Source organism: Cinclus cinclus, chromosome 26 (genome assembly GCF_963662255.1).
Source record: "Cinclus cinclus chromosome 26, bCinCin1.1, whole genome shotgun sequence".
Taxonomy (NCBI): domain Eukaryota; kingdom Metazoa; phylum Chordata; class Aves; order Passeriformes; family Cinclidae; genus Cinclus; species Cinclus cinclus.
The window spans coordinates 843036-905000 of NC_085071.1; the positions used below are offsets into that span (position 1 = coordinate 843036).

Consider the following 61965-nt stretch of genomic DNA (forward strand, 5'->3'; position numbering starts at 1 on the left):
AAACCCAGCACTGCCATCCCCTCCTGCACCCCACAGCTGCCAACACTCCTGTGAATGGATTAATCCATTACACAGTTCTATCAATTCCCACGTTAGAGCAGCGGGGTCAGACACAGTGCAGGAATGGGGCTCCTGGGGTGCTGCCAGGGCACGCGGACAGCCTGGTCCCGTGCTGGGGACAGGCAGTGCCTTGCCATTCCTGGCCACCCCTGGCTAGCCCAGAGGCATTTGTGGCTCACCATGACCATCTCTGAGGTTTTGATTCTCGTGGGAAGGAATGACACTATAGAGTGACAGTATGGAACTGTAAATGTCGTTCTGGAGCGGGATGAGTGCTGCTCTGCTGCCAGGTTAAGCTCCCAATCCCTGCAATAAGCCTGACATTAAAATAAACCCAAATATTTCTCTAATCCCCCCCATCACGAAGGCACATTGCTGGCTCCACCCTCCCACCTCAATCCTCTCCCGCCGCCTTCGCAGACTGATGCTCCTAAAATTTGACACTAAATCCCAATGTATCCGACAGCAGCAGAGCTCGGTGGTGGTAAAGCAGAACTGTGAATCTCACATCCCCTGGGTGTCCCTGGGATGCTCTGCCCCTGCCATGACCACACTGCCAGCTTGAATTTGCAGCATCAAAGACTATCAAAAAGCAGAAATGGCCTCCAAATCTCCCTCTGGATGAGGGGCTGTACCGGTGTCTGGAAGTGCCACTCCAGTCTTGTGCCACAGGAGGTGCCACCCAGCTCAGAGATGGGCTGGAGATGCAGAAATGCCATATGGAAAAGGGCCAAGTTCAGGCAGCTCTGAAGGCCTTCCCCTCACAGGTTTAACCCTCTTGCCTGTTATCCTTGCAGGAGCTTTTTATTTTCCTTGGCTCACACCTGGAAAGGGTTTCACTGCAGGACAGTGTCGTCCACACAGAAGGGAATTAAAACCCAGCATCTCCCTAGGGAGAGTGTTCCCGTTGCTGTTATGCCCCATCCCAGGCTGTACTGCCCAAGTGCAGGGCTTCATCCCATTCTGCACCCAGGATACTACCCTGGATGCAGGAACCCATCCTGTGGGTGCTGTGCAGGGCATCACTGGGAGCTGGCACAGGAGTAGCCCCAGACGTTATGAGCACCCAAGAAATGCCCAACAAACAGAAGACACCTCTGTTTTCCTTTTTCTAAAGTACTGTGACTTTAAAGATGCTCTCCTGATTTTGGAAGTAAACTGGTTTTGCAATTTGCTGCTGAATCAGCCAGCAAAGCCTGCAGTGTGTCTAAAGGCCACAGTGATGGGCAAGACCCCAAACCAGCAAGCACAGCCCAGCCCCCTCTGCCTCATCCAAGCCCTGGGGAGCCTGTGATATCCAAGCTTGTGGTGACTGAGCTGCCCTAAATCTCTCTCTACAAAGAAAGGGGACCATCAGGCATCCAAGATCTTCCAGGTATGAGGCTGCATCAAGCTGCTGGAGCCCCCCCAGCCCTCCCACCCACTGGGAAGGTACGGAGAATGGGAATGACAGTCTGCGTTGAGATGTGATGCTTAAAAATAACTCCTTTTCAGCCCAGCCTCCAACGCCACCCCCGGCACGGGGCAGGAGGGGACCACAGGAGCAGTACCTAGGCACCAACTCCCTTCCCATTCCACCTCCCATCCTGTCTTCAGGAGACCAAAGCCAAGGCCAGCAGGGGAACAGCAGTGATTCCAGTGCACAGTGCATCCCTCATCCTGGATTTTAAGGGTGATCTGAGCCCTCATATCCCCATCCTGTGCAGTGCCTCCTCCTTCCCTAGTTTTCTGAGTTCACTTCAAGTTCCCTCCATGGCTACACATAAAGGTCTCCAGAGAGAGAGAACAAGAGAAAAATCTTCCAGACATTTCTGGGGGTCTCCCAGCTGGAGCAAACCCTGCCATCACCCCAGCACCCACTGGCAGCTCCCAGTCCATTCCTAAGGAATAAAACCTCCCTGTGTGAAACTCACACAAGCATATTCCCAATGGGGTGACAAATCCATGGCTCTGGCTCCAGCTGGGGACACCCAATAATCAACCATAATGAATTAAGTTCCCTCATAGAAACTTCCACATAAACTCAGGAATGCTAATTACCACAGCATGTGAAGGATTATCCCCTTTCCAGCAGGTCCTGGACTGGGAGTCTCACTGGGATTGTGACACATTTTCACTTTTGCTGCAGCACAGAAGATGCCAGGAGTGACAACCCGAAGTTCAGAAGTGCCCTTTATTCCTCTCTCTGCAGCAGCGGAGACCTCGGTTTTCCCAAGGTGAAGGATGTGATGGAGGAAGGGTTAACACAAAACCACCTCCACCAAGCTTCTATCAACAGGGGCAACACCCCCACACCTGGCCCAGGTGTGGAGAAGTGTCTGCCAGCTTCTCATTATCAGTTAACACATCCCAGACAGCAGCCAGGAGCCTTGGTAAGGCCACTACCGTCACTTGGAATACGATCCAGGGAAAGATGGTGCTGGGGTGATTTTGGGACACATGCATCTCTCCCTTTGCTTTCCACCCTGTGCTTGAGGCGAGAGGATCCTGATAGGCAAATGGGACATGAGGAGTGAAAGCTACCAGTGCCACCAGTAGTTCCAGCTCCATTCACCTTGACATCTCCAAACTCCTCCCTGCTCCTAAAAAATGCAGCCATGCTCTAAACCTCCCTACCCCTCAGGCAAAAAAGAAAGTGTGTGGAAACATCCCACTGATTACTAATTATCAGAGCTAGCCTTACCCAGATTTGCTCTACTAATTAGACTAATCTCCATGGCTGGGAAATGAGCCACAGTCACCCATGGTGAGAAGCTCATGCAACTTGGATGATGCTTAACTCTGATATGTCAGACCCCTGCAATGGGATCGGGATTGTAATTCCCGGCTGCTTCTGACAGGCCATTGTTTAAGGAGACAATGAAAATTCACAAATTTGGTGTTTCTCCCCCAAGCCAATGCCGAAATCAGGACGTCTGCATTACTCAACTTTTTTGATAGGAACCAGATGCAAATAATTAATAAATCCAAATTCAACATAATGAAGACATCTAAATTTAAATGGAGAGCAGATCTCAAACAGCAGCTCTTTTCTCACTTGGAGGAATGAGAGGAGTGAGGGGTGTGAGGGAGATTTCTTGGGAGAATTCCTGCCTCTGGGAAGTGGTGTGGGGTGGCAGGGCACCCAAGAATGCAGGCTGCAGCCAAGCACCTTGCAAATCCTTGTGGCCAAGAGAAAAGGAAGCAGAGTAAAAGAAAAATCCACAGGCTGGGATTTCCAGGGAATTAGAACCAAACACATTCTGAATTTGGCACCTTCCCTGCTGCTCCTTTGAAAAATCCCTGCCAGCATGGAGGGAGGGAAAGGGAGGGAGGGAGGGAAAGGGAGGGAGGGAGGGAGGGAGGGATGGAGTCCAGGGGCTGCCTCCCTGCTCCCAGGCATGGCCCAAGTTATCCAGGGGGTACAGACACACAGATCCCATCTCTTGTTCCACAGGCCCACATCCCACTCGGCCTGCAAGCAAGGAAGTTCCCAGCTGTATTCCCAGCTGGCATCACTCTTACCTCCAGCTTTTTAACCCCCATCTCCCCTGCTCAGCAAGACAGAGTTTGCTGATTTCATGAGCAATGATCCAAACCCACCTAGGGCTAAAACAGAGCCATGGGTCTGGCTGCTGTCACTGACCCCTCTGTGCCATAAAGCTGAGCCTGTTGTGCACACAGGTCCTCCTGATCCCAAACTTCAGGATCTACTGAGATAATTTCCACCCACTTGTCTCTCCAGAGTCTACATCAAACTCTGAGTGGAGATGAGCTGTGGGGCTACTGCTTGCCCCAGTCCTCTGCCATGAGCCTCGGGAATTGCAAAAAGTGCTGGGATTGGGCAGTTTTGCCCAGCCCCCGGGTTTTGGCTGTGTGAAGACGCGTGTGCCTCTGTACGGGCTTGCATAGGAGTATGTGTGCAGATCTGTGCACAGCTGGGTGTGCACGTGAGTGTATGTGTGGTGTGTGTCCGTGAGCGTGTCCAGGTGTCCCTGTATGTGTTCGGTGTCTGCGGGAGCAGATTTTTATCTGTGGGTACACCGCGTCCGCGTGTGCCTGATGCCCCTCAGTGCACAGTGCCTGTGGGTGCCCGGGGTCCATAGATGCCCGGGGGTGCTCAGTGCCTGCCCATGGGTGTCCGATGTCTGTCCGTGGGTGCCCGGGGGTGCCCGGTGTCTGTCCGTGAGTGCCCGGGGGTGCTCAGCGCCCGGCGCACGTCCCGCCCGGGGTCTGTGTGCCCGCCCTGGATGTGTTCCCCCCCGCCGTCCCCCCGTCCCCGCACTCACCGGCGGCCGCCGAGCCGTGCACCTCCCGCCGGGGCCGATGCCCCGGGGGCGGCGGGCGCTGGGCTCCGCCGCCGCGGCCGGGGCCATGGAGCGGCAGGAGGCGAGGGGGGCGGGATCCCGGATCCCCGCTGCCGGCTCCCCGCTCGCCGCCGCCGGGACGTCTGGGCGCAGGCGGGGGGGGCGGCGGGTTCCGCCCGGCCCCGGGTCCCGCCCCGGCCCCGCGGGGGGCGGAGCGCGGCGGGGTCGGGTGGGGGGCATGCGGACCGGGCGGGACGGGACTCCCGTGTGTCGCTCCCGGGCCGGGCTCCGGCGGGGCCGACGGCCGCTTCCCGGGCGTGGGAAAGTTGTGATCGCGGTGCAAGATCGATGGCGTTTGGGATTTCCCTGGCTCCGAGCGGGGACGGCAGCGGCGGGAAGGGGCCGGGCTGGGATCCTTCCTCCGCCCCGCTCCCGGGTCCCCTCGCCCAGCAGCGACCCCAGCCCTCCCGCAGCATGGCAGGATGGGCCCTGTCGCGCATGGGGATGCTCCAGAGCACGGTGTCCGTGCCCGCGCCGGGGGAGGGATGAAACTGAATGGTCTTTAAGGAGCCTTCGTAGCCAAACTATCCCATCATTTTCTGATCCTATGAAATACTCAGAGCGCAGAGACCCTTCTCCACCCCTCCAGAAAAGTCCGTCGTTGTCGTCGTCCCCCCCGCCCCCCGGCAGCCTGCAGTGCACCGGAAGATCTCAGTTCTCCAAGCCCTGCCGGCCTGCACTCGGACTGGGGCTGCAGTGGATCCCCCATTTCAGCACAGGGAGTTCAGCAGTTGGGATGAAGCATTATTCCACGTCAGTCCTGGCAGTTGGAGGCGTTCGCTACAGCCCCTCTAGACGGTGCTAACACAGGTTCCAGAGGCACTTTCTCCTCCAGACAAATATCCTCTGCAAGGACCTGCTCAGAGTGCAGGGCTTTGTTTCCCCTCCTCTGACAAACTTGTCAAAGACACAACAGATCTCTCTATCAACCTCAGGGATTGTGGCACAGCACCCCCATTCCTGCATCCTCATCCCTCACCTCCATCCCCATGTGCTCCAGTTTCCTCCTCCCTGTGCCCACATCTCCATCCCCACTGGGCAATGAGCAGAATCCCACAGCTGTAACCAGGGGCACATCCCTACACACTGAAACTGCCAATCCAAGCCTTCACCAGCATATTTCCTCCCCAGCACCACACCCCAACGCTCCAGTAAGTGATAAGGGGACTCCATCTCATCCAGAGCCCCAGATGTTCTGCAGGCAGAGGCTCTTTCTCAGCCTTTAATTAAAAACGTGCCAAGGTCACATTCCACAGATACCCACTCTCCCCTAAGAAGCCACAGCAATTCCCTGTGTGACTTTGCCACTGACATCCCACAATCCAGAAGCAGATCCAGGATCCAGCTGTATGTCTCTATAGCAGGGAGCACTTCCTGGGAAAGGTTTTTAGGGATAAAAATGAGGTGCAGGACACCAAGTTCCTCACCTGTCTCTGGTGGGGAGCATCACTCAGAGGGTTGATGATGAGGGAAATAAGTCCCCAGTTCTAGGGGAATTCTGCACAGGGTCAGTTCTTTGCTTCCTTGATGGGCTCAATTAAAGCAACTTCTGTGAATCTTTGGAGTTTCTTGAGGGAAGGGACCTGTGGATCGAAGGTGCCAGCTGCATTTCTGGAGTGGAGCAGTGCCTCACTCATCCAAGCCTTCCAGACGAGGAACACCACTGCAAAGGGAGGAATGGTACTTGATTTTGGTTTTTCATGCTGTTCAAGCAACACATTCAAGGTCTCCCTTTGCCACCACTGGAACCCATCTGGGCATGATCTAGAAAAAATTAATGCTTTTGAGCAAAAATTGATTTCTATTCAGAGGATGTACCTGTACCAGGCAGTGCTGGCCAAAGAGCCAGAGAGGGAAGTGGTGGGAGCTCAGTGCTGGCAGCTTTTGGAGCAGGGGTTGGTGGTTTGGCAGCATGGGCAGGGCAGGACAGGGCTGGCAGAGGCCACCATGCCCCTCCCTGCACGGCTCTGTCTCCACAGCAGTTTTACAGTCACAGATCGACAGTGATGAGCTGAGTGGGCTGGTCTTCCCCAGGGGTCAATTGTTAATGTGGGGACAGATGCTGGAGACAGGACTGGTGGAGAGGGAAGCTGCCTGTGGTTCCCCGGGGTTAAAGTCAGACTCTGCAGGGCAGGAAGAGTTTAGCCTGGATTTCCCACCCTTCCTGAGATGGAAGCTGCTGGGATGGGGATGTGGGTTCCTCCTGTGTCCTTGCAGAAAGTGGGACCACCTGTCCCCAGAGGAGCAGAGGGGTGAAAAGAAGGAAAGAACCCACTGGGGACAAAAGTGACAGCAGGGAGAGAAGATGGGGCTCAGGGAGGAGGTTTTGAAGAAGAGCCTGTGGCAGGGCAGGAGACACGCAAGACCAAAAGCTCAGAGCATTTTCCCTATGCCCCGGGAGAGGGTGGCAGTGGTGGCTCTTACAGACACATCTGGGATGGGGAAGAACAACAAAAAATAATATGAAAAAGAACCAACATCACTGTCTCTCTTTAAAGAGAAAAAAAATGTGTCTCATAATAACTGGGCACCTCCTTTTGATTTTAGGGGAGGGAGGGAACCTGAATCCTTGTTCAAAGCTCTGGTAATCCTGGCAAAGCCTCCTCTGCTCTCTGCTGCTTCAGCTGGGCACTGAGTCTGGGCAGCAGGGACCATGTGGATGGAGGAAGGAGGACTAAGCAGGGAGTGATCACAGCCAGGATCTGAGATCAGAGAAAAGGAATGTTGTTATGGAGAAGCTGAAAGCTCGGGTGGGATGACTCATGCTGGAGAACATACAGCTGTTGGAGCGGGATTTGGCACTGGCCCGCAGGGCTGAGGAGCCTCCCCCATTACCAGAGAAGGGAAAGAGGAGCCTCCATGATGGCTCCCACCTGGCAGAGGCAGCTGTCGACCTGTGCTGGAGGTGATGGGCAGAGAATGCTGCCTGCTAAAGCAGGGTTATGGCCTGCAGAGGTATCTTGGGCAGCAGAGAGGGCTCAGTAGGGAGAGCTGCTCTGGCTGAGGGATGTGTATCCTGAGTGCTGGGGCTCCTCTGCTTTCCATGATGCTGCCCTGGGGAAGGAGAATCAGAGCAGTGGGGCTGGGATGGGGCTGGACAGGTCAGCTGTGAAGGACAAGACATGAAGCAGACATTTCCCCTTACCAAGTGAGAGGAGAACCAGGGCATGGAGCAGAGATATGCTCACTGTGGGCTCCTTGGCCCATGGTCACACTCTCCTCATGCTGGAAGAGGTGGGTTGGACCTGGAAGTGACTTTTGCCTTAGGAGTCAGACCACCATCCCTCCTGAGCTGCTGGCAGCTGATGCTTGTAGGGCACCAGAATTTCCATCCAGCTTCCATCCAGTGGAGGATGCTGCAGTAGCTTCCCCAGAATTCACAAGGCTGCCATGGGGAGAAGGGGGGAAAACAGTTCCCCACATCCAGTGGAGCCAGGGCAAGCAGTGTAGGAGATTTGGGCAAGGCATTAGGAACAGAAGGGTGAGCCAGCACCTTCCCAAAGTAGCTTTCAGAGGGATGGTTTTTGTAATGCCTGGAAATAACCACAGCACCAGATTCCCAGTGCTGTGGGCTAAAAGCTCCATAGGCTGCTTTGGAAGTGGCCCCATTACAGGGGTAAGTGAAATGACTGTAAATACAAACAGACTTGTAATTAATCATGCTCTGTAAATGTGAAGTTATCTGTACATCCCTGGAAAAGTAATTATCTCCAGCTTTTCAATAAGAACTTGGAAAAGCCTAAAGAGTTCAGTTCTGGAAATGTCATCCATCTCCATGTAGAAGAAAAGCTGCATATTTTCACATATTAATGCAAGTTAATCGAATGTACAAAATGAGTCAGTTCTAATATGTCTCCAAAGCTGTAAGTTAAACGCCTCTTCCCAGGAATTTATGAAAGTGTTTTGCAAACTTTTCCAATATTGGACACATCCTGTGGTGCTGTGTTTTATTTTCTAGCCAGTAGACATAAGATGGGATCTGATTTACAAATCTGTCCTCCACTGCCATGTAAAGCAATCACTCCTTGCCTGACTGGGCTCACGAGTGCAGAGCTTCGTGTAACGGATTCTTCTTTCCAAACAGCAAAACCCAAACAAAACCCAACTGAAGGCAACATCAAGTCAGCCACCTCTAGCCAAAGCACACCTCTGTGAAGTTTTATGCAACCGAAAGTCCACAGAAACACATCCATGCTCAACCGAAAATATCTGGGAAGATGACATTGCCTGCTGCGTTTACATTCCTGATGCTCTGGCTGCCACCTGGGGAGAGGAAGAGCAAGAGGAGGAGGAGCAGGAAGCAAGAGACTGCAGACCTGGGGGCAGCACTTGCCAGAAACTATTGGGCCATCACATTTCCAGCTTGGACAGTGCAGTGTTAGCACAGGCCGGGCAGGAGATCTGCACTAAAGTGGGTTTAATGTCACCCCATGTCTGTAACACACACTGTAAGCAGAGAGCTGCAGGGAAAGTGATTTATCTCGTCTACATGTACCCAGCACTCAGTGGGTGGCTCAGGCTGGGGTCAGTGCAGCCAGAATGAATTTTAAGCAGCCAGAAGCATTCAGGAGAGGGGCTTGTTGCTCTGGAGCAGCTGCATCTGGTCATCACTTGCTTTTCTTGGTTACAAAAAAGATCAAGATCCAGCTCCCGATGGGAAGAGTGGACTGCCTTTAAGGATTATCTCAAAATGCACCAAAAGGCTCATCCTTCTATCTCTTCCCCAGCTTTCAGAGAGTTCCTTGCATCAAAGTGTTTTGGTTTGTCATTTCAGTTATATCCTAAATTACTAAGCATTAATGCTTGCTAATGTTGAAGTAACAGAAATAAAAGCTGAAGTACTGAGGGGATGAGGTATTTTACAGAAATGCAATATTCTGAGATTGCCTTTTCATTTCAAAAGGAGCCATAATATTTCCAGCTCCGCATGTCTCTTGCAGGGAGAGGTAATTTGGATTTTCAACTCTTCTTGCCTTGCCAGAGGAGGCAGGGAAATATTTGAGACAGGCTGGGCTCTTACTGGCAGCAGCTGTGTGAAACCCTGGTGACTTGAGGCAGAGTTTGAGGGATCTTCCTGATGTCTCATCCTACCAGAGAAATCCCATGTGAATCCAATGAACCCATCAGGGCCAAATTTGAACACTCACCAAGGGAAATAATTTTAAACCCTATTTAACTGAATTTCTGAACTTGTCATTGCAGGAGTTCAGGAACAAGCTCAGAAGGGGCAAACTCCAGTTGAGGGGACGAATGTGGTCAGTGGGATGATGGGATGACATCTGCACTGTAGAAGCCCTCAAGGCATTGTCTTTCTGAAGGGATGGAGCACCTCAGGGAAGCACTGTACTCCATCCATCCCTGACACATTCCAGAATCCACATCCCAAAACCCTCCTGTTCCTTGTTCCCTCCCTCCTTAAATCACACCCTCATTAGCACCAGGTCTTCATTAGCAGCTTGCAGTGGGAAGGTGTTGTCCCCTGCTCCAAGCCTGAGGGAGGTGAAACCACAGGGTCTGGCAGTGTCTCTGCTCCTCATTCCCACAGTGGTATGTGGATCCACCCTGTACAAAAGCCCCTTCCCAAAATATTTCAGTTTCCACTTTGGTGATGCAGGAGCTGAGCATCCCCAGTCCATCACACAAGGAAAACTGCACGAGTCAGGTGCTTGGGCACCCATAAGACAAAAATGTCTTTCATCTGCCTCAATTCACAGGCTGAGGACACATCTTGGGTCAGAATATTAAATGGCCATTATTGGCGATTCAGATACCTGAGCCGTGTTGCCAGAATACAGTGAATATCCTCACTGAAATGGTGTCTCTTGCTGTGCCTGAGCACCAGCTCTACCAGCAGCCCCAGAGAAGGCTCTGGTTCTGCTACCAAGCTGTCAAAGGACTAGTAAAAACCAAAAACCAAACCAGAATACAAACATTACCCAGTGCAACAACCACAGCCTTTTCGTGTGCTTTAAAGTTGGCTACTGACATCAGACAGGAGCAGGAGGAGCCATGCAGTGCCTCAGCACAAACACATTTATCTGCTCCTCGGCCCATCAGCTGCATCTCAGCATCTCTGGAATGTTATTGCATTTATCCATGTCCCTGTTTCAAATAACATCCAGAGAGCTGAGACCTCAGGAGTGGGGAGGACTTGGGCAAGATCCCCTGGAAAGGGAGATCAGCCCAATCTCAGCCACAAAGCTTTCTTGTTTGGAATATTCTTTCATCCCAGGATACAAACTCATCCTCTGCAGCCCTTTCCTTGACAGATTTGGATCCTCTCACCCACATCACCTCGCAGACATGGAGCCAATGCACACAAGAACTTCTCCCACTTTCTGCGAGCATGGGAGGATGCAGAAAGCTCCCCCACACCTCCTAGCAGGGCAGCCCCCGAGGCTTTTGGGGGATCTCAGCCCTACAGCACCAGAACCCCAGCATGACCCCCACAGATCCTTTCCCCTCTGCTTCTCAGGGATACCTGTCCAGAAGCAGGGCTGGAGGTGCACCCTGGTCATGGTTAAGGTGATGCTGGCAAAACTAACCTTTTGGGTGGGGTGGTGGGTTTGGAGATGTGGGACCCAAAAGGCAGGAACACCCAGGTATTAAACAGCAACTTTCAGGGAACTCATTTCCCTCAGGTCAGCTGAGACCCAGGGGTTTATCTTGGACAAATGGTCTTCTCTCCTCGGGAAGGTCCTGGAAACCTCCTGGCTGCACAGTGGATGTGGTGACATCATCGAAAGACATGGGGCTTATATAGGACTGAGATTCATCCAAAGGACACATTTCCACCCAAAGGGTATTTCCTACCCAAAGCAAGCTGGAGCCAAGCCTGTTTGCCATATGGTGCAGCCAGGAGAAGCTGGGAGGAAGGCTGTGGAGAGGTTCTACAATTTCATCTTTGCAATTTCTTCTCAAAAGTGAGAAGATCAAGATAAAGAAGAAATGGGGAGGGGACATTTGCATGCATCCTCCTTCCCTGCTGGAAAGATGGATGTTGAGGATGGAAACTCACCACACCAGTTATTTCCAGGAAATTATTTCCAGCACCTCACTGTGCTTGACCTTCCCAGGTCACTGAGAGGTTCCATAGACAGAGAGCAAGAAGAGCTATTAACGCTAATGGGTGGGAAGTGGCCATGAATAAATCAGCAGCATCTTTCCAGCCATCAAAGCCTGAAACTCTCCTGTATGGAGCAAAGAGCAGGTGGGAGGCAGGGTGATGCATGTTTGGTTTATGACAGGGGTATCCAATGTTGTTCCCTACCAACCCAAGAGATTTGGCCTCAGAGATCCTCACCCTGCTGCCACGGGGGGATTTTGGACCTCATCCCCCAGCCTTGAATAGAAATCCCCTCCCAAAGCCACTACTGAGCCTCATGGAGTGAAGCCTTTCCCTTTGGAACAGCTCTGGGCTGGATCTGTGCAGGGGTTTCACACTTCCCTGCCCTTTCGATGCCACAGATGAGAGACAAGATGTGGAGAAGCACCACCAGCCCAATTACCTCCTTAACCAGACACATGCTTCTACCTCCTGCCATCCAGCCTGGCCCCGGTAATCCCAAAACTCAGGCATTAGACATTTAATCTTACATTTTATCATTTCTCCTCTTACCAGAGGGTCTGAAATTAAAAGGGAAGGAGAGAAGAGCTGAGCTCCTGTGAGTTTAATTGGTTCTGGATGGTGGATAAGAAGAAAGGAGGGAAACACAGCAGTTTCTTCTGCTGGCTTTCCCTGGTGTTTCCTGAGCAACTGTAACTATTCCAGAAGAGGGGAAGAGATGCAGGATTGGGGAGGGAGGGAGGGGACAAATGCCCCCTCCCAGGACAGAAGAGGAGTTCGTGTTTGCATCTCAATTGGCCCCGGGCATGTGGAGCTGAGCCAGTGGCCTTGGCTGCACCCTACAGACATCATTTTCCATGATGCAAACTGGGAGGGGGGAGAGAGGCTGAGGCAGGGCACAGATGAGGCAGCGGTTTGGTGCTTTTGATGTCCTCTCTGCCATGCAGAGAAGTTGGAGGCATCTCCCCTGCCCTGAGTTAGTGCTGGGGAGGGTCCCACTCGGGCTGTGAGTGGGGCTGGATGCTGAGCACTGGAACTAGGAGTGGGAGGGACTGGGGACAGAGCCAGAGGGGATGGGGAACAATGAGCTGGGGGCCAGGGATACCCATTTCCTAACACCAGGAGCTGACAGCAGACTGGATTTGGCTGTGGCTCCCAGAGGGTACATGGTGCAGGTCACAGCTCCATTTTTAATGCCCTATGTGTTCTGGGATATAAAAAAATCCAGTTTCCATTCCCTCCCCTCAGCCTGTAATGCATCTTTGGGACATCTCAGTTTTTTATCCCAGAAGTTCCAGAGCAGGATACTGAGCCATTAATGCAGGATACTGCAACATCTTGCTTGTCATCCCTGGATCCTGCTGATGCTAATCAAAAAGTGTGTTGCCCTGGTTAATAAAAGGACATTTAATTATTATTGGCAGAACAGATAATTTTTAATTGCACTTCTCATTCGCCAGATGAAATGAGCGACTGTACTTTGATTTCAACTGAAATAACTACAGGTATATGTTATATATATATATACACATATATGGATATATTATATATCTCAATTGATTGTGTTCTAAATTAAAATAAGCAGATCCTCAGCTGACTGGAAATGAGAAATAAGCCCAAATGGTTAAGCTATAGCCCCACTTTCCCATACTTACCAGGAAAAAGCAGGAGGTAGGAGTTCCAGCATCCCACAACAGTGACTATTGGCTGGGTAAGGTCAGTGGGAACCACGGGCTGGGATGTTGCAAGATTTCCCCACTACCAGCCTGTGGGAACTACTGGGAGAAGATGAGTTTTGGAAAAGCCTCACGTACTTAAAGAATAATGCAAGCTGCCAGGCACTTAATGCAGCCAGATAAATGGAACAGCCAGCTGGAGCTCAGCCAGGAGAAACTGCCCGAGGCAGAGGCTCTGGGTACAGGGATGAACTTTGGGATAAGGCAGGACACTTCTGGAGCTGACACTGTGAGGTCTTTCCTCGTGTGGGCATGCAGAGGCTTTGGAAACTGGGCAAGATGGGGAGGTGGGATCTCTCTGTGGTGCTGGGCGGGATCCCCAGCCAGGCTGGGAGAGCTGAGGGTGTCCAGCCTGAAGAAGGGAAGGCTCCAGGAGACTTGAGAGTTCCTTCCTGGGCCAAAAGGGGCTCCAGGATAGTTGAAGAGGGACTTTGGACAAGGGCCTGGAGGCACAAGACAAGGGAGAATTACTTCTTACTGCCAGAGAGCAGGCATAGGTGGAACACTGGGAAGGAATCCTTCCCTCTGAGGGTAGTGATACCCTGGCACAGGTTGTCCAGAGAAGTTGTGGCTGTCCCATCCCTGGAAGGGTTCAAGGCCAGGTTGAATGAGGCTCGGTCTAGTGGAAGCTCCCTGCCCATTGCACAGGGCAGGAATGAGAGGGGCTTTTATAGTCTAATCATTCTGGGATTCTGAGATCTGGGGAGATGGTTTAAATCAGGGGAATCACAGAATTGTTCAGGTTGGATAAACCCTCTGAGACCATCAAGTCCTACCCCTAACCACTCCCCAGCACTGCCAAGGCCAACATTGACCATGTCCCCAAGTGGGACATTTGCATATGTCTTAAGTAATTTCAGGGATGAAGAATCCACCATTGCCCTGGGCAGCCTGTGCCAGGGCTGGATCACCCTTCCCATGAATAAATATTTTCTAATATCCACCCTGAACCTCCCCTGGCCCAGGCTAAGGCTGTTCCCTCCCTCCAGCCCGACCCCCCCCCCCCCCCGGCTGTCCCTTCCTTGTGCAGAGCCACAAGGGCCCCCCTGAGCCTCCTTTTCTCCAGGCTGAGCCCCTTTCCTGGCTCTCTCAGCCGCTCCTCAGCAGACTTGTGCTACAAATACTCCACAAGTTGCTCAAGAGACATCCTGGTGTCCCCAGCACCACCCTGGGTATTGGGGATGGGACACAGCGGTGTCAGGAGGTTTCATTTCCTGACACCGGCAACACCCCCAGTGTGTGAATATCTCCCAGACGGCCCTGTGCAGGGAAAAGGGGCTCACAAAGAACATTCTGCTGCTTAAACTGATCGGGAGAACTAGGCTGTGCCTGCTGCTGGCCGAGCATCCTCCGCACCGTGCTACATATGGCAGCGATTACAGCTGGCAAGGGGAGCTCTTTGTACCATGAACACACACAGATACAGAGACAGAGACACAGACAGACACACAGACACAGACACACAGACACAGACACACAGACACAGACACACAGACACAGACACACAGAGACAGACACACACACAGACATGCACACGCACACACAGACACATGCACACACACACAGACACACACAGAACTCCTCCCAAAGCCCCAGGCCCCTCCTGGTGTTTAACCAACCCCACATTTGAACCAGCTCCCAAGTGAAGCCAGCACGCCTCCCCTGCAGCCCTGCCTGGGTGGGTTTTGTGCCCAGCTCGCCCAAAGGAGCCCGGCATGGACATGGGGTGGCTCAGCCTTTCCCTGGCCCATCCTGTGCTTCGGCTCCTGGGGAGAAACATCCAAAAGCTGTCACTGCAGGCCCTGGGAGCAGGTGCTGTGAGCTCCCGCTGGCTTGGCACAGGTTTGGAGATGGTGGCTGAGCACACTGGCATTTACACGCAAAGCCAAGAATGCTGCTTGCAATTGAACAGCCCAGCCCTTTCCAGAGCCCGACTGCTTCTCGGCCCTGAACCTCAGCAAGCTTCAAAGCCCTCGGCTGGAGTTCCTTGGCATGGGGTGAATTTTCACACTTCCTCTCCAACAGGTCTCTGGGAAGGACTCGCTGATGGCTCAGAGCAGAGCTGAGGAGGCTGGATGCTGGATGGAATTCCGGAGGGGGAACCACACCATTTACCACATTGCGCTCATAAGTTTTACCTCGGGAGCACTAAGCCTCCCACAGGCCATTCCTACCCACACTCTGCAACCATAGTCGCAGTGAGTCGCTGCCCCAGTGCCAGTCCCAGGATGGTCACAGCTGCAAAGGCAGCAACAACCATGAAAAATGCTCTTCATAATCCCTCTGGAGAGGATTAGGCCATGCTGAATGCAGAAATGGAGACATTTTATGGCCACCTAAGGACCGAGCAAAGGAGGAGACACCAGCAAAGGGACCAATGAGGGAATGAATGGAAGTAACAAGAAACTGGGGGGGGCGGGGGGGATTTGGGAGTAAAAGGGATAACTTTCATTTAGGGAACATGACAAACTGTTTGTCCCAGTAAGTTTTCAATTACAAACTGGGTAATGGAAAATCCTGTAATAATTATGTCCATGTTGTAGTATTATGGAAAATGCTGTAATGAGACTGGAGCTGTGCTGGGCTCCTCTGGAGAGCAGAGGGGCAACATGCACAACCTGCCCCATGTGCCCACTCCCCTCCATCCTTTTCTGCACCCCACAGAGATTCCAGGGTGTGGGAACCCTCCTGATGTGCAAAACACCATCATGTGGTGGGGAAAGACTGTGGGTTTCTCCCACTCTAAGCACGACCTGAAGGGAGTCTGTGAAGGTGTCAAGACATGGTGGCTCTGGCTGAGGCTTTCCAGCCCTCTGATCCTTTTCAGCTTCATCTCCATCAGGGAGATTTTTCCTGGGGGTATTTCTGATTCCTTCTGTGTTGCTTTCCATGTCCCACTGAATATTGCATGTGCTATTGTTCCCCAAGGACCGATAGTCTGAAGAAAGCTGTTTTGTTTTTTTTTCCTAGAGCTTCTAAATGGCACCTCACCCCTTCCCTGGCACAATTAGATCTGTGCATTTGCCACTGGTTATATTTGCAGGCACTTTTGGGTGTGATTAGCAGCCAAAGACTGTCAAGGAGTCAAGCTCAGGAGTTAAAGCCTCTCTGGGGGCTGCAGAGGAAACAGAAGCAGCATTTTTCCTTTCCACAGAGGCTCGTGTTGGAACTCAGCACAGATGGGTGGTGGCAGAGCCACCCTGAGAGGTCTGAGCCACCCACCAGGGTCCCAGTCACCTACAGGGGCCTAAGCTACGTGCAAGGGCTCAAGCCACCCACCCCATCTATTCCCATCCCTCTTGCCATGGGGTGTTTGGCTGGAGATCCTGACCCAGACAGAGCAAGAAAAAAAGAGCTGGAGCTAAATACAGGGTAAAAAAGGGGAAGAAACAGGGAGGAGAGGAGACAGCCTCCAAAGGGAAGGGAGGGGGAATCTGTGCCATGGGGCCTTCCAAAGCTCTATTCCTTACTGAAGTGCTTATAGAGATTATTTAACCTAATTTATGTAGATCTACACTGGCACTAGAAAAACTTAGAAACTAATTAAACAGCAACTGAAGAACAGCCCTAGCCTTGGATCTCACCCAGAGGGAAGCAATTCCTGGGAATCCTGAACCAAGAGGGAGCTCAGCTGTTAGAATGACGCTTAATCTTCTTCGAGATGATATAAAATTTGGGGTGATTTTTCTGGAAAAAAGAGAAACAAATCAGTTCACAAATCCTGGAGTTCTCCCAAGGTAATAGTGCAAACTCTCTTGGCATCAGTGGCCCAGGGGAAAGGGATCATCTGACGAGCAATGATTTTTGACACTACGTTAAGTAGAAGACTTGGATCCAGTCTGCAAGTGACTGTGTCTAGATGAAATCCAGGGGAAAAAAGGAGGTGCCATTTGGGAGAGCACTTTGCTAACCCTGTTAACGGGGATTGGAGCAATTACACACATGGCTGTAATAGGCAAGAAAATAATTAACACTGTGCCACAGCTCAAGTGGTGATTTTATGAGTCCTGATGAAAGTGAGCTCCCGTAGGAATATCAGGGTGTGGTTTTTTTCACTCTTTTGGGACTATTTCATGATCTCACATATAACTACTGATTTTTTCCATCTGTGGATTTAACTGAGCTGCCTGAACAGCAGTGAATTAAGGGTCTCTCTTGTCCTGTGATGACAGAGCCCCACCACAGATCACTTCTGCACCCATTTGGCTGGGGATGCTTCCCAGCTGATGCTTTCCTAAAGTTATCCAGCATTTGCTGAATATTGCAAGGAGCTTTTCTAGGTTAATCATGCTCAGAGCCTGGGCAAGCAGGCATGAGGAAAGATGAGAAAAGAAAAAAATCCTGCCGTGTTATTATAATAAAACACACCATAAATGCTATGGAAAGCATTCCATACATCCTGTCTGAGGGAATTCAACACGCCTGACCTCAGCCAGCTGAAAATCAGCCATCCCCTGGGCTCTTCTGAGGGTTAAGGGAGAAAGTCAGCATTTCCACACATCTAATCCCAAAAGAGCTGTGTAAAGAGAAGGGGATTCCTTCATTTCATCAGATGATGATTCCTCCTGTGTCCAGCGCTGGAGCTGAGGTGCCTCAGACAAGACATTCAGCTTTGTGAGGGCTGATGCTACTTGAAACAAATCAGACTTTTGACAGTGCCCAGCGTGTCTCTGGACCACACCAGATCACATCCAAGCTGTCCTATCTCATTCCCAGCTCTCCTTCGCGTGCCAGGGAGAGGGGATGAGAGCCGGCAGCACTCGTGCACAGCAGGAGCAGGCTCGGGCTGGAGCTCCTGTCCTCGTTTGCCCTCGTGCTGAGCAGCTGTCACGCCTTGTGGCAGCTACTGCAGTCCCTGCACCCGTCTGGGTGATGCTCCTCTCTCTCAAACCAGGCAGTGGGATGGTCCCTTGGGGTCCGGAGTGAAGAGCAGCACAGTGGGAGCAAGGGCAAGGGAAGGGGAAAGCACCCAGTGTTCACAGGGCGTCCCTGACAGAGTGAGCCTGACCCCGTGGGATCAACAGGAGACTTTGTTTTCTTTATTCCTGCCAGCAATTAATCAGTTTTACTGCTAAACAAAGCCGACTCTTTGAAGGGGAGGTCTCCTATTTTAAATCTTGTTTCAGGGGAAGTGGTGGATGATCTTGACCAGACACATCTTCTTAAAGAGATGTAGATGCTACTGCTCTGGCTGAACACCCTGGAAGGTCATGGAATCCCAGAATGTCCTGAGCTGGAAGGGACCCATAGGAATCATGAAGTCCAACCCTGTTCCTGCCCAGACCCCCCAACAATCCCCCCATCCATCCCTGGAGCGCTGTCCAAACGCTCCTGGAGCTCTGGCAGCCTCGGGGCCGTGCCCATTCCCTGGGGAGCCTGGGCAGTGCCCAGCACCCTCTGGCTGAGGGAAGAACCTTTCCCTGCTCTCCAGCCTGAGCCTGCCCTGGGCCAGCTCCAGCCGTTCCCTGGTGCTGTCCCTGTCCCAGGGAGCAGAGATTGGAGCTGCTCCTCGGGAGGAGCTGTAGACCCCAGGGAGGTCTGGGCTCAGTCTCCTCTGCTCCAGATGGAACACCCCCAGTGCCCTCAGCTGCTCCTTGTGTGGCCGGCCCCTCCTGACCCTTCAGCATCTTTGTAGCCTCTTTTGGATGCTTTTTCTAGGATTTAAGATCAAGCAGCACTTGGAGAATTCACTCCAATACATCATATTCCTCTTCAAAGATGAATTACCTGCTTTCTAATAATCTGAAGTACTTAAACACATATTCACAGCTCTTCCCACTGGCAAAGCTCATTCAGGAAGATCACATCCATCTCACATGGGTGACAGAATGTTCCTGAGGAGGAAATGGGCTGCAGGACTGACCAGGAGCTCCATCACCTCACTACAAAGACTCCAAACCCCTGATAACTTTGGTGCTACTTGAGCATCTCTCAAGTGTGGGTGAGAGCCAAAGCTCATGGTTAAGCCATGGGAAGTCTACAGTTTGAGTATTTGGGGGGACATTAACATATTATTCTTCTCCTGGTTACCACCGTAAGCTCTTAGTGGTTCCAAGTGGACAGGGGCTATTTTGTCTGTGCTCATGTCCAGTCTTTTCCTTTGCAGTTACAGGGGCAAACCCTGTATTTTTATCCTGCCTGCAAGAAAATTCCTTGGCTCCATGATCAGAAGCTCCAAGTTTATAGAGGTTTTCCATTTGTAGTGGATACAGAGTTACTTGCAACATCCAGCTGGAAATACAGTGCTAATATACAATAGAGCCATCCACAGCATAACTCTTGGTTCTTAATGGAATTTGCTTGTAAACAGACATAAACAAGCACCAGCTTCAAGGCAAGAGAAAAGCCTTGGTGGCTCTGTCCTGGGGAAACCTCGTGCAATAGTAAAAAAACCCACAGGCTGCTTCCTGCCCTGCTTACAATGAGTCCTCATGCACATTTTGTAAGAGAAACTGCCTGGATACAAAAAGAAATGACTCACTGAAACTGGTAACACTGAACACAACTTAGTTTTGATCCAAAGCCAAAAATGCTTTATTTATTTGAAATGTAAATGGTTCCTTTATCAACTGCCTGTTTCAGGGGTTGTTTAGGGCAGTTTCCTTCCAAATAGGTTGCTCAGCCCAGAGTTTTGCAAAATCCTGGGAAACAGAAAGCAGCAAGGAAGACACACAAACCCTGCTGGCTGATTTATAGTGAGTGGGAAAGGGGCCTCCCATACCTTGTGAAAGCATTCCCAGAGCTGCCTTTGCTGCACACTTTTTGCTGCAACAAGATGAGTAGTGTGGCTCATGCTGCAGCCACCAGCATCGCTCCCATCAGAGCACAATCGACAACTCCAAGGCTCCTTTCTGCCTCCTGCCCAGCCTGATCTCCAGCTGGGGAGTACCATGGGGCACAGGGATCCCAACAGATTCCCGTGTCATTGCTGGAGCCTCTCCCCTCTGGGCGCGTGGGATTCCTGCTCGCTTTGGGCCACCCTGCCCTGGCTCTGGCTGTGCTGGGGACACAAACAGGGCTCCTGCCTCCAGCTGGGCTGGGTGGATCCAGTGCTGCTTGCCCTGGTTTACTCTGGGCTTTCTGCCCTGGCAAAGTTCTGCAGCCTGGCTCGGGGGGAGGAGGGGAGGCTGAGATGCTGCTGGAGCTGCACTGCTGCTGCCCAAGAGCATCTTCCTGCTGTTTTCTGACACGATTTGGAGGAGCTGGAGGGAAATCCGTGGGTCTGCCTTTACCCCGCTAGGCCCAAGGGACACCACGTCCTCTGGTGCTCAACCCACCAGCTCTGGGAGGGACACTGGGTCAGAAGCATTTGGGGATGGTGTTGGGAAGGAGAGGTGGTGGTAAAGAGAAGGGGATGCCCACGGGCTCACGTGTGTGCAGCATTCATGAGAAGGATGGTGGGAGAGTGGCAGAATTAACTGATTGCATGAAGAATTGATTGGTGGGGAAGGAACATAACAGGGAAGGGAAATCCCACAGGCACAGCCAGAGAGAGTTAAAAAAAAAAAAAACAGAAAAAGGGAGAATGTGCTACAGAGCTCTAAAGATTTAATCTGATTAATTCCTTCAGCATGTTGTGTGCAGGTAAAGTGCAAGGAGGAGAAAAATACCTGTTTATGGGGAAGAAAACAAAAACCAATGCTTCAGCTGTTGTATTTCTTCTGAAATGAAGTAGTCATTCCCAATCATCAACCAGCAGCACAGACATGCTTGGGAATGGGGAAATTTGTATCCGAGCTCTTCTCTGGCCTTTTTCAATTCCACCCATGAGAGAGACGAGTTCAAGACAGTGTGAAAACCATCTGGAGACTCATTGAATAGTTGTGTGGTCCCACTTTAGCAGCAGAGACATAGCACAGCCTCCCCTGCTCTGCTCCTGCCAGGGATAACAAACCCCAGGGCCATGGGCTCCAGGCACCTGAGCCTGGAGCGGAAAATCCCTCTCGAGTTTTAGGAGCGTGCACAAAATAACCCCGACCCACAGAACTGCTGGATTCCAGCACAGCCACGACCCCAATCATGGAAAACACCTCAGCTGGGAACAACCTTTTGGAAGTGTTTTTGAACACCCGGGGAATTTGAGTCAACTCAAGTGCTGAAAGGTACATGGACAATGCCCTAGTTTAAAAAGCTCCTTCAATTGCTGCAAAAAGCCACTCTCTGCCCCAGGACCCACTGCTGATGATGTGTGAGGGCACCAGTTGCATGATGGTGAAGTCATAACTCTTTTTTTTGAGGACAAAACACATGACTGAAGGCACCAGTGCCCTGGTCCAGGATGGGAGTAGGCAGGAAGGGGTTTCCTGGAGGAAAGCCAGCACCTCTGGGGGCTCTGGTACTGATAACCTTCTGCAAAGGCCTTCAGCACACTTCATGAAGAAACAGCTGGAAATGTTCCAGAAGCAAACATATCCGACTCCAAAAAATATCTTGCTTACATTAGAAGTGTCTGGATGGTGAATAATACAGAGAGGAGAAATTGTTGTAGGGCAATTAATAAGCTAAGGCTGTACATGGTGGCAAGGAGAATAAAATATTAGGGGAAGTGACAGGCTAAGTCAATAAATAGTGGAGTGTTACTTGGGAAAGGTCTGGCACTTCTGCAGCTAGCTGGGCAGAGCACAGCAGCTCTCTTGAACCCCTCCAACATTCCATTTTTCTCTAATGCCAGCACTCTCTTTTTCTCCTGAAGATGGAATTTGTCCATCAGCTGCAAAGTGCAGGATGGAGGCAGCAGGTTCCCTCTCCATCCATCCCCACATCCTCCTTCCCACTGGGTTGGGCTGTCAGGGGAGTGCAGTGGTTTGTCTTTACAGCTCCTGCTCCTGAGAAAGTTGTAGGATTTGAGAATTTTAGGTTGTCAGATGAGGTTTGTTGTGGAAACCAGGGAAGTGCAGGATCCAGCCAGTGTTGGAAGGTGAGAGCTGTACCCCCCTCCTTGTACACCCACAGCTAACAGCAGGTTACCTGATAAAATGAGAGGCACCTCCAGTCCCTCCATGAGTTTGCAAACCCCACTGAGCATCATATGATGGGTCTTGGCACAAGGGACAAACCAGTCCCCCACAGCATGGTCAGGGCTGAAAGAATAACTTGAGCAGGCAAAAAGATCAACCACAAGTTTTTCCTGCCCAAGGAGAAATATGACTTGGGACAAAAAAAAAAATCCACGTTTGCCTGAGCAGAATAATCTGCAAATGCAATCAGCCATTTGGGTGATTGATGCTCCTTGCTCTGCTCAAACTTCTCCATCAAAATCGTGGGGGAAAAAAAATTGCTGTTGCAGAGAAACTCAGATCTAAGTGCAAGGACACAGCCACACAACCCAGCACAGCCCCAAGGGAACTAACAAGAGTACAGAGCAGCATGTGATGTTTCTGAGCCTGCTCCAAGCAGCCGAGTTCCCCAGACTGGGAATCTGATCACGGTAACAAAAGCAAACAAGCCGCGGTTTAAATAGAAGCAAAAACGTTGGAAGGGAAAAACCAAGGAGAGCAAATGTTTACCCCGAAGATGGGATAGCTTAGAAATTATGGCTGGGAGCCAACTCTCCAATATTTTTAGTTTCAGAAGGTTTGGAAACCTCAGCTGCCAATCTGTCCCTGGCCCCTCTGCCCTTGGATGGGTGACCCGTTGCAGGTGCAGATCCAGACCCCTGGGGAGGAGCAGGAGGAAAAGTTCAGTGTCTCATTTCGGGGCACATTAGAGAATGGTTTGCAATTTATCAGCTAATAATTAGAGCAGAAACAGGTTAATTAATTACCATGGTTATGGACACACAGTGAAGAAGCTCAGGGGAGCATTAAGGAAAGGGAAAACACACCCCAAAATGCAGAGTTTTAATACAATTCATACTGAGAAGAAGTTCTTGCTAGTTTTAGTTAAAAACCCAACTTTGGGAGCTGCTTTAAGAAGATGAAGAGTTCTGGGATTGCTTGTGATAGGAAACCATGAGGGATTAAGGAATTCAAGAGGAAACCATGAGCCTTCCAGTGCCTGCAGTGTCTCTGGGAGAGCCAGAGAGGGACTTTGGACAAGGGATGGAGGGACAGGACACAGGGAATGGCTTCCCACTGCCAGAGGGCAGGGCTGGATGGGATATTGGGAAGGAATTGTTCACTGTGAGGATTGGGAGCAGCTGTAGCTACTCCATCTCTGGATGGTCTTTAAGATCCCTTCCATCCCAAACCATCCCAGGATTGTATGATTAAAACCTGGCAGCAGCAGAGAAGAGTGAGGAATTGGGGATCAGGTGCAGCTGCAGCAGCCAGTGCTGTCCTGTGAACACATCAAGGAGAGCTCAAATATGGAGATGAGATACAGACAAAAGAGAGAAAAATGAAGATGCTGCCTTGTGTTGTGACTGCCAGATTTAGGTTTAGGGGAAGGCCAACGATGTGATGACCAAACCTTTTCAGTGCCAGCCCCCCAGGGCAGCCAGCCCTTTATCTCCCTGAGCACTGCTGAGGTCAGCCCCCCACAGAAGAAACAAACCAGGTGTGAACTTACATTAATTTTATTCACATTTCCAGAGGAAAGCACTGGTGAAGTGCAAGGTCATGGCTAGTGTCGAAAAGCTCAAGTATTTGGTTTAAAACAGGCAGACATTTCTGAGGCTGAGCCGAGCCCCTGCTCCCTTCCCCTGCTTGTCCTTCCAGTTCAAGTAACAGGAATCTCCAAAATAAGCTGGCTCATCACATGATGAGGGGGATGTCAAAAACTTTAAAGCTCTCTGTGGCATAAATCCCTAAGCAGTGCATAAAAGTAGCAGGCAGGAAATCTTGTACAGCTGAACTGGCTTATCTCTGGGCCAAGTGCTGGGCTTTTCCTTCAGTAGCGGAGTTTTGCCGTCAGCGACACGAAATGCTCCTGCCTGACTTTAATGTGATTCATTACCTAGAGCTGAAATTTGCTGCTACTGGATTATGGGGATGACTGTTGGTGATGGTACAGAAAAAACTTAACAGGACTCCTGGCCAACGAGAAAAAGAGAAAAGGAGAAAAAATTTGATTGCTTTGAATTTCAAAAATAGTGGTAAGGGAACAAAAACACAGCCAGGAATAAGATTTTGAGAACTGGAAATTTTCAACTGCACTGCTGGCCCATGGGAACTTGTCACACCTCCGAGTTGCTTCTAAGGAATATATCTGTATTGCTAAGAGACTCCTGGGTTCAGCTGGGCCAACCGGCTACTGCTGACATCCAGCAGACTCAAAATCCTCCCAACCCCAGCTGGCATTAACCAGCTTCAGTTTTGCTCCCCACAGAGCCACAACTTTTAGATTTTTGCTTCAAAGTACACATTTCAAATTACACAAGGCATCAGATAACCAAAGGCCTCTGCAGGGCCCTGGACATGCCACAGGCCTAGAGCAGGACTGGGAACAGGTGGAGCAGAATTTGGACAGGCAGCAGGAACAACTCACACTCTCTGACACAAATGGAATGGCACCAGAAACCGATTAATTCCTAAGTTATGGGGCTAAAATAGGAGCTGTTTAGGTGTTGTTTTTTTTATCTTGTAACTATTAGGGAGTTTAAAATGTGGCCAGTGAAGACACTGGAAGTCTTTTTGTCCTGAGAAGTGCTGGATTTTATTGGAATACAGCTATATTTGGGAAAGGAGTGGGTAATAGATGTGTGCACATTCTTGCTTGCTCTGCAAAGACAATTATCAGATTACAAAAAAAGGCACAAGAAGCACATTCCTCCTCCTTCCATCCCTAAAAGGTTCCTCCTTCCCCCCTGCTGAAAGCACTGTGCTGGCTGTCACTGAACAACCTCCAAGTACACATTTTCCTCTTTGATCCAGCTGGCTCAGAAGCCCCAAGGATTAAAGATTTCTCTTCTGTTTGAATAATTTCACTGATTAGAATCTCATTGCTTGTTTAACCAATTCTCTTCATCCTCCATCTATATATAGTAAAAGAATTGGAATTAATATTATATTTTGGTTTGCTGCTAAGGCAATCTGCTGTCCCCCAACTCAAGTTCCCAAAGGAAGGAGGTGAAACAGAAAATCTGACAGGACCTGCTTGCTTGAAACAATACAAAAGGCAATACTGCACTTGCCCCACCTGGCTGGGTCTCACAGAGGGGGAAACTGGGACAAGGAAGGGCTCAGGGTTATTTAGCAACTCAGTGGAGAGCCAGGAATAAAACAGCCCAGCTCTGGATCCTCTGTTCCAGCTGTCAAGAAACAATTTTGCTTTGCCCAGAAGGCAACTTCGGTCAGAGGACATGCCACTGACAATTCAAGTCTTAATGTTGACACTGGATGTGCAGAGCGGGATAAAGGAATGTGGCTCTTTGGTGAATATCCTGGTTATTGTACTGAAATTATATTTTAATGAACTAAATTCATCCTTTCCTAGTCCTTAACACTGCAACAGATTTCTCCCCTGCAGCTGCCTGGCTGATACTTAATGGTTCAGCTATTAAATATCCCACCAAACCTATGTCTTCCCTGTGAAGGTTTTAAACTCCTTAATTTCTTATTTAAAATAATATGGAAACAAGCTGCTCTAAGTGTTATTCCAGGACTGAATGGCTTTAGTGGTGTGGATTCTATTTTCAATTTAAGGAACTTTCTGCTTCAGACAAGACACAAGAACCTTCCCAGCAGCAGGAGGGTTGGACAAAAGACATGGGTGATACAGGAAGGGGGAACAAGTGTGTTCCTTGTGTCACCACAGTCATGGACAGCGTGTTCACTCTGTTCCTGACAGCTCCTGGGAAGCCGCACTGGTGGCAGAGATGACAAGGGAGTTTGAGGAGATGATGGATCGCATCACCATGCAGTGCCCTGAGACACCCACACAGCCTGGCAGAGGTTGAGGGCAGAATGTGCCTTTGGCAGCACCGGGACACACCCCCATGGTTCCTAAGGGTTCTCACATACAGGATTCAGCCTGGAGCTACAGATGAGGGGCTGCAAGGGCTGCCTGAGCAGAGGTGGTTCTAGAACAGCCAAGCAGCCAGCAGGGAGAGTGGCCAGAGGGAGAGCCACGAGCTGGTGCTGCCAGCACTAAGTGGGAACACCCAGCAGGAGTCGCCACGCCTGCCAGAGCATCCTTGGGGACAGGACAGCTCGGAAGTACCCCTGTGGAAACCCCCACCCAGGATGAGCATGGACATCTTCCTTAAACTGGCTGTGCTGGAACAGGAACCACGTGTGCTGCCACCCAGGAGAGCACAGGCTGCATGTGCAGGAACACAGCCCCAGTCTCCACTCCTTTCCCCACACACAGCAGTTCTCTCTTTTAGGAAGTAACTGTTCCCACATTTTGCTGTTTAAATCCTGATCCCTCTCCAATCTCACATCCCTGTGTGCTCTGCCTGTCCCCTTCCCAGAGGCAGAGGAGATGCTGCCCTGCCCTCCAGCTCTCTGGCAGAACACACCAAAGTCCACCTCAAGGGGAGAAGGCCAAAGCACTTCACATTCATCAGCTTGGATGGTTCAAAAGAAAGGCCATTTTCTTCTAGGAAATCTGTTTACACACACACTCTGGCCACAGTTGGCTTTCCAACTCCTGTTCCTAGCATTTGGCTGACAGTGGAGAGGGCAAGAATGCACACCAATCCCCAAGTGCTCCTGATTGTGACATTTTGCCAGAAGATGTTCCTGGCCCAGAAGGAGCTGCACAAAAGCACTGATGGGAGAATTACAGCTAAAATACATCTCTTTGTCTCCAGCAGCAGTTGCCCTTATGGGATCTTTGCCTATCCAAAGCCCACCTGCACTGCCCCCGCCTCCTGACAGAGAATGAGGACATTTTACTTGCTGGCAGTACCAGTGCAAGCCATCCCTGATGGAAACCCTCTGCCCATGCTCCCTTGTGCCAGGGTGTAAACAGCCCAGCAGCCAAGGGTATCACAACAACCAGGATCAGTGGGAAAAACTGAAATTTAACAATCAGTCCTGAAAAGGTCAGCTCCTGAGTCCCAGCAGTGAAGGATACAGGAGAGTTGCTCTCAAGTGCATCCTTTTCCTCTCTCTTTTATTACAAAGAACACATTAATCTCGCTGGTGATCACTCAGTCTTTCAGGCACTATCACTGGACACAAAGCCAGTGTCTCAAAACTTTCTTCTTGCTTGTGCAGCTCCACAGTGCTACCCTGGATTCCCCTTAGAACTGGAGGTTTCTTCTTGATCTCAAAAAGAGATTGATATACCAAAACCAAAATCAATTACAAAATATAATAATATCCTCTTCTTGGAAGTGAAGCTTCCCCATATTCCAGACTGTGGCAGGATTTTTATAACCTCAAACCATTTTTACTAAGCTATACTTAAAATACATCTGAGTCCCAATCCACCTGTCTGGTGTGTTGTTAATGCTCACAGCTGAAGATCCATTCCCTGACAATTCCTCCTGGACCTGCCAAAGGCCTCCTCTCAGTTGTCTTCTGCAGACTTGAACATGAGGATGGCATTGTAGATCTTCAGGGCAGGGCCCAGCTTGATGCTGAGTATTTTAACGATGTCGTTCTGTTTGAGAAGCAGGAAGGCCTCACCATCAATCTGCTGGAGGTTGGAACATGAACAGAGATTAACCACCAAGGGACAGGCAGGATTCCCACTTCTGGCCATTCTGGGATTCCTGCCTAGTTCTGGCCCCTACACCCCATGATGTCCCCTTTTCAAGGGACACAGATTTCATCTCACAGTGCTCTCCCTAGAAATGAGAAGCCCCAGGCTTTGCCACCCATGGCAAAGGTAGAATGAGATGAGCTTTAAGGGCCTTTCTAACTCAAACCATTCCATAATTCCATATGCTATATAGGCTAAGGCATAGTGAAGATGCAATATGGCAGGAAAAACACAGTCTCCTAATCCATCAACAAGAAGATACATTTGATTAGATGCAAATTAAGCAAGTGATGAACATACTACCATGTGAAAATCCAGGATGCTGTAGGTAGCAGCAAGTGAAATCATGACACACTGTTTCTGGAAAAGGTTAAAAATTCACTCAAGCAAAAACATCCACAGAGACAACACAGATATAATTAATATACATCCCAGATGCTGCAGGGATGATGCCGAAGATTAATGGACATAGACAAACAATATGTGTCTCCCTAAGTTATTCCATTAAAGTCCATTTACAGAGACTGACAGCATCACCTCCTCTCACTTGATGCTCACCAGTGCAGCACACAGCACTGAACACTCAGACTAGCCAGAATAACAATTCTGCTATTTTTGTAGTCTTCCCAACTAGAGTATTTTCGGATGTCAATGCCTGGTGCAAGAGGAAACACTGAGTAAACTCAGAAAACACAAAATTAAAACAAAGAGTTGGGAGCCAGGAGATTCGGTTTTCCTGCCTCTCACCAGACAAGGGACCCTCAGCAAGGTATTTAATCTGCCACTTAAATAACTGGGAGTAACTGGAAAGTAAATTCCTCCACTGGGAATGACAGCAGTGTTCCCAGTCCACAGATGGTCACACCATGTCCTTGCATCTTATTTTCATGATGCCTCAAGTCTACACTGCTGCAATGTATGTGTTAAAAATAGCTTGAAACAAATGGGACTGTTCTGCTTAAATTAAATAACAGAGTCAAAATGAGCAGAAAACTGCTGGAGAACAGTCCTACAATTCAAAATGGTTGTGTGTCCAATATTATTTATTCCAATGCTTCTTTTTCACTGCATTGCTTCACACTTGCTTATTTTAAACAGTCCTGCCCTGAACTGGACTTAGAGGCAAGTCTGTGCTTTATTTATTAATTTCTTTGTTCCATTTTATTTTGATGGGTTTTAGAATTCTGTGCACAATTTTTTCTCTTCACTCCTAATGTATGCAGTAACTTATCCCCCCTCCAGCCCCCCACAAAGGGGAGTCTGCAAGGGATTTATTTATCCTGGACTGGACAGCACAAGTGGAAGCACTCAGAGGCTGATCCTCTGCGCAGGGGAGTTCAGCTCTCCTGTCACTCACACCTGCATTCTGGCCAAAGCCAAACTGCTAAAAGGGACTTTTCAAACTGACAATGTGCTTTGAACATAAACTAGCAAAACAACAGAAGCCCCTATAAATCGGGCATAGGGAATCACACTTTGAGGATGCAGAAAATAAGGATTAGAACAGACTGTGCCTATGGCACTCTCAGAACCAGAAAGGAGTTGCTGTGTTCAGGACCAGAAGAAATTAAGTACATGGAGAATAGTTGGATTTTTTTGGAGATTTGCTGGTACATCTCACTTCTGAATACACTTCCCCTAGAAATCCCTTTTACACTCAGCTACAGTGAAAAATGGGCTCATTTAAACAAATGTCATTATTCCCACTTGTCCTGGTTTACAATGCAAGATACATATTCTATTACCATCTGAGAAGGGTGATCATCCTTATCTCTGTGGGAAGTATCTTCTGTTGATGGGCCATAACTGAGAAGGGTGATCATCCTTACCTCTGTGGGAAGTATCTTCTGTTAATGGGCCATTGAGTCCTACTGTATAACTGATAAGATTACATCATCCCATTGGGAGATGCTCCAGCCAGGAGGACGAGCCAAGCCTTTCCTACCTAGATAAAAACTGAGGTTTAGAACACCAAAGGCAGCCTTTTCCCACTGGATTCCAGAGGAAGAACCAGGCTTTTTCCACATCATCACTGGACCCTTTGGAGGAAAGCTGCACCAGCACCCTGACTGACAGGGTATCAGATTGTATTCTGACTCTGTCAGTGGTTTTGTTTTTATTATTGCATGTATTTTGTTTTTCCTTTTTTTTTCTCTTCCCTATTAAAAATTGTATTACTGACTTGAAGTCTCACTGGTTTTGCTTTTCAAACCAGTACACCACTATATTCAGGTCACAAGTACTCTACTGTATTGTCACATTGTGGAGAGTGCTTTTTGCAAGCCTCTATTTCTTTTGCCTCCTATTTTGTGTATGCCTGCATGGTTTTCAAAACAAGGGAAAACAAAACACAGATATATAAGTCCACAAAATGCGCTGCAGCCTGACTCTCCCTGAAAGGGAGCCAGCTCTGGAGCAGACGGGGATTACAGACCTGCCCCTTCCAGTCACTGCCATGCAGGAGTGACTCCAGCCCCTCTCCCTGGAGCTCTTACAGTGACACAGGAGAGCTCTGAGGACAGAATCACAGAACCATGGGATGATTTCAGTTAGAAGGAACCTTAAAGCTCATCTTGTTCCACCCCATGCCCTGGGCAGGGACACTTTTCACTGGACCAGGCTGGTCCAAGCCCTACCCAACCTCACCTTGGACACTTCCAGGAATGGGGCAGCTACAGCTGCTCTGGGCATCCTGTGCAGGGTGTCCCCACCCTCACAAGGAGGAGCTTCTTTCTAATGCCCAGCCTCCTTCAGGTTAAGGCCACTGCCCCTTGTCCAGTCACTCCTCATCTGAAGTCCCTCTCTAGCTATCCTGAAGCTCCCTTAGGTACTGGAAGAGGCTCTGAGCCTGCAGCCTTCTCTTCTCCATCTCTCCCAGGCTCACTCCAGAGCAGAGGGGCTCCAGCCCCTGGAGCATCTCTGTGCTCTCCTCTGGATTCCCTCCATGAGCTCCACATGCTTCTGAGGCTGGTGCCCATGGCTGGAGAGAACTCTGCAGGTGGGGAATCTCCTGATCCGAACAGAGGGGAAGCATTCCACCTCCACAAGCTGCCCACACTGTGAGATGAGTCCAGGACAAGGTGCATCTGTGCAAATTCATCAGTGGCTCCTAAAGAACCTCCAAGTTTTACCTGCAATGTAAGTGGAAGCTGAAGCACCCAACAGATCCTTGTCTGTGATACACCTAAAGAGCTATGCCAAAAACCAAGACAGCCACACCCTGTGTCCACGGAGATCTCCCATAGGCCACAGCGAACACACCAGGAATGGGACCAGAGCTCAGCCCATGGCAGTATTAAGAGGGCACACCTCACCCAGGACATGGTCTGACTTCCAAACCTCTGCTTGTCAAAGAGAAAGGTTCCCATCCTGCTCTCACCCCAGCCCACAGAGGAAGCCAGCAATTCTTGGGGAACCCTGTGCCTACCAGGCTCTACCAGGACAAGCAGGCACATGTCCTCATTAGAGGCAGTAAATGAGATCCTCACTAACCATTCCAACAGGGCATCTTTAGAGCAGTGCCAAACCCATGGCACAACGGTCCAAGACAGGGTGTTGAACATAAGCTCTGTGGTTGGAACTGCATGGGAAATTTAAAGCATCAGGATGCAATTAGCCATGATGGAATTCAGCTCCATGCTGAAGCTGCCTCCTAAATGCCACTGCTCTGCAATGACATGGCTGAGCAGGTCTGAGCTCTCTGCCCTAATTCCAGGGATCTGCAGCACATGGCCTGGGCACACCCCACTTACCTCTTCCCTGAAAACAGATGCTTGTTCTTTGCAGCCAGGTAAACGCTGGATAAAGCTCACCACCTGCAATTGCACGTCAGAGAAAGGAAACACAGACAATTAAAATGCGACACCATCAAGAAAAACCCTCTTAATTCTGTATGAAAATTCTCTATTGAAGAATAGAGATTTTAATACTCAAAACTCTCACATTAATGAGGGATATAGATGGAAAACATTGCTGGGTTGCTGCTGCAGCTCCTCTGCATATTTTGGTTACCACCAATAACTGCCCATATTACCATTTGACCATTTCTCTCCCTGTAGGAATCCAGCTTCTCACTCCCCTAAAAGGCCTTCACAGAACCAACATTATTTTTCCAGACTAAAGGCAGTATGTAGCTTAGACTACTTTAAATTCACTCACAACTTCACTTTCTCTACAGTACTGTTGGGAAGTAAAACTAACAAGAAAAAAGGATTTAGACAGTTTCCCAAGATGACATGCCTCTAAGAGACAAGATAAACCAACTGAATGAACACTGCTGGTTTACTAACATACAAAGGCAGAAGAGCTGGGAAGGAAAGGAATTTTGGTTTCATTTAATCTGTGCTGGGTGCACAGGATCCACAAAGCCAAGAGGATTAAACAAGTAAAAGTTAATTTTACACTTCACATTAGGGAAAACCTTTCTAAGCAAGAAATCTGTTAACATTTAGAATAATTTCTCTGGAGTAATGCAGCAGCCCTGGGGTTACATTATGTAACACCAAGGAGTGTGAGGAGCAGCCCTGTGTGCAGTCAAGGACGACTTATTGTGCATTGTCCTCTCCAGCATCAGCTTCACTGGTTCACAGGAGATTTGTATATGGAGGCATAATCAGATCAAACATCTCCTGTTAACTGGATGCTCCCTTGCAGCAGCAGCTCTGCTTCACGAGGCATAACCTTGTGAGTTGTTGCAGATGTGACATTTCTTCCCTGCACACAAACAAGCAGCTGGGAAGGGTCACTGTCAGATACAGGCTCCCTTCAACTCAGAACTGCCAAAGTCTCTCCTGAATCACCTCCAGATCATCCTACCACTAGACTCGGAGTCATTCCCTCCCCCTATTTCCAGCCAGGCCAGAACAGGGTTCTCAGAGTGCCCTCCAGCTTTGCTCTGCCCTGGCAGGAGCAGCTCTGACTCCTGTGGTTTCCGTTATGTAACCTGAAAGCAGAACATCCCTCTCCGTCCTCCTCTTCCACTCCACCTTAAAGGGAACCCCTAAAATCCACATCTCTGTTGGGCAGTGACTCCAAATTTTCTTCTGTAGAAGTGTAAACTCCTGTTAGTAATCAATAACAAAATACTACTTTCCTTTTGAGTCCCCTCGTCTGCTAATAATTAAAACACAAATGAAAATCCTTCTGCCAGGTCTGGTTCCTTGAGAATTTAAAAGACAGTTGGACCCTCGGGATAGAAGCTGAGTGCTCTTTAGTGTCTGCGGCACTGAGAGGTTGTCAGACATCTCTAGGGAATGACCTTGGCTTTCCTTTCTCCTGTATACTTCCATGTAAAACTGCTGCTGGCTACTGTCACTGACATGGAGTGACAGACCTTTGATCTGCCCCATAGTCCTTTGTAGTGACACTGCAAGCTCCCTTCGCCACTGAAGAGCCCTCTTGAACAAACAGCAGCCCTGGGGTTTGCCAGGAATGGCAAACAGAGAGGGAAGGAAGATGCAAGAGGAGAAAAATGGGAGAGAAGGTCCCCACGACACGAGACAGACCCCAGGTACCACTGAGCCACAGGGACCTGCCTGGCTGTCACTGCAGAGGAGGAGGGTTCCCAAACCAAGACTGGGCAGCTGAGGGAGAGAGGCTTGGGAAAACAAGAACAAAACACCACAGGAAACCAACACATCCCCACAATGGTGGCAGGGAAGCCTTGAACCCTGGGAAAGGCTGAGACTGGGGGGGCTCAGAGTGAGGGTGGGACAAGTGTTGGACACGTTTGGAACATCTCAGTGGGATCAGAGCTTTTCTGTGGGGAGGTGAAAGTCTGCTGGCTCTTCCTGCTGTAACCACCCCATGGCTCAGAACTGTCTGCTGGAAACTCCCATACTCTCAAAGCACATTGATGAAGGGAAAGGCCTTGAAAAAAAGCTCTGTGTAATCCTGAGAACACCCTGGAAACTGGATGCAATCCTTCTGGAAGGTCCTGATGTATGGTAGACACTCTAAGATCAGCACAGGATTGATGGCTCATGGTGACAAAGCAGCCCCACACCACAACTCTTCAACAACTACTGCAGGGCTGACCCCCTCTGAGGCCACAGAAAAGACCTGGGTTAACTGGGATTTAGAAAGCCACTCACACTTGGCACAAGGACAGTTTCCCACTGGGGGGGGGGGGGGGGGGGGGGGAGGAATTAGCATTTGAAGCAGGATTAACTAATGAACAATAAAATTCTAGCACATCCTAATGTTCTTCCATGAGTCAATAGTCTATACTCTGAAAACATGACAGGAGCCTTTCAATAAATACCAAAGCTGCATTAAAGTAACTACTCTTAGTGACTACTCAGTGTTACCATGACTTTCTTAGCTTGAGGGCCCCTAAATACTGCTGCTACTGCTGCTCTGCTATTTCAGCTGTTCTCAACCAGCAGAGAAGTAAAGAAGCGTTTTTTTTTTCCTTTATGTGGGTTTTATAACATAAAAACAGCTCTTCAGCCTGAAACCAAAGGAGAATTTTACACCCCCATCGCTCCTGTTTCAGATCAGCAGAATGGACTCCTTTGTGCAACAGAGTTCAAAGCACAACCCAAAGGCAAATGTTTGCCCTGCAGAAAGATGTTGGGAGCCCAAATGCCGACAGACCAAATGTATTTTGGACTCCCTAAAACACAGCAAGTCCTGCTGCTTTCAACTCCCAGACCTGTGCACACTACACTGCACTGCACTGCACTGCACATGCTGATCCTGTATGCACTCAGAGCCTAAACTGATTCCTCTGGGAATTTCTGATGAACATAATTTGCAAAACCAGACCCACTTTACTGAAAATCAAGATAAAACCTGTAATGACTTTACCCAGTCCATTGTGGTGCTGCGACTGAGGTTTTTAATGTGCCATTCACACTGCTACTGGCAGCCAAAAGTTCCCCAGTTGTTTCAGATGGCAGAAGAGTTCAGTTTATTCTGGGTTTGTATCATGATACCCGGTGCCCTGCATCCATGCCTGTGGTCCCTGCTCACACTCATCCATTATCAAACCAATATCCCAGTTAAATTTACCCAGCAGTTGCTTTAAAGGTCAACTGCAAAGGACAAATTTTATTTGGCTTGGATCCTGACACTGTATTTCCATGAAGCAGCCTCCTGTTTTATCCAAAAGAAAGAGCTTTTGATTATCATGTCAGAGGATTATCTGCTGCTGACTTTATTGATTTGCTAAAAGACCTTTTGGACAAATCACTGGAAGCTTTCTTAAAAGGACAGGAACAGTAAATCTTTCAGAGATTTTTTTTCCTCCGTGGTACGAATTTAATTCTAACACATTTTTCTTAGAAAAACAAACAAACAAACAAATGAAAATCAAAAACAAAAAACAAAACACCACAACTAAACCTCAACACTACCACCAAACCACAACAACTCAACAAAAAAAAAGGACCAGGTTTTAAAACATGAACACTAATTGCTCTGACCCTTTCTCAACTGCTGTGGTTCCCATCTCCCACATCACTGCAATCCCATCAGACTCCTACCTCTCCTACAGCATGAAGAGCAAAGTCAAGATTTATCTGATGTTAAGAGGCACTTAGGGAAAATGCACTTTCTAAAAGTCTCTGAAGATCCTCTCTGAATCATGAACAGCAGTACCTTTTTCCTGCTTTGCAGATTCCCTGTATCCTTGCAAGCACAACACTACAGCACATTTCTCTGGAATTAAATGGCCTGCAATTAAGCACCAGGATCCAAACTGTCACCACTTCCCAAGTGCAGAGACAAATATTATTTATGCCCAAGGCATCGAGGCAAAAACCAACTACTCAGCACACAAAACACTATGGCTTTTTCACACACCACCTAATTACAGGAGACATCTCAAGAGCTGCAGAGACATCTCCAGCTGCACAGCTACCTCTGCCAGAAATCAGGTCAGGCTGTGGGCAGTTTTGTTCCTAGGGAATCAGGCAGGGAGACGCAGCAGGAGTGGGCATGCACAGTGCACTCTGGAATTCTCTGCACTGTAAAAGTGAATCAGCAGCAAAGTCAAAGGAGAGGGGGAGGGAGATCAGAGAAAGGGAATCTGGTGTCAGAATGATGCTTCAGGCCTGAGAGACCGAGGGGTAAATAAACGGAGGGAGGGAGGGAAACCTGTTGAGGGCAATAAGCTGCAGATACCAGAGGGTTAACAGGGGTCCTTCCCCTCCCTGATAAAGGGCCTTGGGTCTAACCTCCAGCTGGGACACAAACAGCAAACAAAAGAGTACTGCCTAGGAGAGGGTAGGAAATAAAAGTTGCCTCCCGCTTAGCACTCCAGAGGAAGAGTGCTCTGGCATTCCTGCAGCCCTGGAGAGTGGAACAAGGAACAGGTAACTCACCTCCTCCACAGTCCATTTGGCAACTTGTTTGGCTGTCAAGCCTGAGACCTCTGGCAAGAGCCTGCAGTGCTGCTCCCAGAAGAGATGGAGGCGGTGGGTTGGGTTAGAGGCCAGGGAAGGCATGAAGATAGACTGGTGGAGAGCCTGCTGGAGATCCAAATCAGGGCCTGGAAAAGGAAACCAGACAAGTCAGAGTCAGGCTTCAAGTAGGAGCAACTACAACAAGGCAGGAGGAAGGGTCACAGCCTGGAGGGCAAAGCAAGGCAGGGTGAGCAGAGTCAGGCTTGGCTACTGTGTGGCACACAGAGCTCCCAGGATGTTCTCCCAACCCTCCTGAGCAGGAGAAAGGGGAAAAAAAGGATAAGATTGCCAGGCTGGAGGCTTTATCGTTAGCTTCTTCCCTGGAAAATGATGTCATGCTGCTAACACAGAAGATGTTTGCAGCATTTTATTGACAAGGTGGAGGAGTTCTGGTAACAGCATCCTCGTCTGGGAATTGATGGCACCGCTCCAGCTCCAGCTGTAGCCTGGGCTCACTGGCCAGGAGTGTTCAAGGTACCTCCAGACATCAACTCCCTCCTCATGTGTCAAGTGATGGAAGCTTTGAAAACCAAGGCAAAAAAAGGAGGAAGAAATCACCCCTCCCTAATGAGATCACTGGAGCAGTGCAGAGTCATGGTCCTACAGGGACGTACTGGTTATACAACAGGAAGCCAGGCAGAGGATGGGAAGAGGCTGGGAAGCACTCCTGGCTTACAGCAGCACGGGGACTGCCCTGACCCCGGCCCCGCAGGCTGCCCAGCGCCATCCCGTGGCATTCCCACTGCATCCCAGCCTCGGGAATGCTCCGTGTGCCTAGAGTGGCCGCTGTGCTGTGTCTGTGCTTCCCCTCCTGCTCTGCTTCCCCTGCTGCTCTGCTGCCCCTGCTTCCCCTGATGCTCTGCTGCCCCTGCTGCTCCTGCTTCCCCTGCTGCTCTGCTGCCCCTGCTTCCCCTGATGCTCTGCTGTCCCTGCTGCTCTTGCTGCTCCTGTTCAGTGGCTCTCAGTGGGCTGGGGTGTCAGATGTGGAGGGTGAGCAGTCACTACATGGAAAGCACAAAGGAACACGGCTGGAATACAAAGCAAAAGCAGATTCCCAGGGTTTGCCAGCTTCCTCCCTGCCGAAGAGGAAGCACCTCTGGATGTAAAGCCTGTCCTAGTGAACAGTCACTCCTCTGGCCCCAGAGCCCCCTCAGCTCATCAACATCTCCACATCCCTAAAGGTCATGAGACAGCATCAAATAACATCAAATTTCTAATAATGAAACCAAGGGAAGATAAATAAAGCCTGAGTAAGAACTGCTCAGTTCAGGAGCTCCTGGTGATGAGAGGGCACAGGACCTGCTCCTAAGAGGGCTGTCACCCCCTCCTTCCCTGCTGCACTGCACTGGTAGGGACAGACAGCTGCTGGTTTTGGCTCTACCTCCTGCTTCAGGAAGTTCCACTCATGCCCAAGGTCTCCCACACTGCCACAGCCCTGCGGGGTGGGCAGTGCTTCCATCTCAGGACAATTCTCCACTAAGCCCAAATCCTTGGCCTAAGCACCCAAACCATGCCCTAGACAAGTGACTTTCCCTCTGACGAAGAAGCAGTGATCTCACAGTTTAAATGTAGCTGGGAGGAAAGCTCTGGGTAATTGTGAAATTACAGGCCAGTGGATGATTGCATTTCCCTTCCCTGATTTCCATCACTCCATGGAAGGTAAATGTGAAGGGAGAGTGGGCAGCTTTCCCTGCCAGCTGCAACTGCAGCTTGGAGCTGGCAGATCCCTCAGCTCTGACTGCAGAACTCAGCACTAGGTAAAAATGAGTAAAAAAAAAAATCATCCAGGCACCTGTCCCAGTTTGTGCCTGCTTAGCTATTTTTGATTGGAGACTTATTACCATGTTAAATCCTCCTAAAAGCCTGGTCAGCTCTGTTCTCTAAAATGGCTTTTTATAGCAAATCTGAAAACTAAGCATATGGTTTGCTAAAGTGATAACAGAAAGCTGCTCTGAAAACTTAACCTGTCATGTACCAGGAAAAAAACCCCACTGTTTTACCATTCAGCTTTTCATTTTCTTTTTCATCCTTAAGAGAACTTTCAAGAAGTCCTCCAACGATTCAGAATATCTTTCTGAATATCCCTGGGGGTCTAAAAAAAGGGGTGATGGAACCTAAACTATCTGCTAAGTTTTGAGCAAGCTCCCTTGAGTGCTGGCTTTGTCACAGCCTGACACAGGTCACAGCCTGTTTGGGAATCCCTAATCACTACAGAGGAGTTTGCAGTGGCACAAAAACCAGTGCAAATTTGTCTTCTCAGTTAATAAATACAAGGCTCCACTTTACAAACTCCTCTATTAAATCTTTCACTTTTAAGTAATTTTACCTTTCTCTCCATTTTAAAGGAAGAAAAGTTACCATTGCCATCACCTCCAGCATGTGCTTTCTCTTTGACTGTGGAATCAAAGACAAAAAAAGCTGTGAGGTTCTGAATGCTCCTCATGACTGTGGGGATATTGCAGAGATAGGCACACACAGAGAAAGAAGGAATAAAATTTAACCAACCTTTCCCACTGCTTTCCTGTTTCACCAGCTGCAACTTGATATAGGTATGTGAGCACCCAAGCCTGAAAGCAACAATTACAAAACATTTCAGAAGACACAGAAACAGATGTAATTTCTTCTCTATATGAAGATTAATGGGATTTATAGAAACAAAAAACTTTTTCCTCTTAAAATAAGCAATACCTCCATCCCTGACCTCCCTCTGAGCTAAGGGCTGTTCTATTAAATTAACGGCCAGAACTCAGATCTGAGTTTACTGCAGGAAAGAGAGGGCCTAAAACAACACGAGGAAGGGAGGAGATTTACCATGTCAGTCTAAAACACTCTGCTGCAAAACTCTGATCAAATTGGGACAGTTTGTTATTTACACCTTTATTTCAGATACAGCAGCAGCATCAAGAAACACAACTGTTAATTCACGAAAATACATCACAGAACTCTTGTTTACGTTTTTGGTGTGGCTTTGATGTCTGCAGAGGAATCCTCATCTCCCCAGCCTCTCTCCCGACTGTTTTCTGACTGCTCCGATGGAGTGTGGTTGCTGCTTTGACACCACTTTTCACTGTCTGGTGCAGATTTTCTGGAAAGACAGATAAATGACAGTAGCTGAGCTGACATCCTCTGTTCCCTTTTCCCGCAGGAGAGCAAAGCTGGCTGCTCCTGGCAAGTGAGAGCAACAACCACCACCTTGTGGCAGAACTTTCCTCTCCCCTCCATGAGTACAAAGCACTTTGTTCTTCTTCTGCAAGGATTGAGAGAGTCTGTGTGAAATAAATCAGTTGCTGTGGACTCAGGCTCTGATCCCAGCAGCTATAGGAAACCACTGTGTTACGGTGAAAGTAAGAGATTAAAAATTTCTGAATCTTGATACCTCTGGGTAACATTTAAGAGTTTCCATGACTAAGTTTGATGCATAAACTGAGCTATAGAGTTGGCTAAGGGAGGACAAGCAGCAGGGTGATACCAGATTCACAGGCTGAATTCAGACCTCCCACTATCAGGAAATGAAAAACTTAGAAGAAAAAAAATACATTACAATTCTAAAATGCCATTTATTCTGTGGGAATTCAAAATCTCCAGAGAGAGCTTTATGCCATTGAAATGCAATCAATTTTGGTGTGGAAATTAGGGAATGAAGATGCCTTCATAGCTGTGGCATGGGAGGAAGCAACTTGGCCATGAAGGCCAGGGAGGAGAAAGAGGCATTTATTCCTTTTTTTCTGTACAAATAGAACTTGAAAATGTAATAAATCTAAACAAATAGATGAACTTTAAAATATAGATAAGCCTTCACATACAACAACAACAACAACAAAAACCTAAAGTATTGCTGGAGTTTGCCCTAGTGAGACTGGATTTGTGAACACTAAAAACGATCATAAAAAATCCTTCATATCCTGGACTGTCCCATGACAGATTTAACCTGCACTCCAAGAACTAAGGCACAGTTTCCTTCAATGCTGCTCAACTGCAAGATTTCCTTGTAAGAAAACAAAGTATCTGAGAGCACTCAGCTTGTTTTCTGCTAAGTGATACACACACAGTGCTCAGCCAACCCGGGGTGGATGACAGCTACAGTTTAATAGTGCAAAATAACCTTGGCTTGACAGTTTTAGGACAGGAAAGGAAGGAAAAGAACATACTTTAAATTGAAACAGCAAGGAAAAATTTATGGAGACAGAATGTAATTTCCTTTGTTGGAATGTAACCAGAGCACCAGGATTAAGGAATCAAGAAACCTATTAAGCCATATGAGGGCATAAAAGTGCACTGCTCAGTGTTAAGAGTTTCTGGGGCACAGGTCAATATTACAGACAGATGAACTCAATGCTCTGCTGCGTTGCAGCCAATTCTGGTGGTTTTCATCCTTGTAAATGGTTTTGCTCCCCAGTACCTGGCCAAGAGTAAAATCCAGCTCACCCGGATTGTGAAGAGTCACCCTGGGAAGACTCCTCTGCTCCCAGCAGTGGGCCAGGGGTCTCCAGCCTCCTGGCTTTCTGCATGCTGTTCCCAGGGGAAGGTCTCTCCCCACTCAGCCGGTCCTGTAACAGGTTTTCTCTGCTGAGGTTCACATCAGAGTATGGGCAGCCAACTAAGCTGCGATAGAGAAACAAAAAAGAGAAAGGGCAGTGAAAGCTTTAGTCATACACTCTTCCCTACCTCAGACAGAGAAATCCATCACAAAGCCAAAAAAATGAGGCCAACAACTCTCAGGAGCTGCTATTACCCAGCTCTAGGTGTGAGAAAGCAAGGGACTATATGGCAGAATTAAAAATCAAATTCATGTTGCCAAAGAACCACTGCAGAAGACAAGAAGAGATCATCCTCTGTAACCTGCAAACCAGAACAACATTTCATAAATCAACAGAGTTCTGCATCTTTCAGTCTGAAAAATTCAAAGCCCTTTATTACCTTATAAATTACCAAGTCTTCTGACCTCCCAACTGAGATTGTTTTATTGCTCTTAAAATAATTTACTTAAGAAAAAGCTTCATCTTCCAAGAGTACACAATAAATCAAAAGGCAGAGCACAAAACATGAGCAACCTCTCCTCATTTTAACATCCTACCCATGCCCTCTCCTCTTCAACTGTCTCCTTTCATGTTGTTCTTGAGTGTATTATTTTACAAACAGAACTCCTTCAGTACTGCTGAAGGAGTACAGAAACTGGAGGGAATGAATCTGTTTGCATTGCAGCTATAATGATTATAGTGGTATAAACAGAATTTATGATGAACCAGCCTGCTTAGACACAAGAGGGAGCTGTGATTGCAGTTATAGGTATCTCCAGAATAACGACCCTGAGATCACTTCAGTGCAGTGTTGCTTGGCGCTGCAACATAATCTTCATTATTATTATTATTATTATTATTATTATTATTATTATTAGGTGGTGGTGGTGTTGCTGCTGCTGTTGCTATTAACAGCACTCATCTACGTACGTGTAATGTGTTCCATATCGGGGGCCCCGGACGTGCCCGATCCCCTGGCAGCCTGGAGTAGGACACGCCTGTCCCACTGCTCCCTCTGGGTCTTCAGCACCTGAGAGTAGTAAAAAAAGGAAGATAAACAGGTTTTCATGTGAGGAGCAAACCGCACTTAGGAAATTATTCAATGTAACAACAGCATGTCCTGTATTTACCTAGAGGGACTTGCAGAGCGTGTCCAGTTTTGTCACACCAGCCCACAGGATGGATGTCAGGGCTGTCTGCATCCACCCAGAAATCATAGTGATGGTCCCAGCCATCAAAATGTATCTGAAAGAAGCAGAAGTCTTAGGAAAGACGCAGTTCAGGGCATGACTCAGCTTTTTATGCTAAGTTCCCCCTTTGTTTCCCCTTGCTCAGCTTGGGGCTGATTCATTCGGTTCAATTCAACGACTGAACAGATCAGTCGTTCGGTCAGGCAAAATCATGTTTGTGTTCAGTCTAATTCTTTGTTTTCCTGAATCTGTGTTTTACAGAATAACTGGGTTCTTCTGGTGACACAGTCTGTCACCCCCACAGCCCATGGGGTGCTCTAACACACAAAGTCCAAAGCTATGCAAACACAAATGCTTATTTGTTTTGTTTTCTCTGTCCCAAAACAACAACAACAAAAAACCCCAACAAGTTCAGTTCAGCGGGTTTTGCAGTGAACAAGCTGCAATTTTCTGCTAGATGAAGAGACTGGTAGTAGCTCAGATCCAGGTCAGGTTAACAGAGACTGAGGATCGCTGGAGTTTAAAGGCTACTGGGTTGTTCATGCAGCAAAGTTTCAGTGTATGAATTGAGTATCATGCCACTATGGACTGGCAAAGCTTGGCTTTTGTGCACAGCAATGAGACTCGGAATCAACCAGATAATGGGGAGTGAACTCCACTCCTGCCCATGGAATTATCCTTTGAGAAGGAGACCTGTGGCCACGGAGCCCCCATCAGTGCAGCCTCCAATTCAGCTGGCTCATAATTAGTTCCTCAGAAGCCAATGCAGCACAATAGATTATTTGGGCAATATACTTCCACGAAAAGACTAGGTTAAAATGCATTTATATGACAAATTTGTACTGGAGGATGATGCTGCTTCCCACATGTACCAGAGTTTAAGTTGCATTGGGTTTTCCTTTCCTGGTAGGAAAAAAACCCAGTCAGGCAGCTTCCCCAGCAGTACACTCATGCTTCCATCAGTCACAGAGATCACATGGAAAATGCCAAGAGATTGGACATCACACTGTCAAGTGTTAGTTCAAAACAGCTGCATTAGAACAGCAACTAACACCAGGTCAATTCCATCAGATTTCAGCAAAACAAAGCAACAGGAACTGTCTCCAGTTGGGCAGGCCCGGAGGCCACAGCAGCTGCCAGGCTGCTGTTTGCTGCTCCTCCTTCCCAAGGGGTGTTTTCACTGCACTGCCCATCCCGGGGCTCTCAGCACAGGCTCTGCACCTGGGAGCAAGGTCGTACCTTAACACGGTGGTTGTCTTTGTCAACGATTGTTGCCACTCTTATCAAGATGGGATTTCGTCTGTCCACAGCCTCTAACTTCGTATTAACCTGGAATCCATGAGGAGGACGCTGGAAGAGAGGATTGTAAGCAGAATGCTAAGAATTCTTGGACTTCAGAGCTGGTACCTGCTCTGAATGAAATGTACTCCAGTTTCCATCCACTCCTAGGAGCCTTTGGAGCTTTGGGTTATCTCACCTGGCAGATTGTTCAAAGACTAAAATCAGAGTTCCCAAGAGGACTGAGTGTTTGTTAGCAGCCCCATACTGCTGGAGAGGTACCCTGAGGTGGCTCAGCACACAGCAGCTGTCCCAGCCAGGACAAGAGACCCTCCCCACACGGACAAAAGGCCAGGGACCACCACAAGCAGCTCCACTGACACGGACTCCCCAGACTGACAGCACACCTCCCACACAGCAGGGACATGGTCTTCTCTAGAAGAGGAGACTGAGAGGGGAGAAATCTCAACAGTACATATGAGTAACTCCAGGGCAGGTGTCAGAGGATGGTGCCAAACTCTCCAGCAGGTCCCAGTGACAGGAAAAGGAGCAATGGCCCTGAACTAAACCACAGAGGTTCCTCCTCAACATGAGGAAGAGCTTTCTATGGAGGGTGGCAGAGCACTGAACAGCTGCCCAGAGAGGGTGTGGAGTCTCCTTCTCTGGTGACATTCCAAGCCCACCTGGATGTAAAATTCCAAACCCACCTGTGTCACCTACTCCAGGTGACTCTGCCTTGGCAGGGGGTTGGAATGGATGATCTTCAGCCTCTCTTCCAACCTAACTATTCTGTGATGTCACACCAGCAAGGACAGTGGCCAGTTCCTCACTTTTCACATCTGAACATGCCATTGGGTGAAGCCTCACTTCAGTACCCTACATCCTCCCTGGCATCAGCTACAGCTCCTGGCTACCACAGTTACCCTCATTACACAGATTATTCCTGATGCCTGCACTGCTCGTGAACAACTGCTGGGAGCTGCTGTGCTGAGACTCACAGCAGCTCTGGCCTGAAGCCTCCCCCTGCAGAGACTCATCCTTTTCCTCAAATCCTGAAGTCGTTGGGAAAACTCCAGCATGTCCTTTGACCTGATGTGTGCCCTTGGCAGCACCCTGTGTAACCTCTAAGCAACAAACAGCTTTTACCACTTTTTCCATTTATCTCATTGCAAATTCCTCCTCTGACCTCCTCAGCAGGGGGTTATGGATGCTCACTCAAAACATGTCCCTCTTCACTTCTGCACACAGAGGTCAGGATTTTAGCAAGAAATGATAAATTGTCTATTTGAACATGACAAAAAGGTTAATGAAATTATTAAAAAATCACTCTTCCCTCCCAGTCTTCCTTACCATTTTTACTGCCAGTGGCTGGGGGCAGGAAGGAGATGCACTCCTGAGCTAAGGGGTTTAACTCCACACCTGAAGTTCCTCTTTGGTCATTTCACCTGGACACAGACATCTATCAATGGGCTGTCAGACACTGGACACACCACAAAACAGACAATCTAAGATGCTGTTATTTTCAAGAACATCTTATTAACAAGCCAACATTGTCTTTCCTCCCTGAAGAAGGAGATGAGTGCTCAAGGTCCAAATCCTGCCCAGAAGAGGAGCCAGGCTCTTTACTTAAGCCTTGCTGAAGAGTTGCTGCCCTTTTGGCAACAGCTTATGAATGCTTTGGAATTGCCAGTCCAAGAGGATGGGCATATACAATATGCATAACAATGCTTACACTGGAGCTGTCTCCTGAGTTTTTGGGTGGAGAGGGCTGAAATCCAAACCAAAGACCTGCTATTTGTACTGGTGACCTGTGTCTCCACACTACATAAGACAGCTCTTTAAAATTGTTAAAAGCTGATTCAGTGAGAAATGCCTGTTCTGGCTCTCAATCCGCATTTTTATGTACTGATTTCCTGTAATTGCTAGCTGGAATAATAATAATAATTTTTAAAAAATCAATAGCTTTGCCATTTATTTGCACTTCAGTCCAACCAAGCCAGAAAAATAACGAGGTTTGATCTTGAAAGAGTTCTATTAACTGCTGATATATCAAATACCTTTTCTTTTCTGTCTCATTTTTGAAACGTAAGTTTTTGATGCTAATTTGCACTCTGGAGTTTCATGAGAGCCAGAATTGGTCCTTCAACTCTTCTCTCAAAGCCTGCTACCTGAAAGAGCAGAGCAATGGCTGCAGAAATGTCTGGAAAACAGGAAAGGAGACATCCTCAGCCCATTTTCCCCTTGGAGTTCAGACGAGAAGGACGATCGCCACCTGTGCCCCATCCCTGCCATCCCAGCACCGGGAGCCATCCTCACTGCTGTTTTTTCTCACTTTAACCTACCACCATTCAGCACCCTGCTGAGCACCGGGATGACACCGTGAGCGGAGGGCTCTCTCTCCATCTCTCTCTCCCCCTGGGACAGCTCTGCCATCACCCCCAGCCCTCCTGCGGCTCTGCGGGACCTGCCCGCCCCCAGCGCTGGGAACTGCAGCTCAGGGAAAAGGTGCCTGCAGCCAGAAAACACTGGGACTGAGTTACTGTTCTGTTTGTGGGTAGTTTCATAGCTGTTGTTGTTCTTGTTTGTCTTGTTAGATATACTAGTAAAGAACTGTTATTCCTACCCCCATATCTTTGCCTGAGAGCTCCCTTAATTTCAAAATCATAATAATCTGTAGGAAGGAAGGATCACATTTTTTCAGTCCAAAGGGAGGCTTCTGCTTTCCTTAGCAAAGGCCTGTCTTTCAAACCAGGACAGATTTTGGCGCCCAACCTGGGGCTCAAACCCACGACCCTGAGATTAAGAGTCTCATGCTCTGACTGAGCTAGCCGGCCAGACATGGTGGAACTCCAGTACGAGCTGGAGTCCAAGGCAGCAAAGTGGTACGCCACCACTGACATTGCCAATGCATTTTTCTCCATTCCTCTGGCAGCAGAGTGCAGGCCTCAGTTTGCTTTCAACTGGAGGGGCGTGCAGTACACCTGGAACCGACTGCCCCAGGGGTGGAAACACAGCCCCACCATCTGCCATGGACTGATCCAGGCTGCACTGGAAAAGGGTGAAGCTCCAGAACATCTGCAGTACATTGATGACATCATTGTGTGGGGGAACACGGCAATGGAAGTATCTGAGAAAGGAGAGAAGATCATCCAGATTCTGCTGGGAGCTGAATCGGCATCAAGAGGAGCAAAGTCAAAGGTCCTGCCCGAGAGATCCAGTTCCTGGGAGTAAAGTGGCAAGATGGGCGGCACCAAATCCCCACTGAGGTCATCAATAAGATCACCACGATGTCTCCACCAACCAACAAGAAGGAAACACAAGCTTTCCTAGGTGCCATAGGCTTTTGGAGAATGCACATTCCTGAGTACAGCCAGATCGTGAGCCCTCTCTACCTGGTCACCCGGAAGAAGAACGAATTCCACTGGGGCCCTGAGCAGCAGCAAGCCTTTGCCCAGATCAAGCAGGAGATCGCTCATGCTGTAGCCCTCGGCCCAGTCAGGATGGGACCAGAGGTGAAGAATGTGCTCTACTCTGCAGCCGGGAACAAGGGCTTGTCCTGGAGCCTTTGGCAGAAGGTACCTGGTGAGACCCGAGGCCGACCTCTGGGATTCTGGAGCCGAAGTTACAGAGGATCTGAAGCCAACTACACCCCAACAGAGAAGGAGATCTTGGCTGCTTCTGAAGGAGTTCAAGCTGCCTCAGAGGTGACTGGCACAGAAGCACAGCTCCTCCTGGCACCCCGACTACCAGTGCTGGGGTGGATGTTTAAAGGGAAGGTCCCCTCTACCCACCACGCCACTGATGCCACATGGAGCAAATGGATTGCCCTCATCACACAGCGCACCTGTATCGGAAACCCAAATCGCGCTGGGATATTGGAAATAATTACAAACTGGCCAGAAGGTGAAAATTTTGGTCTTGCCGATGAAGAGGAGCAAGAACAAGTGACCCGGGCTGATGAAGCCCCGCCATACAACCAACTGCCAGCAGATGAAACTCGCTACGCTCTTTTCACTGACGGTTCCTGTCGCATCGTGGGGATGAACTGGAAGTGGAAAGCAGCCGTATGGAGCCCCACACGACAGGTTGCACAAGCTACTGAAGGAGAAGGTGGATCAAGTCAACTTGCTGAACTCAAAGCCATTCAGCTGGCCCTGGACATTGATGAAAGAGAGAAGTGGCCAAAGCTTTACCTTTACACTGATTCATGGATGGTAGCCAATGCTCTGTGGGGTTGGCTGGAAAGATGGAAAAAAGCTAACTGGCAGCGTAGGGGAAAACCAATCTGGGCTGCTGATGAGTGGAAAGACATTGCCAGTCGGGCAGAGAAGCTACCCGTAAAGGTCCGTCATGTAGATGCCCATGTCCCCAAGAGTCGGGCTAATGAGGAGCACCAACACAATGAGCAAGTAGATCAGGCTGCAAGGATAGAGGTGTCACAGATAGACTTAGACTGGCAACACAAGGGAGAGTTGTTCCTGGCTCGATGGGCCCACGATGCCTCAGGTCATCAAGGCAGAGATGCTACCTATAAGTGGGCACAAGACCGAGGGGTGGATCTCACCATGGACAGCATTTCCCAGGTTATCCATGACTGTGAGACGTGTGCTGCCATCAAGCAAGCCAAGCGAGTGAAGCCCCTCTGGTATGGGGGGCGGTGGTCCAAATATAAGTATGGGGAGGCCTGGCAGATTGACTACATCACACTGCCTCAGACACGCCAAGGCAAGCGCTACGTGCTGACCATGGTGGAAGCCACCACTGGATGGTTGGAGACCTACCCTGTGCCTCATGCCACTGCCCGCAACACCATCCTGGGCCTGGAAAAGCAAGTCCTTTGGAGACATGGTACCCCTGAGAGAATTGAGTCAGACAATGGGACTCATTTCAAGAACAGCCTCATAAACACCTGGGCCAGAGAAGACGCCATCGAGTGGGTGTACCACATTCCTTATCACGCACCAGCGGCTGGGAAAGTGGAACGGTGCAATGGACTGCTTAAAACCACCTTGAAGGCACTGGGTGGGGGGACTTTCAAGAACTGGGAGATTAATCTACCAAAGGCCACATGGTTAGTGAACACCTGAGGTTCCACTAATCGAGCAGGCCCTGCCCAGTCTGAGCCCTTGAGAACACCAGATAGGGACAAGGTTCCAGTGGTGCATATGAGAGGTATGCTAGGAAAAACTGTTTGAGTGAACTCCGTATCCAGCAAAGACAATCCAATTCGGGGGGTGGTTTTTGCTCAAGGGCCAGGGTGTACCTGGTGGATCATGCAAAGGGATGGAAAGACCCGATGCATACCCCAAGGAAACCTTGTTTTAGGGTGAACCACCTATGATACTGTGCCTGTATCTGTAACTGTATGGATGTCTATAATTTGAAGATTTTAATTTGATGTAGCATGATGGTATGGGAAAATTCAGGGTGGATAATGTTGGGGGTTGGTTCTCTCCCTTTTCCCTCTGTGGAATTTTCCCCATTGTCATGCTAAGATACCTGTTGACTGGGCCCTGGTCACAAGGGGGAGGGGAGAGAGAAGGGAAACCCCGTGCCAGATTCAAACAACCAGAAGAGGAAGCGGAAGGCTGGGCCTCGGCCCATTTCCCCCTTGGAGTTGGGACAAGAAGGACAATCGTCGCCTCTGCCCCATCCCCGCTATCCCAGCGTCGGGAACCATCCTCACTGCTGTCGGACCCTGCCCGGCTGTCTTCTCGCTGTGAGCTACCACCATCCAGCACTCTACTGAGCACCGGGACCGACACCGTGAGCGGAGAGCTCTCTCTCCATCTCTCTCTCCCCCTGGGACAGCACTGCCATCACCCCCAGCCCTCCTGCGGCTCTGCGGGACCCGCCCGCCCCCAGCACCGGGAACTGCAGCTCAGGGAAAAGGTGCCTGCAGCCAAAAAACACTGGGACTGAGTTACTGTTCTGTTTGTGGGTAATTTCATAGCTGTTGTTGTTCTTGTTTGTCTTGTTAGATATACTAGTAAAGAACTGTTATTCCTACCCCCATATCTTTGCCTGAGAGCTCCCTTAATTTCAAAATCATAATAATCTGTAGGAAGGAAGGATCACATTTTTTCAGTCCAAAGGGAGGCTTCTGCTTTCCTTAGCAAACACCTGTCTTTCAAACCAAGACAGGAGGACACTTCACTTTGGAAGAATCCAAAGAAGGGAGCTCTCAATACTGAACAAGCTCCCTGTCCTGAGCAAAGCCCTCTAATGTTCAGATGACACTTCTCATCACACTTTAGACCCTGAAAATCTGAGGGAAGAAGCCACAATTACAGATCCTACAGAGGACTTGGGCTGGGAGTTTTAAGTTCACATTGCCCAGCTCTATTGGGATTTTAGGAGTGTGGTTTGGAAAAGCCTAGTCCACCCTTGGGGGCAATAACTCTGTCCCACTGACAGGCTCCACTCCTCATACTGCCGCTGGCTCCAAGGTGTTTCCCAGCTACGGGAAACCTCAGTCCCAGGGATGTTCTGGAGCTCCACTGTCTGCAGATAACTCCACTTAAAGCCATACAGTTCTCTGAAGAGGCAAAAACCTCTTCCACCTCCCTGACACCACCTTGCAGTCTGCACCAACCTCACTAGGACACCTGCTGAGATCTGGCAATTATCAAACCTGTCTCGCTAGATTTTTGTCTCTCTTATCTGAGGCCTCCCTGATTGCTTTTCCTCCTCAGTCCCAAAGACCTTTCCACAAAAATATTCAGGAGGGCAGCAGGTATTAACCTGCAACTCTCACTTCAGAAAAAGGAACCAGGACACGTGTCACAATGGCAAAGAACAGTTTTCAAACATATTGCAAAGTTTAGCAAGGTAAGCCAGCAGTGTGGAAGGAAAAAAATCAAATTAAAATACAGATATTTTAAAGGTATTTTGTTTGCTTCTGCTCACAGTGAGATTCCAGATAAACACAATGAGCTGCAATGAAAGAAACAAAAGCTCATGATGCCAAGGTTGAGAGAAGCACCTTCACACTGAGTCTGCAGGATGGTCTTAGTGCACCCAGGGGTTTGGAAGAGATGCTCTTTCACATGTTAATACACTTATTTCTGTGGAGGGCACAGCTGGCTCCTCCCTAGAAGGACTAAGAACTACATCAGCGCACGTAAAGCCTTGATATGAACTTCTCTACCCTAGTTCCAGCCTCTGGAGTATGGATTTGAACAACTGCAAGGTGAATTTTAGAAAGGTTTTTAAAACTTCATGTAGAGGGGACACCAGGTAACTGCACTCCTTCTCCTCTCTGTGAGGCAGTTCCCACATACCTCTGGAAGCCACAGTTACCTGCGTGGACTGCCCTTAAGTCTGCTAATGGAGCCACTGAAGATACTTAGTCAAAAATCCTTTCCAAGCCAGCTTTCCACAGTATTTAAAAAAAAAAATCTTGTATTTTGCTGTGTGTTTTTGTTTCAGCAGAACTGAGACAATCTTAAACTCAAAGTAAACCACCCTCCTGGCACAGACAAGGTGAACCACACTCAAATAAAGCCTCTAGCAAAAAAAAAAAAAAATGCGGATAACAGCACCTGAGCAAGAACAATCAAAGAAATTCACCCACCAGTTTAAATGCTCTTGCTGGGGCTGCTTGCGAATTAGTTTCTTCCAAGTATTTCTCCCATGAGAAGGCTTGGGAATCCCTGTGTCCTGAAAAAACAAGAGAATTAACATTCCTTTAAGAAAACCCCCACATTTATGTTACAAACAGCAAAAAGGCAGCTCTGTGACACTGTAATTAGCACTGACAATGGATGGTGCTGGAAAATGGCCTGTTTGCTCCTAGCCACCACCTCCAGAACCCAGAGAAGCTCTGCCAGTTCCCCAGTTTTACACTGGGCTTGAACCCTGGTGAGTTCAATTCTGCACAGCTTAATCAATTCTTATTCTCTAGAGAAAACTCCAATTATGAGCTAGTCAGAGGATTCTGTGATGTGCAATGGCATCACTAAATTAATGTCCTGTCTTATTAACTACTCTACGTCTGTGTACCTGTAAGACTGTAGAACCTTCTCTCCTCTCCTGCTGCCCACTCACCCAGGCTGAGTAAACTCAGCAGCCTGGAGAGAAAAGGCTCCATGGGTGTGCTGCTCTAAGAACAGTGGGATGTCTCTCCCTGACAATTACATTTAAGAAACTGCTCTATTTTTTTCTATTTCAGTAATTTTTACTCCCAGGATGGGTTCCTTTTGGCAGGAGGGTGCAGTGACAAATTAAGAGCACAGTCTGCAAACTGCTGCATTTAAGTCCCTCAGCAGAGACCAGAACTGGCTGCAGGATTTTTTGGGGGCACAAGAAAACCTAATATTAGCAGAGAACTGCAGAGCCCAGCCCTGCTGAACCTTCCAGGAGCAGGGACAGATGTGGTGCTGCTAAGAGGGAATGTTCACAACCCCTTCTACATCTACAGTGAAGACACTGAGGCCAATTTCACCCCTGCAGAGGGATCGGGCAGTGCTTCCTGCTCCACTGAACCTGGAACATGGCAAATACAGGAATTCTTGCTCCAGGGCTGTCAGTCTGATAAATGTCAAGCTTAATTTTTTTATGTTTGCTATTTTTAATGTGAATGAGCACTTCCAAGGCCTGAAAACAACACTGGTTTCCTTGCATGTTCTGTCCTCTCTTATTTGCCAACATTCTCTTAATTTACCAAATTCCAGTACATCAGAAAGAGATGTGGATTCAGTTACTCCTTCATTTCCAGAAATTCCATCTAGGAAATCATTAGAGCATGGTGCTAGCAATGTCAAGGCTGTAGTTCAATCGCTGTATGGGCCACTCACTTAAGGGTTGGAGTTAATGATTCTTGTGGGTCCTTCCAACCCAGAGTATTCTGTGATTTCCAGAAATTCCATCTAGGAAATCATGGTACAGATCCCTTTTTCTCCCAGCTCACCTTGCAGGAAATGCTGGAAGTCCTTCTCACTTTTTCCCTTCTAAAATCAAATTAAATCATAAATTACCAAAGCTTGTTCCATTTCTTCAAAGAACTATGAAACAACATAAATTGCAGTGGCAAAAAGTAGGAACAATAATATTACTCAAGTCAGTAAAGAGTTCTGAAGCACACCTGTAACTTGCAAACATCTAATTATATGGAAGATACAGTTTACAGGTTTTTTTGGCTGAGGCAGGAAGTAAGTCTCACTTGCAACCTACCAGGTGGTGTTGTCAGTAGGGTTCCAGTTTCCTGGCAGTAGCCGACAGGACGGATATATGGGCTGCTTGTTTCACACCTGAATCAAAGAGGGAAAGTTGGCACCAGTCAGATGGAAAGCAAGAAGAAAGGCAGGATTTCAAATGCTGTCTGATAGGCCTTTGCTGGGTGAGCAGATGCTTTCAGTGTGTGTGATCATGGTGTAGAAGACATGCACTGCCTCCTTAAAATGTGTAACACTGGGCTTTCAGGGCATTCAAGCTGTCCGAAAAGAAAGGGAAATACAAAGTAAATCTTTCAATGGTTTTGTTGGAAGGGATCTTAAAGCCCATCCTGTTCCACTCCACTCCCTGCCACAGGCAGGGACACCTTCCACTGTTCCAGGCTTCTCCAACGTCTGTCCAGACTGGCCTTGGACATGGCCAGGGATCTAGGGACAGCCACAGCTTCCCTGGGCACCCTGTGCCAGGGCCTGCCCACCCTGCCAGGGAACAATTCCTTCCCAATATCCCATCTAGCCCTGCCCTCTGGCAGTGGGCAGCCATTTCCCTTGTCCTGTCCCACCATGCTTTGTCCAAAGGCCATCTCCATCTCTCCTGAAGCCCTTCCAGGTACCACAAGGAGTTTTCTTACCTCCAATGCTTCCCAGACAGCTCAGGCCACCCCCACAGGTTCTCCACTGAGCTGCCTGGCACACAAATGGAAAGGGAACTACTGGGAAACCAGCTCTTTGTGAAAGCCCCAAGTAACTATTCAGAAGCCTGACAACTGATATAAGATCCCAACTTTAGAATCTGCATTTAAAGCACAGCCAGTCTACCAGCAGACATGTATCAGAAATAGAATCTTTTACCAGTAGTCGTAGCTCTCGTCCCAGTTATCGAAATGGATCAGCAGCCGGTTTTCCACCATGTCTGTGATGGTGGCAACACAAACCAGTGACGGGTTCTTCTTGTCCACTGCCTCCAGTTTCATTCCCACACGAAATCCAGAAGGTGTGACAGGCTGAGGAACAGGACACCATGAAAGGGAAATCAGCCACATTCTTGGTCAAGCCGCTGAAATCCCCCTTATAAACTCCTTTGACCCCAAAACCCACAAACCAAAACACACTACAGTGACTATCAAGAGGTTTGCAGACAGGATTTCCATGAGTTCTGGCAATGACTGTTCTTATTACTAAAAACTAGCTAATGTGGCACAAAAAACAGCATTTCCAGGTACACCGACCACTGCAGACTCCCAGGCTGAGACATCCCCCTATGGTTTGCTGAGGATAATGGGCATTGCACATAGTGTCTTTTTCTGGTGGAAAAGTTAGGAGAGTCTTCAAGGAGAAGGAGTGACTGAATGGGAAGCAGGGCAGAGCTGGGCCCTGATCCTACTGGAGTCAGTGACTGTCCATGTGCAGCTTCCAATCCACCAGCCCATGGGCTTTGTGTCACCCCAGTAACATGAAATGAGACGGAGGATTTCATGGGAACTGAGGTTAACAACCACTGAGAAAGCACCAGTAGGGAAGGATGACAAATGCTCAAGATCCACAGCCCCATAATGAATTCCACAGCACACACAAGCATGCTGCTGGAAACCAGGAATTATTTTGGAAATTACTAAATTAGAGGAAAGTGACACGAATATCTCGACTGTAGGGGCACAGTAAAACAGACTGTTGTAATATATTTAATAAATGGTTCAGTAAATCTTTTTTTCCAGCATTAAGGAGGAAGGTTAATACAAATGCTTTCTCTGGAAAGTCAGTCACTGGGGGAAGGAAGAAAAATTGTACTAGATTTCCTTCTTAAAAATAAAACACAGCAGGAAGTAGTTAGCATCTGATTGTACTGTGGCTGTACCTCTGACATGAGCATATTAAAACCACATAAATATTCTGGTCAAAACTCACTTAGCACCAGACCTACTGAAACTCCTTCTATTCCATATCACCACTTACACTGCTGAGGGTCTTAAAAAGGCTTTTTGGAGCTGCTTGAGCTTTGCAGTTCTTCAGATAGGAAGTCCAATTAAATTCTCCCTCCTTGAAACCTAGGAAGAGAGAAAAAAAGATTGTTTTACATGGCCCTGGTACATTCTGGTGAATTTTTCAGAAATGGAAATTACCTGGAAAGAATATGAACTTTGTATGATAACTGATATGATCTTCCAGGGGCTGTGCATTTCAGCTAAACTAGCTCTCTCTTTTTCACCATAATGGCCAATCATTAATCTCAACCTTCAAATGTTTCTAGGAAACTGAATGCAGGAAAGAACTGAATGCAGGAAAGAATCAAGTTCTGAAGCAGAGAGAGACATCCAATCCAGAGTTTCTACTGTAACTAAGAACGTCAGTCTTTGGGAATATCACAGAGAAGATATTTTGCTCTTTTGTGAGTCACTGTGTTAGTTAAACCGCTTCCCTTTAGCCCCTCAGATTGAGTTCCACAATGAAATCACACTAAAAATGAAATATGCAGAGCAAGGACATCTAGATCTTAGTAAGAATTTATGGTTTCTTGTAGACCACTCTATTTTCTGTCATACCTTTAGGAGGAAGCAGCTTATGGCTTGTTTTCTCACACCAGCCCACAGGATGGATGTCTGAGGAATCAGCATTAGCCCAGAAGTCATAGCACTCTGGGTAACCATCGAAGTGCAGTCGCATCCTGTACCCCTGGACCTACAGTGAGAGAAGCTCTGATTATCACCAAGGATAAAAGGAGAAAGAAAATCACTAAAAAAATACCCCCTCATATTTGCACTTACAGAGAAAGTAACTTAGGATCTCATTTATTTCTCAGAAACTCTAGTTGAATTTTAACTCACTTGTTCTCCCAGTTTCCACACTCCTCTTTTCCCACTTCAAACAGCTGGTCAGTGGAACCTCCCTGAGCTCCTGTTCCATGCACACATTCTTGGGCTACAAAAGCAGACCCAGAACTTTTATGTCTATACCAGATCAATCCAGATTTCACACAGCTGAAGCTGCATAAAAGCATTCTGATTTTTTTATTATTTACTAAGTCTTAGGGCCTCATGGCATTGTTCTTTATCATACTTGTTCGCTACAGACAATTAATAGGTACGCTCTTCTTAGTTACAAGTGCAAGAATCTGCCAGGAGGATTTCAGGCAAAGATCCTTAATCACGTAACACCGTTCCTTCAATGTCACCCTGAACTCCTACCATTAATTAACTAACTAAAGTACTATCATTCATGTTTCTACATTTTATTGAAAAAAAATCTAGATGTACATGGGACTTTTGGAATCAAAGACAAGAAAAGCAACTACCTCAGCCACTGTGAGAACACAGAATCGAGAGGGGTGTTCAGGATCCACCCCTTCCAATTTCATTCCAACTTTAAATCCATTTCGGCCTTGTGGAAATGACTGATACTGTGGGGGGCGAAGAAACATTTTTTTTTAATTCCTAAAGACAAAATCTATTGCAGAGCAATCATAACATACTTAAGGCTTCAAGTTTTTGTATTTCAGGCCTCAAATGTTCACCTCAGAGAAGAAAATCCCACCCCAAGTGTTTGCGGCTCCAACAGACTGGTGCAAGCTCAGGGATCAGCAATGGCACCATCACCGTATTTCACATTTACTCATTATTCTAATTAATCTCTCAAAAAACACTGAACTGTTGCAATTAGCTACAAACACATCTTTGAGCAGATGCAGAAGTGAGCTCCTCTTAAACACAAAAGAATCCCCTTCCCAGCTCAATGCAGAATCAAAGAGCTGGGAAAGCTACAATCATTTTGTGTCAGTCCAGACTCTCCCCAAAGGTAACTTGTCATCTTCAAATGGTGAAAGGGACAAGGCAGGCTTGATCTGCAGCCCAGTTTTACAGTTATTCCAGAAAGCATCTGTGGTTTTCATTTATCTGCAGTCTTAATCCAAGGGTAACAGTTGAAATACAGGAAAAGTTTAAAAGCACCCTGAACTGGGATTGCAAATGACCCAGTGCAGGATGGGACAGGACTAGATTCTGTTAAGCTCCCTCTGGAAGGACCGACAGCCCTGGGCTCTGAAGAGCTCACTGGGAGCTGCACATTTAACTGGGGTGCAGAGGCAACTTCACCACGGCTGAGCTCAGCCTCTGGCTCCTCCATGGGACTGCCCCAGCGCCCGACCTCCCTCCCGGCACCCCGAGGGAACCCACAGCACCCCTGAGCCAGCAGTGGGCCAGGCTGGGAGGGCTCTGTACAACCACACGGGGCATGTGACACACACCAGCCTGTCCCTCTCCCGCTGTCCTTGGAAGCTGCCTAACAGCCCACAGGGCCAGGGCCAGAGCAGAGCAGATCCAAACAGCTGCTGCTCATCTGGGAGATTCAACCAGCATTTTTTACACTCTTGGTTGGGATGAGACTCCCAGGGCAAATGCCTGCTTCCCTGGACAGAAAACATTTACTGCCTGCTTGTAACAAAACAACTCAGAAATACAAGTGCTGGCTTAAGGGTGGTTTCCAGTCCCACCTCCACCGAGCCGGTAATCCTGTGACTGCCAGTAATCCTGTGATGTTGCCCAAGAAAAACAGCCAGAGAGTGAAAAAAAGCTGCCAACCTCTCTGAACAGCTTTTGGGGAGCAGCTGGCATCTGTTCCTCTTCCAAGTAGGAAGACCAGTTCCATGCCTTCTTCTTTTCAGGAAGCACTAATTAATCAAAAACAACAAGAAAATGAACATTTCTCTCTGATGCCTCCTGCTCTGCTTCTCCTCCTCTCTTCTCTTGTCCTTCTCCGCCCACGTTTGCTGTGGCACCCCAGAAGAGGCAGTGTTACTAAATTTTGAGGAAAGGTAAGAATTCCAGCAAAAGGAAAACTGTGCTCATTCCTCAAGAAATGAACATTTATTGTACCACAAGTCAAATGAACTCTAGCACATGTACTGCTGGCAAGCTGCCCACAGAAAGGTGCAATGAAAACTCTGGACAAAACAGAATAATTTAAAATTGTGGGAATTAATTCCTCCTCCTGACATTTCACAGAGGAATAAGGGGTTAAATATAAACTAACAGGCAGCACAGAGAAGCATATAAGTGCAGCTAAAATAAATTAAAAATCAAGTGATTTTTTTTCTCAGTTCACAGTATTTCTTTTTATAAATACACACCTATATTTATAACCTCCTAATAACACAATTCATCTACTAGAGAGACAGCTCTAGGATGATGAAAACAACTTGGACTCATTCTGGTAGAACCACAGTCATACACACAGAAAATTACATTCTAAATGTATATTAAAACTCTCCCCCCAGTTACATACGGACAGATTAAAGGTATATAATACATTTAACTCATAGTCTACAATCGATCACATTGTTTACAATTTATTTTTTATTTAGCACTGTAGGCTGTGGCTGAAGCTCTTCAAAGTCAATGGAAAAAAGATTCTTATTGTCTTCAGTGAGCTCTGGATGAAGATGACTCCTTCCAGATCCTTACCCTGTGCCAATCATGCAGGCAGATCCAGGATATTCCTGCTAATACACCTCCAAAGCTGACTGTGGTAAGAGGGTTATGTACTGAATAAGCTGCTCTAAATGTGAATTGAGCTCTCCTGTCCTTTCCTCTTCAGTTTATTATTATTCACTTTATAATAGCTACTAAAAAAATCTATAAACATTTAAAAAAATAGACTATGAGCTTAGCTCACCTTGTTTTATTGGTTTAGTGTTTCTGCGGCTTTTCATATTATTTGATTTATTCTTCTCCTAGACATAGATACGTTAAAAAGAAGTTTAGCAAGATTGGTTTTCCCTCCCTCTGATCATCTCACAATGCAGGTACAACACGGATGTAACAGGTAACTAAAAGGACTATTAGCCAGCATTGCTGTCTCTTGAACAACCCTGGAAGAACATCAGGAGGGAATGTTACATAGATAACACTGATCTTGGTATCCAAATGTGCTTTACATGTTATTTAATATATGCTACTGCATATATTCATATGCAGTTCATATAAATGGGCTGCTAAAGAGCAGCACAGGACCAAAATCTCCATTACAATACAAAGGATTTGCTTTCTGCAATGCAGGATTTACTGCTCACGTCAGCAGCCTTACTGGAACACTCCTTTTTCCTTTCCCTTTCTTACGTCCATCTATGAGAATGGATACAGGGGAAAAAATGAATTTATGAAGCCATGAAGGAAGCAAAAGCTTCAAGTAACTCCTGTCAGATGAGCACCCCAGACAATGTAGTCGCCCCGCATCACACTCCAAGCCTGACTGTCATTCCCATTTCTTCTGTGTGTTTGCGAACTCAGGTTTGATTCCTCCCAGGCTGTCATTTCTCAGAGCAAACCAAAACCAGGCAAAACGTGCCATACAAAGCTGCCTGCCAAACATTCCCCAGAAGGGACAGGGGGGCAGTTTCTAACGAGGACAAGGAGAAGGGGGAAGAAACATCTCACCCACATCCCAGAGAATAGCAGAGCAAGATGATGAGTTAAACTGCTCATGACAGCAGAGGCTGCAGCTTTACTGCCCATAAACATCTACCCCTGTTCCACCATACAGAACCCTGCATTATTTGAATAAACACAAATGGCTCAGAGGCACTGATGGGTGGGAGCAGAACACAGGGGGGCATGAATGGCCCCGGGAGGGAGTTAGGGGCTGCAGGAAATTGAAGGCAAGATCAGCTCAGGACTGAGGTACTGCTGCTTATGCATCAATACAGGCTTCTGGTGGTACAGTGAGAGTACATGCAAGCATGTCATAAAACCCAAACCAACCCTGTGGTTTGACACTGATCTTCAATATCACACAACAGTATTTGAGTGTAGTTATTCTGGAGACAAGTGGTGTTGTACTGTGAACTGACTTTCACTTCCCCTGAGCTATTCATTTCCCCCTGTGACTCCTCATTACAGATACTCCCATCATGGATGTAAATCAGGATGAGATCCAGACCATTCCCTGGGTACAGAACAACCTCCCTCAGCCCAGTTTGCACTGCACAAGGAAGTCTGAGACAACTCCCCTGCTTTTCACAGCTCCCTTTAAAGGAAGTACATGCAGCCTCATTTACCTCATCCTCATACGCATTTTCCTCCTCATCCTCCAAATCCAGAGGCAATCTTCTCTTCCTCCGGAGACGTCTGACAGGTCTGTCAGCCTCAGTCACCTGACAGCCACTGCTGGTAGTAAGATTTCCATTATTTCCCACTGCAATCATCTGGAACGTCTCTGATTAATCATTAAACATCCAAAATTAAAACCAATATAAAATTAGAAGTGCAACATTAGTCCTGCACTGCTCCCAGTGTCTCTGAACCTCTTGGAATGAGGAAGCCTGGGCTGAGGACCTGAAGAAATGAAAGGTGTCTGCAGGATTTCCTGGATGTAGAACTGTAACACTTGGTCTGACAGGTTCATTCTACTCACAGCAACACCATGTACTATTTAAATGTTTTCAAACAAAAAATGGGGGAAATCTGGGATTTCTGTACCTCTCCCTGTGCTGCTGCGAGCCCATTTGAGTACAAATCTTTCCATTCTCAAAGCAATCCATTTGCTCACAGGTTTGGGAATCAGAGAAGGGCACCGCTTGTCTGGGCGCTGCAGAAGAAAAGAAAAAGACAACTATTACATTAAAATGTTAAAACATCTTTCAGGCAATGGGTTCTGTCAAAGTCCTTTACCAACTTGCATTAACTGACACTCAGTATCCCATCATGATGGAAGTAACAATCATCTGTGTGCTGCCACACCACCTCAGCAGAAAAAAACCCCAAAAAAACAACCTTTTATTTGTAACACTTTAATTTTGGAGCACTGGTCATCAGTAGTCCTCTCAGGCACATCTTGTTTGACTTGACGACCTTAAAGGTCTTTTCTAACCTCAATGACTCTGTGATACTATCTGTGAGGGAGTGCTGCTGAAACAGTGATTTAATCAAAGGTAACTGGTGATTTACAAATAAGTGATTCGAGTGCTGGCCCTGAGGAACAGTGAGCCACGTTGCAGCAGCTTGTGGAGAACTGTCACCCGTGGGATGGAGTCACTTTGAGAAGTTCATGAAAAGCTGTCTCCCACAAGAGGAATTCCCTTCTGGAGCAGGGAAGGATCTGACCCGTCTCCCCAAGCAGTGACAGAAATAACCTGTGATGAACTGACCATAATTCCATTCCCATCTTCCCGCACCACTAAGGGGAACAGGGAGAGCTGGGAAGGTGGGAGGGGTTTGACACCCATTCCTGCTCCAGCACAGCCCTGCACACAAACAGCCTGTCCTGCTAAGGACATCACAGGAAATCCAGATGCAGAACTAGAAAACCCATCCAGACACACATGCAGGGCAGCTTTGGAAAAGGAATAAAGGCAAACTTCAGAGATTCATCCCTGGAGCTTAAAACACGGGCCATCCAGAACACTTTATTGGTCCAGATAAAATTATGAAAGTGTGTTAAATAGTGTCACTGCACATCTTTTATTACTCCTGACCTGCAAATGCAACCAAGTAGAAAAAATAAATTAAAAAACAAACAAACAAACAAAAAAAGCCAACCAAACAAAAAAAACCCCACAAACATTTCTGATGAGCAAATAGCTGCAAAGATTACTCACTCCTTGATCTTCTTTACTGTGTGCATTATGGAGCTACTGAACTCCAGAATGAAAGAGACAAGTCAAAGGTGGTTGCATTTGCAAGCTCTGCTCCAAAGCTTTTATTCAAAGCACTTCATTAGTCTGAGATCTTTTCTCAGCCATCTGCACTTCACTGAAACCTCAGTCTGAAAGCATTTGCTTCACTCTGATACAGGGCTCCTTGTTGAGTGGAGAAGCCCCCACCGTCTTCTACTCCTGTGCGCTTCCTGGCCTCAGGATCCTGCCTCCAGCAGCCTATCAAAGCTTCATCCCAAATGTTCTTCCCTCTCTTTATCTAAAGCTTGTATTTCAAGTTTCAAAGATGCTGGACTTGGTTCTGAAAGGCTCATGTCCTTCTCTGCAGCCCCAAGGAGACAGAACAACATTTTCATTTCAACACAAAGAGAAACGTCCCATTTTGAACAACTGATAATTCTAAGTGGACTCAGCTTCCTGCAAGATTCCATCCAGTTCACTTCCCTCAAACACTTCAGGAGCAGCGGCATCCCAGTGCAGATTCCAGGGGCTGAGGCTGATGGCACATCTCAGTGCTGTGGCAGAAGGTCAGTGGAAGGAGATCTCCAAGCTCCACGTGCTGTTCCAGACAGAGTTCCTGTGCCAGGGAGCTCGGAAGGTGCCCATGGCACTGCAGGAGCAGAGGTCTCCGGAGCAGTGATGCTCCAGCACATGAATGAACAGTTCCGGTTCTGCCCAAAACTGCTGCAGGTGGAGGCTGGGGCTCCCTCCTGCTATAATCTTACAACACACCTGTGGCCAGGTGAGCTGGGGAAGCCCGACCCCAATCCCAGAACACATAAACTTCTAATTTTTGTATTAGAAAAACAATGAGCATTTTTACTAATAGTCTCTGATCTTAGGGTGAGGCCTGGCTGATCAGGGGGGCAAACCTCCAGTTTCAGCCCACAGCTCTATCCCTCATTGCTAAGTTCTGGAAATGCAGAATTTACTATCAGGACTGCATCTTCCGTTA

The 61965-nt window shown here is 48.1% G+C and overlaps 1 protein-coding gene across 1 annotated transcript; it reads right to left on the minus strand.

Moving 5' to 3' along the window:
- Window positions 1–26626: 26626 nt before the first annotated feature.
- On the minus strand, window positions 26627–60142 carry LOC134053807 (lethal(3)malignant brain tumor-like protein 3). Its single transcript, XM_062509037.1, has 19 exons — window positions 59836–60142; window positions 59415–59520; window positions 58034–58091; window positions 56941–57029; window positions 55659–55763; window positions 54910–55045; window positions 54323–54414; window positions 53222–53373; window positions 52371–52447; window positions 50773–50858; window positions 43158–43268; window positions 41859–41973; window positions 41659–41758; window positions 40637–40813; window positions 39165–39296; window positions 38717–38778; window positions 36131–36297; window positions 31556–31618; window positions 26627–27737 (listed from the first exon to the last, which is right to left on the minus strand). Exons 1-19 carry the CDS (start codon window positions 59895–59897, stop codon window positions 27609–27611), a joined length of 2019 nt encoding a protein of 672 aa, XP_062365021.1. The 5' UTR covers window positions 59898–60142; the 3' UTR covers window positions 26627–27608.
- Window positions 60143–61965: the final 1823 nt, after the last annotated feature.

Coding starts and splice junctions, on each gene's coding strand:
- LOC134053807 (XM_062509037.1), bottom strand. CDS start 59,897: ATGGATTGCTTTGAGAATGGAAAGATTTGTACTCAAATGGGCTCGCAG. Junction 57,030..58,033: donor CACTAAACCAATAAAACAAG/GTGAGCTAAGCT, acceptor TTGATTAATTAG/TGCTTCCTGAAAAGAAGAAG. Junction 55,764..56,940: donor CCCAAAAGCTGTTCAGAGAG/GTTGGCAGCTTT, acceptor CGCCCCCCACAG/TATCAGTCATTTCCACAAGG.